General features: G+C 35.5%; 4 protein-coding genes across 5 annotated transcripts in view; 3 read left to right on the top strand and 1 right to left on the bottom strand.

Annotated features, from left to right (window-relative positions):
* Positions 1-6384, top strand: part of LOC132300389 (uncharacterized) — an 11646-nt gene extending 5262 nt beyond the window's left edge. Inside the window, exons 4-5 of one of the 2 annotated variants that reach the window (XM_059797425.1) lie at positions 4747-5541; positions 5776-6384. In XM_059797425.1, coding sequence (XP_059653408.1) covers positions 4747-5541; positions 5776-5916 — 936 coding nt within the window. In that variant the 3' untranslated portion in view covers positions 5917-6384. Of the gene's footprint in view, positions 1-4746; positions 5542-5772 lie in introns of both variants that reach the window. The other variant, XM_059797424.1, reaches the window with a different exon arrangement.
* A 10804-nt stretch (positions 6385-17188) lies between these two features.
* On the top strand, positions 17189-43075 carry LOC132300388 (uncharacterized). The gene is made up of 10 exons (XM_059797423.1): positions 17189-17449; positions 17546-17656; positions 17748-17813; positions 17908-18069; positions 18172-18285; positions 23732-23803; positions 38938-39021; positions 39150-39250; positions 39584-39668; positions 42507-43075. Exons 1-10 carry the CDS (start codon positions 17372-17374, stop codon positions 42894-42896), a joined length of 1263 nt encoding a protein of 420 aa, XP_059653406.1. The 5' UTR covers positions 17189-17371; the 3' UTR covers positions 42897-43075.
* A 5157-nt stretch (positions 43076-48232) lies between these two features.
* Positions 48233-53644, top strand: LOC132300387 (uncharacterized). The gene is made up of 2 exons (XM_059797422.1): positions 48233-49112; positions 53158-53644. Exons 1-2 carry the CDS (start codon positions 48441-48443, stop codon positions 53242-53244), a joined length of 759 nt encoding a protein of 252 aa, XP_059653405.1. The 5' UTR covers positions 48233-48440; the 3' UTR covers positions 53245-53644.
* Positions 53645-57847: 4203 nt separating this feature from the next.
* On the bottom strand, positions 57848-62224 carry LOC132298777 (large ribosomal subunit protein uL3z-like). The gene is made up of 5 exons (XM_059795139.1): positions 61995-62224; positions 61512-61622; positions 60607-60911; positions 58908-59317; positions 57848-58106 (listed from the first exon to the last, which is right to left on the bottom strand). The coding sequence occupies exons 1-5, from the start codon at positions 62077-62079 to the stop codon at positions 57848-57850; spliced, it is 1170 nt and encodes a 389-aa protein (XP_059651122.1). The 5' UTR covers positions 62080-62224.
* Positions 62225-72089: the final 9865 nt, after the last annotated feature.

Here is a 72089-nt window from a genome sequence, read left to right as displayed (position 1 = left end):
CCTCTCTTGGGACCAAGCATCCTTGCTGGCCCGACCCTCATGGGTTTGTGCATGCTCCCCCATTTTTGGGGAGGGGGGAGGGATTGGCTAGGCTACCATGTGTCAGGACCCTCCCCAAACTGTGTAGATATTGTCCACTTTGCGCACACTCTGTGTTCTTGATTTTCCAAACGTGCCTACACATAAAGGAGGCATCCACCCCCTTTTCCAAACGTGCCTACACATAAAGGAGGCATCCACCACCACACCCCCCCCCCCCCCCCCAGTCCCCTTTTTTTTTTGATAAGTAAAAATAAAGGAGTCATCCCCCTTATAAGTGCCAGCAACCCCTGTGGGCCGTCCGATATATGATTCTATATTTTAAAAGTAATTATTTTCCATCTACCTAACAATGAAAAATGTACAAATCATAATAATTAGTAAGCTATAACAATAATTAGCTTTTTGTTTAAGGAGCTACACAATCGAATATATTCCAGAACAGCAATAATATTATTGAAAATGTTCTAAGAAGTTGTCATATTTACACTTTTAACTCATCTTTCTTCTTAAAACTAACTCCCTAACAATGTGACCTGTTCGGAGACGTGTTCATGGTATGTGTTCGCAGTGTGTCCAAAAAATAAAAATAAAAAATTCGAACATGTCTATTGGTGCGTCTGAAAACGGAATCTTTGACCTTCTAGGTGTGTCTGTGCTTCCTAACATTAAGATGCATCAATGCGCATTTATATGCAAACTTGTACATCATGTTATTTAACTTCGTTCAGCATCAAGTTTGCACAAAATTTGAGGTGAAATAGATCAGAATAAGATTCTTACCTGGAAAGAATCCCCCTATAATATACTTGATTTCATGATTTGGTAATTGAAAAGCATTAAGGTATAGATTTAGGAATATTCTTAATGAGCTTTGGAAGAAAAAAAAGCTTGTCAAAGGTGCAAACAGAGGGGTTCTGCCATTGTTATTATTATTGTTTTTTAACAAGTAAAATATCATTAGAAAGCGTTCAAAAGTGGAACGCATCTTGCAAAAACTACACAAGGGCCAAATAGGGCCCCTAAACTCTCAAAATATCCACACACACACACAAAAAAAAAAAAAAAAAATTCATCCATCTCCCCGTTGGATTTACAGTTTCTCCCATATACCCAGCAAAAAAGAGAGCTAAAATAGAGAATTTAGTGCCCCAATAGTAGATTCCTCTTCATCGAACGATCTTCTTTTCCGTTCCCTCCATAGACACAACGAAACAAACAAGGGTGCCACCCACCAAAAGTCAACATACTTGGGAACTCACTGTACAACCTCTCCAAGTCTCTATCGTGCCTCTCGAAGACCGAGGCATAGCCCAATGGACTCCGAACAAACCCAAAAGCAAGACCCAACTATTCTGAGCCATTGAACAATGGATTCTGCCAATATCTTTGCTTTTGTGCAAATGAAAGATATCACATACATAGTACATGCGGTTTTTCTCTGGACTATAGCTATATTCGGTGCTGTACATCAAAAGTTGGGGTCATCATGGGCAAGTGTGTTCACCTCTTCAATCAATTATTCTTTTTCAAACTAAGGGGATTCAAATTAGTCCCCTTCACATGTACTGCGTGGGATTTCTTACCAGGCCCCTCATCTATGATATTTCTGGTTTTCTACTAATGCTATATATTTGTTGTTTAATTGTAAATTTTAAAAATTATTCAAATATAAATGACCATTTAACTTTCCTTGATATGCTTTTAGGGTGCAAACATTGGCCTTAAAAAAGCAGGATTTGCTTTGTATTTCTTCAAATATAAAACTTAAACTGTTTAATTTGCCATTCTCTTGCCTTGTGAAAGAATGCGAGGTTTGGGTTTGGGACACTAGTAAAGTGTCCAAGTCTTTTTCCCAGGACCTTTGTCCAGACTTAAAATATAGCAACCGTCGTAGTATTTACGTTAGACAGGTCATGTATTGGATAAGGTTAATGCTGTGTCCCCCTTTGTTGTTTATTGAACATATGGATTCAGTTTTTTTTTTTTTTTAACATGCTTTAAAAATAAATAAGAATGCTGGGGAACACTTGGTGCATGTTAGTGCTCTGATATCGAAGGGGAAATAAAAGCCAAAAACATAGAGAATGAAACAGAGAGAAGTCAAGTGTCAAAATGCTGGAAACAGAAGGCATGAAACACTTTGATTTGATGGAACCAGATTAGGGCATTCTCTAAGTAACAAGTAATGGAACACCTTCACAATTTACTCAATTGTTCCTATGGGGACTTAAACCCTCAACATTTTACTTCGAGAAGTTGAGGAGATACCAAAGGGTTGTGGCCCGTGCCCCATGGTACCATCAAAGTTATTAGATAAGCATATGGTGGCAGAATCTTTGGGGTGTGATATCAGTAAAGATAGGTGCTTTAATATGATTTAAAGGATAGGGATGGGAAAGGAAGGGAGTAAGGGGGGTGCTTATTAGCTTTCCATTGCTTCTACCATACTCCTGCCTCGAACTACTTCCAGAAGTGGGAGAAAAGGAAGGAATGGGCTGCTTTTGACATATTTGTCTTCAAAACTAATGGTTTACATGGATGAATTTGGTTTGAGTTGGTGCTGAACCTACATGCAGAAAGACTTGCAATTACCAAAAAATAACCTAAACCTTATTACGGGCTGAAACAATCATGGTTGATTTGGATTGGTTCTATGGTTATTGTTAAACTTTTTAAAGTAGAAAAAATAGTTTGAAAAGGGAATTTACTAACTAAAGTACAAAATTAGACATGCAATATTTTGGGTATTCAAAAACCCACTGTTCCATAGGGTAATGCTTGTTGAAAGGAATTGTCCTTTTTAAGTGAAGTACTGAAGTGTGAAGAGATGCCATGCTGTTTTAATCAATGTGGGGCAATCGGTCTATCTACTGTGTAATAGTATTTTATGATATATACTCGTATACAATTGGTTTGTGGGCAGTCTTTTAGCCCACCCTTGAACTGAAACTTGGCCAAATTTAAAATTTCTTTTATTATGGATCTGGAATTGAACCAGAACACTGGGACACCTAAACAAATAACCCAAAATGGCTGGCTTGATTTTGTTTTTTAGGTTCAATGGTCCCATCATGCATAGCTACCTATAAAAGAAATATACAAAAAAAAAAAACTTAATTTGTAAGGAATGATGATAAAATCCCATAACGCTTCTTCCATTCTTCCTTTCATTCTTTTTAAGCTAAACAAAACAAGGGAGAGGCCCTATATTTCCCAAAAAAAAAACCTCTTAAGACCCCTAGTTTTCCTTCCCTCGTACCAAGTGAAGCATTCGTTTTAACCATTATTATATTTTCTGTTTTATAAAAAAAAAAAAAAAATTGAGTATAGAATAGCTAGGTAGTTGATGCTTTAAATAACATTATCTACCACTTGAGATATATATATATGTGTGTGTTTCATTTTTGTTTTTTCTCTCTTCAAAGTCTTTCTCATGAAGTCATGATTCACCAGACAGATTGTGGTTTTCCAAATATTTCTAAACAAGTTTTTGGATGAAACATATATTTTTTTGGGGGTTGCGTGGTGGAATATGTATATATATTTATATATTTTCATTTAACAGAAATAAGTTCACTCATTTGAGTTATGCAGCCCATGCCTCATTGGGCTTTTGTTGTATTTTGGCTTTCTACGTCAGTGACATATTCAGCACTCCTATTTCAGTTTTAAGGCATTTAACAATACAGAAAAATATGAAGTTCGTGATTTATGTAGTATTCTCTTCCACTTGAATAAATTTTGTTTTAAATTTGACTTTTTTTTTTTATGATTTACTAGACAGATTGTGATTTAATGTTTCTAAACATGTTCTTTTTGGTGAAAATATATTACTTCTTTTGGTTGGGTGGTGAAATATGAGCTTAACAAGTGCAGTTGTGGTTTTGTCCATTGCTGTGTAGGACCGTGCACAAGGAGAGGTATATTGGCTTATGTTTAATGCAAGTGTGAGATTTGCTGAGTCAAAAATACATAAACTGTCCGAATAATATGAGGCAAATATAGAGTCCTGAGGCCTCCTGCAATCATCTTGTTCATACAATAGTGTACAATTAAATTAACATAATTCCAAATTCTGATTTTTATTTTATTTTATTTATTTATTTTAGGTTTTGTTTTACACCCTTTTTGAGCAGTGTTGAGAACTTTGAAACCAATGATATGTACTTCTTTTCTGCAGAAAGGTAAATTAGGGATACAAAAATCATAAAATTCATCTTGTTCTTGTTTAATTACATATTTTATATTGAAAGTTTGTAAGGCAGTGGACTTTTAGGAGTACTGGAAGAAATTATGATATACGCTTCTGTTGCAGATGGGAGAAATTCTCAGATAAGTTGGGAATAAAAAGAGCTTTTTGTTGAAATTAAATTTATTGTGAATTCTCAAAGATTTAAAAAAGGTTGTACTGGTAATGATCGATAGCAATAATTGTGCGTGGCCTACTGCTCTCACCAACCAACCTGACGTTGACCCTCAACACACGTACTTGCTTATATTTGTTATATATATTATATCCCAAATTGAACTCTTATTAAAATTGTTATTTTATATTAAATTCTTTATTTATTGTATACGGTGGGATAATTTTAATCAGTGATTGTTTAGAGTCAAAATTGATTTTGTTGGATGGAGAACAATTTCTCATTTGTGTTAGTCAGATTTATGTAAGTATGGCTGATCATTGTATAAATTTTGTTTAAGGTTCTGAATCCTTCAGAGAAAGCTAAACCTAAGATTGGGCAGCAGCAGAATCAGATCTCATCTTCTCACCTTGTTAATCACTCTCCACGTGGTGGGCCTGCAAAGTCTGATGTTTCAAAGACATCTAGTGTGGGAAAGCTTCATGTTCTTAAGCCATCACGAGAGAAGAATGGTCTTTCTCCGACTGCAAAGGATAGCTCGAGTCCAACAAGTGGTAGTAAAGTAGCACCAACAAGTGGTAGTAAAGTAGCAAACACCACAGTTGCTGTTGCACCTTCGGTCATTGGTTCCGCTCCCTTGAGGAGCCCAAACAACAACTCAAACCTTGCCAGTACTGAGTGCAAGCCAGCCCTGGCAGTTTTGGAAAAAAGACCCACGTCTCAAGCTCAGAGCCGGAGTGATTTCTTCAACCTCGTGAGGAAGAAATCTATGACAAACCCTTCTGCTGTTCCTGGTCCTGTCCCTGCTGTGTCACACCATGTCTTGGATAAGTCTGACGAGGCAGAAGCTGATGCTGCTCCTGTTACTCAGGGTAGAGATGCCCCTTCATCATATAGCTCTGTTGGCTCGTCATCTGAAAAGAGTGGCGATGTGGCAAGCAATGGTGATGCCTCTTACCGGCCTCAGGAATTTGTAAGCAATGGTAAGAATCATTCTAGCTCTGCTGCAATCCTTAGTTCAGAGGAGGAAGAGGCTGCATTTTTACGTTCACTTGGCTGGGAGGAAAATGGAGATGATGAAGGCCTTACAGAGGAGGAGATCAGTGCTTTCTACAGGGATAAGGGAGATAATGAGGTAAGTACCTTTTGAAAATATGATCACTTTAGTTGATCTATGTTAATGGGAATTTAAAATCTATGATGGCTGAGACTTGAGAGACAACTGGTTCTACCATTAGAAGATAGTTACTGTACCCTCATCTCATTGAAGTTTGTTTTCAGAAGTTCTGTAAAATCGGAACCTCTGAAAATTGTTGTTATCTCTTGATATTTTTATCTAAACTCTGTATAATGCTTTTTTCTTCAGCAGTACATTAAATCAAGGCCATCCTCAAGAATTCTCCAAGGAATGCCGTCAAAGTTTTCAGTGCCTGTCAATCTACGCATGGAAAGTGTTGGTGGTGCTTCTTCATCTGGGTTCAGCTCATCTGACTCCAAACCGGAATCTTGATTTACTAAACCTCTTACTATACGGGGCTTGATAATTTCTTAATTTGGTGGATTTTTTTTCCTTTTTTGGCTTCTTTGATTGATATTGAGAAGGAAATCCGAGTTGTCAAGTGGGCATTGGAAAGAAGAAATGGTGGGATTTGTGTATTCTGTGCCATTTGCTGGACGTAAATTGGAATAAGTTACAGATGGTGCAGTCCCCCTGATGACTTGTGATGTTCTTGGCCTGCTTCTTTGACTCGTTAGAATTTCCTGAGGTTTAAAGGTTGTGAGCAAAAAACAGGAATAGAGTTCCTTTTGGTCTGAAATGTAAGGAACTGCTAAGGGAAATTGCAGTGGTTTAGGCATGTGTCAGTTTTGGGTTTTTGTTTTTTGTTTTTTTGAGGGAGGCCTAATTAAACAAATAGCTTATGGTTTCTTTAGTCTATTTTAGAAAGGAAAAGGAAGCAAGAAATTTATTTTCATAGTATTTTTCTCTCTCGTCACTTTTATTTATTACTTGAGTACTGTGCATTTGATGATCAAAACCTTCAGTAGTTCTCAAACCAATGCCCTTCAATCAAAGGGAAGGTCCTCTTGCAACACATCTTTCTGGTAAACTTCAGAGTTCATTTTAATCGAGTTTCTCGCGTAACTCATGAACCCAATAGGTTCTGCTCACCCATTCTATCCTTTTTAGATTTAGCGCACATCTATGTCAAAATTCGAATTTTCAATTTTTGTCACACTTTTAGCGGTCTTCATATTTTTCAGATATTGGTCTTCAAATTTGGGTCCATATTATGTTTGGGACAACCAATATTGGTTTTTAATAATTCATAACATATAAAATTTTTGACCCAAACTCGTATCACCAAATTGGTGATATTGTGTGTTTTGGTATTGCAGTGAAGAAACTAAAGCAAAATTTTGAATTTCTTAAGACAAATTTCTTCGTTACCAAACATGGTTTCGATTTCTACATAAAATGCCCCTACAACGGTTGCTCTGATATTGACAAAAAACGCGTAAACATATTACATGCCAAATAGACCCTTAATGTCAAATGTTATGATATGAATATACCATACTAATTTATGTTATGATATGAATATACCATACCAATTTGTTATGTATGGATGATGACACCAATAGACTTATTGGAGGGTTCCATTCTAATCTTATGAGCTATAGGCCCCACCTCATCTTCACTGGAGCTGTTCCCGAGAGTATCCTAAAAAGAAGTAACATTTCCTCTTCTTAGCCATTTTGAGTGAAGAAGATGTGAAAATACCTTTTTTTTTTTTTTTTTTTTTTTTTGAGGAATCCGCATAAATGTCTAGTTGGTGAGAAGGATTTGACAACGTACTTGAGGGTGGGTTTTTTTTTATTTTTTTTATTTTTATAGATTCATCATATAGCTCAAGTACCCAAAAGATTAATGTGGACTTAATAATCATGATAATGATGGAACTTGAATGTCTAGAACATGGGTAGTATAGGTAGGTGTGTGCTTGGACTTGAATGTGAAATAATACATGTGCACTTGTTTTGAAAGCTCAAGTGTAGGTTACTATAATTGGAATAGGGCCAAGGGCCAAATATGAATTTATCATGACCCTTGAACTTGGATGAAATATATTATAAAGGCAAAATAGTCATTTGATTTAGTGAAAGTCACTTTGACCTTAGGAAAACTCATACCCAAAGGCATAAACTTATGTAAATGAGATCTCTTAATTGCCTTAAAAGCCTTGAATTGCAAAATCTTAGAAGAACGTGCGTCTATACACATGGACAAACGTTTATGCCTACATTTTCAGGAAAAAGTTAAGACACCTATAAATTGCATGACAAACTTCTATGAGCAAAAAACTACATCCTTGCACCTTTTCTGAAAGTGACTTACAAATATCTATGTTGTGACTTACATACGTTTATGCCTATATAGTTCCAATAGGACCATATTATTGCAATAACTTCTTTGTTCTTTAGAACAAACGTGCATGGACGGAAGGAGCTAAGGATCGTGGGGCATGTGCCCCCCCTGAAATTTTTGTTTTTTTATATTTTTATATGTATATTTCTTAAAAGTTACAAAGTGTCCCTTGAAAATTATGGAAAGCCAAAGATTAATGTGGACTTATAGATGCATCATATAGCTCAAGTACCCAAAGATTAATGTGGACTTAATGATCATGCTAATGATGGAACTTAAACGTCTAGAACATGGGTACTATAGGTGTGTGTGTGTGCTCGGACTTGAATGTGAAATAATACATATGCATGTGCTTTGAAAGCTCAAGTGTAGGACACTATAATTGGAATAAGGCTAAGGGCCAAAAATGAATTTATCATGGCCCTAGAACTTGGATGAAATATATTATAAAAGCAAAACAGTTATTTGATTTAGTGAAAGTCACTTTGACCTTGGGAAATCTCATACCATAAGGCATCAATTTATGTAAATGAGATCTCTTTATGGCCTTAAGAACCTTGAATTGCAAAATCTTATAAGGACAGACGTTTATACTTATGGACAAACGTTTATGCCTGCATTTTCAGAAAAATGTTTAGACACCTATAAATTGCATGACAAATGTCTATGAGCAAAAAACTGCATCCTCTGACAAATATTATGTTGTGACTTACATACGTTTATCCCTATATAGTTTCAATAGGACCATATTCTTACAATAACTTATTTGTTCAATAGAACAAGCATGCATGGACGAAGGGAGCTAAGGATCAAGGGGCACGTGCCCCCCTGAAAATTTTATTTTTTTATTTATTTTATATTTTTATATGTATATTTATTAAAAGTTCCCCGATTTTTTTTAAACCATTAGGAAACCACCTAAGTACATAATGGCTCCGTCCCTACTACCTAAGTATATTGTGCCATGTGAAATCCTGGCACTGTCTCTACTACCTAAGTACATTGTGCCATGTGAAATCCTAGGTTTGTCCCTACAAGCGTGGATTTCATGTAAAAATCTACATGTACTTTATAATGTATCTAAGCAAACTTATCATGCCCATAAATAACTTATAATTGAGCATAACTGATTATATCAAAATTAACATAACACTATAAAGGTTATACAATCTCCCAGGGTCCAAGGACTAATTCGAAGGTATCTCTTTATTTTTATTGATAATGAGCATAATAAAATAATGTTCAAGTTCCAATTTGATTCAAATACCTCTTTATATATATCCATATATCCACTTAGAAATTTATTATACCAATATTTAAGACACATCAACCCATATAAAGAGTTTTATAAATAGTTGAATAACAAATACATTAGGAGGAGCTCACAACAAACAAACATGAAAAAATATGGAGCTCTCTGTGCTTACTTTCCTAATCAATTCTACCTGGGCAAGTCTGTAAGCCTTCACATGACCATTACAGGCCATCCATGCACATCCGAATGAGTGATGATGGGGCTTAAAGCATTTAACAACATCCAAGACGTAAGCGATTTTGTCCACCTCAGCAGAGAGCATCATAACATACTTATTGTCCCTTTTAAAAACCACTTGATGAAGACCCCATTCTAATTCCAATACCATGGTAGCTCGTATCACCAAAGCTTTTGTAAAAATGGAGTTCACCACTTTTCGGAAGAAATCAAATGCAACTTTAATAGGAAGCCTATTACTATTGTGAACCCCTATACCACCTCCAACCTCTCGTTGTTTCCAAGAAACTACTGCATCAAAAATAACCTTGAGAAACCCAGGCTGAGGAGGAGACCATGCATGCCATCATGTGAACAACACCAACTTGCACATAAGCATCCTTACCGATGTTATATACTCTAGAAAGCATACACCTACATGAAGCCAAACAAATCCAACCAGTTTGAATATACGATGGAACAAAGGAAGCTCCATAAAATATTAAACCAGTGGCTAACCATATCGCTTTTTGACCATTGCAATAAATAAGGTCTAACGTGGGAACCATTCATATCTCAATTTACTATTAGTGAACTACCCAACAGGTAATAGTAGACAAACAAAGAAAGGAGTAACAAGATTGAACATGAAAACACAAACAAGATTTAAGAAGAAAGATTTAATACTATGTAATGACCGATTCTTTTTCCTGTTTTTACGGGTTTTCTTTTTCCGTTACTGTTTTCTTCTGAGTATGGGTTTTGTTCATTCGGGTCGAGTCGAGTGCTCGGGAATAACTCCCGAGACTCTGTGCATTCATGATTATGCATTTTACCTTTTAGTTTGATACTTGTGTATAACATTGTATGCTCGTTCATTTCATTTGTTGTCGTTTCCTTTCCCGTGCCTTAAGGTTTTAAGAAACCGAGTTAGGGTTTTGTGCCCGATTTCATTTTCCGACGTCACATGCATTTACTTAACTTTATTTCCATGAAATGTGTAACTTTACTTTTGTAAAAAAACATGCTACTTTTTACTTTTCTGTAAGGGTATGATTGTGTAGTTTCTTCAGGAATATTTTCATTTCTCGGGGTGTTTTCGTAATTATTTTTTTGGGTATTTTGTCTTAGGGACCATTTTGTAATTTATTTTGGGGAGGGACTATTTTGTAATTTTCGAAAAGTGTGACAAGTGTCACACTCTCATTGGTCCACTTGTAGGCATTTTAGTAGTGACATTTGGAAGCCTTGGATGATGACATGTGTATGGTGAATATTCACCCACTTGTTGGACTAGAATTGGTGCACTTATAGGCTTAGGATGTGGACAAGTGTAGGGCTTAGATGAGGCCTTGTGAGGAGGCCTAAGATGGTGACAAGTGTAGGCCAAAGATGTGATCTTGTGAGGGGGCCTAACTTGGTGACAAGTGAAAGGCCTAGATTAAGTCTTATGTTTGTGTGTGAGAGAGGTAGTGTAGGTGTGTGTGTGTTTGACTATCTAGGGTTTGAGTAAGTGGGAAATGTAGTGAAAATATCATTTCTTCTCCAACCTTATGCCTTGCTTCCATTGAAGCAACTTGTAAACTTTAGCCTTAAGCCTTGATTTCAAGCTTCTTCCTCACACCTTTTGGCTTAGCACTTAAAAGACAAAACATTCCCCTTTTCCTCCTCTTGCTTACCGTGTTCTTGGATTCACCATTTGCTTGCTTTTTCTTGGATTCTAGAACTCTTTATTTTAGTGAGGTAGGGGATGAACTATGTTTATATTCTATGTGTATTATGTGCTCTTTGTAGTTAATATAAGTTGTATACATGATTAGTGATATTTTAGGGTTGTATCTAGATGAAACTTGAGTTTATCTAACCTAGGGTTTCACTTTTGCATAAGACTTGTATGTGATTAAACTTATATATAGTTGTAGTTTCATTTTGTGTAAGAAAATAATCTAGAGATTTCTTGTTTTGTACTTGTGAAATTCTAGTATTTTCCTTGCCTTGATTTTGTGTTGAAACCCATACTATATTGTTGTGTATATCTAGGGTTTTAAGTTTACTATGTTATGTGGATGAAATCCCTTGTTTAGTAACCTTGTTGCAATATTTCATATCTTGTACTAATGAAATTCTAACATGCATCTTGTCTTGATTTTGTTGTAGAATATATACTATATTGTTGTGTGTATGTAAGGTTTTAGGTTTACTATGTTGTGTGGATGAAATCCTTTGTCTAGTAACCTTGTTGAAACGTAGTTATTATTGTATTATAACTTGTCATTTTACATGCCATTGTAGCTTGGAGACTTAGAGCATGGCTATGTGTGATTATCATTGTTAATTGTGCATGAAAGTTGTTTAAATTTCATTTTTACATTTGTGATTGTTGTGACAACTTGTTGATTTTGGATATACTTAGGGCAAATAAAACGTGACATGGCTAGGGTTTGGCCCTAGTACAAGAGATACGAGTTCTTCTTACAATATAGTGCGCACTTAGGTAGTTCCTTGAGGGTTAATGCCCTAAAATAACTTGTATTGTCTTGTGTTGTGAGTTCACAACCTTGTCTTTTGTTGTTGAGCTCACACCGGACGTCGCCTCTAAGTTTTTCACTTGGTATGATTTCGCATTTATTTTACAAGTTGATATAACATAGGGTTGTAACTTGTTGTATATCATGGATTATCCCGATGTATTAACTTAATGTACCTATTGTGGTTTGCTTTCAACTTGTGTCAAATATAGCTTAGGACGTTGCCTTAGTTTCCCCTTAAAATGTAGACGTTAGGAAGCATGATCAATTTGAGTACGATCTATAGGGTAGATGCATACTCTTTTCTTACGAGTAACTTTGTTTACTCACCCTAATTGTTTGGGATATTTTCAGGTAAGGAGACTTTGTTTTGGGATGCACAACACCCCTAGATTTGGCTTGATCGAATTGGAATACCTTTTATGTAATTTTAAAAGCATGCAAGTTGTTTAGTGTGCTTATTTTGATATATTTTGTAATTAAGGGCTTTTAGAGTATTTTTTTTGGCATTTGTCATGTAAAGAGGCCGTAGGCCATTGTAAGACCTTTCATTATGTATATTACGTTTGCGGACATGTTCATAAACTCACATAACTTTTAATTTAGGCCTTAGAGCCATCTTTTGGAAATCTACGCGTTTTTGGGCTAAATTGAGTGCCTATGCATGTTCACACATCCTTAATGATTTTCCATGTTATGGGACCTTGTTTGGCACCTTAGAATGTTTTGAAATCTGTTTTGGGACACTCGGGATGCATAGGTAGGATTAGGATTGGACCGAGCGAAGTTTTCATAGTCTGTAGCAGACATTTTTGCTATTTTCTGGTGCATTGGTCGATTGACAACTTCTGTCAGCAAGCTGATAGCCTTTTGTAGGCAATTCTAGAGAGTTTGCTTTTTCATAGGTCGTTTTGGCCGGCTGAACATTAGGTTTCGGTCAGCTGATCTTTGCCGTCGACCTGCTGATCCTCCCTGATGCTTTTCCTTTTTAGCTTTTCTTGGACAGCTCTGATGCGTAGACTTTGAACAACCATATCTTATTCATTTCTAACCCAAATTAAGTCATTCTTGAGTAATTTCAATAGCTTTAAGTCAGATTTCCAATGGTATCAACCACATACAGAAACTCCAATCGCAGTGAAAGTTATGATAGTTTTAGTGAGACAGGGTCGCGGTAACTCTTAACTGGAGGACGCTGCTGATCAGTCTCGTCGACTATCACAATAATAATCAACCCTTTGCAATAGCACAAATCATTGCAAAATAGGGCTATTGTTCGCGTAAGTCGAACCACTGGGATTACTAGTTTATGGCAACCAAGGTTGTTAAAATCACTTAGTTTGATGAAGGGGGTATAGAGTTTTGTTTGGTTTGTCACTTAGAACTAGGGATTAAAGAGTGCATAAAACAATAATTGCAAGGAAATTAAGAGGAAATAAATCTAGGTAGAGAGGACTAGGAAAGTGAATCCACTACCTACCCTATAAACATGCTAAAAATGATTTACATGGGAGAACAACATATATAGTGGTCATGATATGTAGCAACATATGTTTGCTACATTATCTTCAAAAGTTCATTAAATCAAAAGGCAAGAATAACCTATCAAAGTTTCACATGCTTGAACTACCTAAACTAGGGTGTAGCCTTAGATATGCTCACTAAGCTAGAGATTATCAAGCCCTTAATCAAATGATAAAAGCACATGAAATCAAGAATCAAGATTAATCTATTAAAGGGAGGCCCTAAGCTATGGACTAACAAGGTTCTCATAAAACATGCCATTAAAACCATTTTGCAATCTCATTTGCATTATCACAATAAAAATGCAAGCTATACAATTATGAGAAATTATGATCTAAGACAAGACAATAGCTTCAACATAATCATTTATAGAGATTTAAATCTATTACAACATGCAATGTGCTCTAGATTGCAAAACTATCACAAATATACGTTCTTTCCCAAATCAAACCCAAAACTATGGCATGCTTACAAAGTAGGGCTTCATCACCTCCCTAGAAAGGGAGTTAGTTACCCAAGGATGCAAGGGAGGAAGGAGAAGAGAGGAGGAAGCTTTCAATTTTCGCACTTAAAGGACCCAAGACACACAAACCCTCAAGCTCTTAATATTTCTCTCTTTAAAACCTTACAAAAAATGTGAGATTTCAATAATAATGCTTCAAGCCTCTTATCTGGCCAAAAATATCCTCCTTTTCCCTCCATTTTTGTGGCTCAATAACCCTAGGAGATTTCAGAATCACACAATGGGTCAAGGGGATAGCATTGGGTGAAACAATGCAGCGCACACACCTTTGTCTGCAGATTGGTTGGTGCCCGCGGCTTCACGAGGCTACTGTCAATTTGGGCGGGCGCCCGCGGCTTGTCATGAAGGGGCGCCGGGCAACCAGCAGGCGCCCGCGGGTGACGGACGGGTGCCCGTACTTTCACAAACTCTCGGTCCAGGGCGAGCGCCCGCAGTTTCACACTCCTGCTTCATTAAGCTCGGACGGCTTTTGGCTCGGTACATTAATGCGGTCCTCCTCCTAGGCACGATACAGCGAAACTCATGAGTTCAATGGATCACTGGCTTGGCCAAAATGACAGTCTCCGGTAATGGCGCACTTTGTTCTTCAAAACTTATCAAAGCGTCACTTTTAACTTTCTTTGGGGAACCAACCTGAAAATAGACAAAAACATGCAACTAAAGCTAATCTATACAGTATATTCAACTAATTGACTTAACTAATGCAAATAAGGGTGCTTGAATATGCAATATTCGGCGCTTATCAGTTGCTTACTCCATCTTTTCCGTCCGGACTCCGAATCAAGTGATTCTTGAGTTTAAATTTATTAATTTTTCATTCTTTATCCAATGGTATGCACAGTAGAACCCATATCTATTTTGAAAAGACCATTTTGCCCCTCGAGTCATACACAGCCGTTTTTAAACCTAACTTCCGCATATTTTTTTTTTTTTTTTTTTAGTTCCGTGACTTCATGGGAAGTCACGTTTGTGTCTTATGGATAATGTACATCTCTAGAGACCTTGTTTATAGTATTTGCTTCTGCATTTCGGATCCGATATCGGATCAACCTTCGGGTAATCATTGACGCATCAGGTTTGTAAAACTTGGGCCGTCACATACTAGGCTTTGATGAAGCGGAGAACCTCGACACAAAGAGAGGACCGCAAATCATAAATGTAAGATACATATCGTAGACTCTAAGTGATGTGCTTAACACCTTACTCATAACTAACTTTTAAGCTTAGTGCACAATACCCATAATGTGTATATATATGTATGAAGCCAATATAATAATAAAATTCATTATTAAATTTATCAATGAAACAAATTATATTGACTTTTGAAAGTATATACGACTAACAAGTTGAAATCAACTCGGTTTTGAAAGAATTTGAACAACTATTTGAGTTTATTTATTTTATCTCACCTTAATTTGAGACTATGATTGACAAATTTATCGTGGTAAACTGAGCCCAATTGATTCAAACTAATATAATTATTAAAAAAGAAATGATTTTCTTTTTGAATTTGAAGGAATCGAACAAGAAATATGACACCTCTGTATGTCATGTTCGAACATTTCGAATCGAATAGTGCATTACCACTCTCATTAAAATAATACTAAATCAAGAAGAAAGTAAGCATATGACCTAATTAAAAATGATGCATTCGAGTCTAATAGAATCAATACCTAAACTTAATCACACCAATCCCAAAATAACTTGTAAACTCGAACTGAACTCATTGAATTGAATTCAAGTTAAAAAATTAAAATTTATTTAATTATTTATATTATTAATTTTTAGGGTAAAGTACACCAACACACCCTGAGGTTTGCCAATAGGACACACATATGCAACTTACCCTATTTTGGGACAAAGACACTTCCTCAAGTTTAATACAACTACCAAAGACACCCCAATAGTAATGAATTGATATTTTTGCCCTTTGATTTTTATATTGACCAATTTAAATGTTGAAATGACCTTCCTATCCTTTATTTGCAGACTCGTACCCATTTCTATCCTTCTCTCCGTTCTCTCTTCCTCTTTGCTGCCCCAACACCAACCGAGCCGACACTAATTACACCAAACCACTTCTTTATCTTTCCATTTTTTTTTATACACACACACACACACATATAGTTTGGAGTCCTTGCTCGATACCCGCTAGTAGTATCAGTATCCAACCGACTGATTCTAGGCTCGTAGGATGTTTGTGATGTTATCGGTGTAGTTGATTCCGTTGCCTCTCAAGAAAAGTCAGCTTTCTTCTTGCCCCTTTGAACATTGCTTTGCAGGAGATGCTCAGATCAGACAGGAAAAAGAGGGCGCTATATCCACACGCACACACACACGGGCGGCGGCAATGACGACATTGCAGTAGAGGAGGCGACAGTGGTTGCAGTTCCGCCGTCCTCTAAGCTCAGCACGTCGCCGAGCTATCATCACCACTGCTTCGAACCACTGTCTATAGCTACGGTTCCGATCCTTATTCGTCGTCGGGCACTCCTTCATTGCTATTCAGTCACGTCGTCGGCATCCTTGCTCGCCCCCGCTGTTTAGTTCCTTACTGCCGTTCTTCAACACCGAACCCATGCAAAGACCATCCCATGCCATCAATCATCTTCTTCCCCCAGATCGCGTGTCCAACACACGCCGATGCACCACCACGCTCCCAACAACTTCCACAGCAAACCGTCCTCGCCGTTCAGACCTTGGTCTTCGAAATCACCGACGTTGTCTCATCTCACCGCTGGTGATCCCAACACGTCGGCGATCCCATTCCACCGAAACCATTTGTTCGTTGACTAATCAGACACAGATTCGCTGACGTCGAAATCTGTGGCCACTATTGAAATCACCAATCTCTCCCGATGATCTCTCCCGTTACCGTAAGGATTCACAAAAGCCGAGTTCGCCTGAATTGAGGCTGAGCTCCGATGAGGTCGAGAAGGTGGCGGTGGCAGAGCTCCTCTTTGGCGTATTCTTTAGTGGGTGGTGATCACGGAGGTTGGGGGTGGTGGAGACTCTGGTTGTTTGTGTATATATATATAAAGAGAAAGATGAAAAGGGTAAGTTGATCATTTAAGTATTTTGATATTTTATAATTAAAATTAATAAAATAGTGAAGGGTAAATTGAACTTTTTACATATTTTAAGACTATGTTTAGAAGATAAATTTCACAAAAAGTGTCGTTGTCTAAAAGTAGATAAACTTTCGTCTGCACAGACTGCATGTACTCACCAAATAACAGAGAATGTCCGCGTACTTAATCTTATTTTTATTTTTAAAGTAAGAGCTGAGTATTGGGCTGGTGGAGTGGTGGACTCGTACCATCAACCTACTAGAGTTGCACCCCTTGTAATGTCGTTGCTATAAGTCACACACAGTGCACATAGTACAATAATAGGCTGTAGACATCGCAAAAGAAACGAGCAGGGACTATACATTAACCAGTGTCGAGGGTTTTGACACTCAGAGATAGCCTTCGCATTAAAACCCTCAAAATGGGAAGTGCCGCAGTGGAGAAGACGGAGGAAGAGCTCCGCAAAGAGATCGAAGAGCTTCGTCGCCAACAATGGGAGGTACTTCCTCTCTCTCTCTCTATATAGAATATATAGATTAATATATAGATTTCCTTTGTTTTTTGGCGCGTTTGATTCTTTGTTTCACCAACACAGATTACAGAGCGGCTTCGTGATCCAAGGGGTCTCCGCCGAGGAGGCTTATCCGGCTCTGGTCCTCGGAATTTTAGCGCCAATGGTGCTCGTCAACGAGGCTTTGTTAGACCTGTAATCTCTCTCTCTCTCTCTCTCTCTATATATATATGTGTGTGTGTGTATCTTTGAATTTCTGGGTAATTACTTGATTGATGAATTTTAGGCTGAAAGGACTGAACTAGAAGACCAACCCGCACAGAAAAGGAGGCTTTCTTCTGCTGTTGTTAAAGTAAGCACAGCTCGTCGTTTGGCCTTATTTTTTACCCTAATTTTTTCTGGAGTTTTGTTTGGATTTTGGTCTTATGTTTAATTTGGGAGTGAAGGTTGAAGATGGAGAGATTACTGAGGATGCTGTCGAGGTTGCGAATAATGCGAAAAAGGATTCAACTGTGGAAGATGGTGGGGGAAGCTTTGCTGCAAACCTGAGTGAGAGAAAACCATCCAATTGGTTAAGGAGGGATACCAATCCGAGGCAATTCAAGACGGTAAAAGTTGAAATTTCTTGCTTTGTTGATTCCTCCTTAGTTGAGGTGTGTTGGTATTTATTGGAGAAGATTGAAGCTTTCTGTTTGTTGCTATGTTATTAGGAATTTGAAGATCCTGTATTGGAGCATGTTCCGAGGGTAGTGCCGAAGGATGAGGACCCGAGTTTGGTTAATAGGAATAAAAGAATGCTGGGGCAGCTCTTGGGGACCTTGGAGGTTTGTGTTGAATTGCTTGTCCTGTTTATCTCTTTAAAGATATGAACTTCATGTTGCAGGAAGTATTCATTTTTTTGATCATTTTATTGATTTGAAGAAATTCCAGATGATTCTGGTCTGTTGAAATAGCATTGCTAGTTCAGTCTTTTTAGAACTTTGCATATTTTTCCTTTCAAAAGCATATGCAGAGACATGTTGAGTTTTATAACCTGCGATTGGCATTGCTATAGTACTTTATTTTTTGCAAGAAACAAGGAGAATTAATAATAAATAATATAAGGCATTGCCGCATCCTGCTCATTTTTTTGTTAAATTGAATGAATTTGAGGGGAGTTAGATGTGCTTGTGATATGTGAACAGTAGTTGTGTTTCTTATTTTCTTTTTTGAGTTTGGGAGAATGAGTTGGTCCAGACGGGCAAAGGCCAAGAGCAAGGGTGAGAGAGTGTTGAGTCTGTTGACTTTGAAAATATCCCAAGATTAAGAGGTGCTAAATGGCGCCTACGTTCATATGCATTTGCAATATGTTTGCCTATATAAATTGAATGTTTATGTATATATCATAAATAATCTAAGTGATGTAATGAAAATGATTGAAAACTAATCCAAAAAATTGAAACATCATTGGTCGATGGAACATGTCACGAGCTTCCGTCAGGTCATGGGTTCAAGCGTCACCTCTTGAGTTCTTTTAGAATTTTTTAAAATAGGGTTTTGTTCTGCTATTTGTTAGACATGTCAATAAAACATCCTACATCATTGTTCGGTGGTGGTACTTAACATGAACTCAAGTCATTTGATGGAGCCACGTTTCGCAAACTCCTTTAGAATTTTTTTGACATATGGTACCTTTCCACTAACTGTTGATTGGGTCCAACTTGGTAAGTTGCTGTCCCCACAGCTTGTTAATAGGATTCCATTTCACTGGCTTGTTGATCGGTATAAGTGACAGTATTTGGATATCCGGTGGAGCTGTCTGGAATTTTGAATTATCATAGAGAATTTGCAAATAGGTGTTGAATTAGCTCTGAGTGCACTGACCTACCTGTGGATGGTATTTTTATCGCTACATGTGAATGAAGTAGGGAAATTAGTTATAGTTGTTTTTATCTTGTTGAAAGATAATTCTGTTTGTAATTTGGAAGTGAGCAGTGGAAAATTTTCAACTCCATTTAAGTGTGGCTGAAAAGTTACAATTGAGTTGATTAAAATATAGGGATACAATTCCTAGGCTTGGTTGGTGTTATACTTGTCACCAAAAAAAAAAAAAAAAAAAAAAAAAAAAGAAAAAAAAAAAATTTGAGAAGAAGAAGAATGTTGGCATAGAGGAAGCACTAATTAACATGGATTGAGATACGACCAAAGCCATTACAAGGCTTTATTGAGTTGGATTTACTGTTTACCAGTAGCAAATTTAAATGTAAATCCTTTTTACATCCTAAACATATTTGCCTTTTCTCTCTCCATATATAGCTTGAGCTAGCAGAGATTTTCTAGGGCCCAGTTCGTGTGGTTGGAGTTATGACAATTTGGTAAATATTGATTGTTCCTGAAGCTGCTCAGTATTATCGGGGCTAGAGTGATGAAGATATATTAAGTTTTTTCTTATAGCTGAAGGGCCTTCAGGCCCTTGAATTTTTTCTTTTATTTTATTTTCCTGAAATAAAAAATCCACTAAAGGCACCCATGGGAACATCATATGTACATTTAGACTACGGATAGGCTAATTATACAAAATTATATACTCAGATATCTCCCAGAGACTTTTTTTTTCCCCTTCTTTTTGGTTGGGAAAAAAAAGAACACACCCCCATACACCCACACCCACACCCACTGTTGCTCCATAGGAGGCTTGTCCCCTCAACCCCCCATGTGGAAGGAGGAGGAGATACCACTAGGTTGACTTCACATAACAATTATTCCTAGTAGAATAACCCCTTTCACTCAAAAATTTAATACTAGAAAAAAAATTGTATAGCTTCAAAATTGAACCTCCAGGAACTCAAAGGAATGCCTAACTATTCCCTCCAAACACACTGACAATAGAAAATAGGGACCGACTATTATGATGAAACACCTCTCCGGCTTGTCAAAAAAATTGTTTAGCTTCAAAATTGTACCTCCAGGAACTCAAAGGAATGCCTAACTATTCCCTCCAAACACACTGGCAATAGAAAATAGGCTCCGACTATTATGATGCACTGTAGCACCCCTCCGTCTTGCCAAAAATTCTATAGCAAGGCAAGGGAGAGAAGAAGCTTCGTAGCTCCTTCACAATCTGACAGGGGACAGACTAGCTGGCTTTGCATCATTTTCACACACAAGCATATTGGTTTACAATAAAATTTGTCTCCTCAATTTTCAGTAGTCAGTTTTTCAGAGCATTACCATCCACCTAAGAAGCCATCTGGTTAGCATATTATACGATATAAATCACCAAATGGCTTTCTGAGGAAAGCAATCTCATTGCAAAATCAGGGCCTTACAAAAATAATGGACTTTGACTTTTTCTTCTTTTGAAACCATCCATCTGAAAGAGTTTTCCGCCTCCTATCCTCTCTTTAATTGTATGTTTGGTGGGAAGGAAGGATTGAGGAAGGATGGAAGAGAGGAAGGATAGAAGAAGCTTTCTTTGTTTGGTTAGAAGGAAGGGATGAGAGGGTGGAAGCAATGAGGGATGAAGGATCCCTCCTAACCCATGTTTTTTTTGTCCGTCCAAAATTGGGTGGAAGAGGAGGGAAAGAAAGAAGAACTATCCTACAAATAAGTAATATTTTAATGTTCAATTATTTATTTATTTTTTGATAAGTTAACGTTCAATTATTTATAAAATCACTTGTTAAACCCTATTGAATTCTCTCACATATAATGTGGGTATCTCTTTAAAAAAATATATTACGTATATAAGAACTCTCCCCTTCCTTCCAACCAAACAAAAAAAAAGTGTCATCCCCTCCATCCTTTTTACTATCCCTTCCATTCAACCAAACAAAAAGTGAGGGAGACACTTCCCCTTCCCTAGGGATGCCTCATTTATCTTTCCCTCTCTCCCTTCCGTCCACTTTTCTATCCCTCAAACCAAACAGAGCATAAATAAAAAAATCCAAAGAAATCAATGAACTCCTCTAGGTCCCAGTCCATAGAATGGCTATGCAAAACTGATGATTGAAATAGTCTTCTCCTGTATCACGTTGATGTAATCAATGGCAATCCCCAGAGGTCCAGTAAAGTCCTCTTTGGCAGACCATCCCTGCACCAATAGTCACACCAAAAACTTTCTTTGTATTTTCCTCACAACAAATCTGATTACTCCAAGAAACCCTTTTGCTCATGGTCTTCAACAGCTCCACTTTATATGCTGTTCTACCCTCCCACAAATAGCAATCTCCTTTCCTCGTGCCGTATTTCTTCTTTACTATATAAACTACACTCTTTTCTAAACACTCTCATTCCCACATGTGCACACTGCTTTGTTGAAGAGATATCCGAATCCAATCCCCTGCCATAATAATAGGAGAGACACCGACTTCCATTCAACAAAGTCGAATTTAAACTTAGGAATATAAGATTTCAAATTTATTAGTTGAAGATGATTTCTTGTATAAAAGAAAGATTTGAATCAAATTTAGTTTGAGAGAGTGGTGTAATCTGTTGTCAATCAGTAAGCCTGAATCAATTAAATAGCCATCGAGTAAAAATTCTGTATTTTTCTATGTTGACAGCCATTGATATCGGAAACTTCAACTGAATTATCGTTTTATACACTTTGACTTGGATTGTATTGACATTTAGGGTAATTCAGAATAATGACTATTGCTTATTTGATATTTCTTCACAATAATTGAAGATAATCAGGCGCTCCATATTTTTATGAAGAAATATCAACATTGAGGGAGAAAAAAAAGAAAAAAGGAAAAATTAGTTCTATGCCACCTTAACCGTGCCAAGAACCTCAATAGGCCTTCCTATTTGTGCCCCTCGTATCTTTGGCGGTTTCAATCCTTTTAGATCACTGAATGCTAAGTCCAGAACTTAAAATTCGTCATATATTTTTTTGATAAGTTAAAAAAAAAAAAAAAAAAAAAAAAAAATGGTAATTTATTAAGGCTTACTATTGTGATGGTTGTCTCTCATTTTATATTATTTGAGGGGTCTTGGCACATTTTTGTATTTTTGTGTCAATGGTAATTTATCTCAAGCTTACCAAAAAATTATTAAAAAAAAAAAAAAAATCAGCTCAGCTGTCTTCAAATTTTGTGATTCTATGTTCAAAACATGTGAGGTGATTCATTTAGCTACTTAATTATGGTAAGTCAAGGACTCTCCAAGCAAGCCTTGTGAGTAAACCTAAAATAGATTATTCATTTATGAAGCAAATATTGTTTTTGTTTACTTCCTTACCCTCCCATGTGTGGGAAGCCAAGGGGTTGGATGCGCTGGCGATTCATTGGTGTGCCTTGGACTCTTGGTCAGTTGGTTGAGGAAGCTCATGAGAGCTGTACCAAGAGAATGTTCTGACCTTGCACTCTCCTCAATCCACTGGTGCACTGCATGTCCTCCCTCCCCCCTCCTCTTCCCTTTTTATTTTTATTTTTTTTAGTTTTCCTTCTTTTTGTTGTTGTGGGTTGGGTTTGGGGGATTAGGAGGTGGTGTATATCCTGTGGCTAAATTCAGTGATTTAAATACATTAGTTTCAACTTGTTTAACTTAGCTAATACAACCATATGAAGCAACCTTTAGTAGATGTGTTGTGTTAATTTTATAAGTAAAATTCAGCTATCTTAAAATCTAGTGATTCTGGCAACTAATTGCATAGTTTATCATTTGGAGTTCCCAATTCATAGGTGTGGTAATCAGACTTATTTGGCTAGCATGAACTGTATTTCATCTAAATTTCTATTTTCTCTTTATCTATCCAATGAAAAATTCTAGCATTATAATTTTTAATATTCTTTTTGGTAATTACTAGCAAGAACACATAAACAAGTACTCAATTTAAATATAAATTACTGTATCAAAATAAAATGAATGAAATATATTTAATAACAAAGTACCATGTATTATATAAATATATGATTATAATGTAATACATTGTAAGATCCAAGTCTATAACCTTTTCTAGCTACTGGTCATTTGTCTAAATTATATAATTATCGGAAAGTGATTGTTCTTTTTTTCCAAGTTTAACTATATTATATGATCTAGAAATTCGAGGGGACAGAAGAAAGGAGGAGGTGGAAGAAGAGATGATGTTGAATTTGAGAGTTAGGGAAAGCATAATACGTTATTTGAGAAGAAAAAAATAGATGAAAGTGGGCTCGTGTCCTGACTCCATGCTTTTCCGACCGACAAATTCCTGTTGATTATATTGTTAAAGTGAACTTTATCTTTCCTGCATTTGTAATAATAATTTCATTTTTCTTTCTCACTTGTGTCAAACTCTTTCAGAAATTCCGGAAAGAGGACATGCAACTTTCGGGCACAGAAGCATTCATGCGGAGGTCAAATTCTTTACAGAGAGTGAGTACATGTCAAATCTGCACTTAATTTCTTCCACTGCATTTTAACTCTTATTTTTCCCCTTAATGGAGAAAGAGCAGCAAATTTAGTGAGCAATTCAGTAACAAGCATGACTTGATATTTTAGACTCGCAAATTAGAACGTTGAAATTCAAATTCCGAATTTTAACCTTTTTCTCATGTGATTGTTTTAGAAAATCAAGAAATGTATTTAATGCTATATCAAAGTGGACTTTGGTAAGCCTGTTGGGTGTATATGTGTTCATATATCAGGATTTATCTAACATTCAAGTGTCAAGACACTGCGATGTCCTGGATGAGTTGGAGTGGATTAACACAAGTTTCTACATAAGATAGGATACCCAACACCGTTCAATCATTTTTTGGGATATTAATTTAATGTAGAAATGCATTAGGAAAGTATCCTGAAAAATCCTATAAAAGGGGTGATGTTTTCTTCTCTCTCTCTTGTAGGACACTTGGACATTTTGGCAGGGATGTTGTCCAACACATATCCTGCATGTGCATGGATAGTCACATATATCTAAAAAAATTGAAATTGAAATTTGAGGTTTATAGTATCTTTAGTAGCAATATTGAGCATATTGTGAATTTACATTTGCTATGTGTAAAAAGAATAGGCACGATGGCTGGTGTCGTCGTGAACCAACAAGTTAAAATATATTAAAGAGTGGCCAAGTTTGAATTTATGAAATGCCACTACCACTTCTAACTAAAAATATAGTTAGGGTGAGTAGGGATCGTCCCAAGGGATTGGAATCGTACTTTTGCTTAGAAATAAGGTCGGATTAGTAGGTCGAGTGAACAAAAGGTGGTTTGATTGGTTAATTAAATTACAATTTTTACTAAATGGATGCAAGGTAAAGTAATTGAAATAGAGTAAAATGTAGAGAATATAAGAGAGAGATCTTGGGACTTAGAGGTCGCCACTAAGCATCACCTTCCTATACACTCAATATGCAATAAATGAGGGGAGTTATATGTTGCAATATTAGTGTGTATCATTGATTGAATCAACAAGCATGGATAACCAATTAAGCATACATTGTCTAGACAACTAATGAATAGCACAATATATCGAATTAAGCCATTGTTCCTTCCTTTAAGCTCACAATCAAAACACATCAATAAACTAAGAAATATACTACTTGCATTCATAAGCATGGAACATCAAACAACAAGCATGGATTGTCCTCCCATCTAAGAAAGTAAGGCAACTATACTATAACTAAGCTAGGGACATGAAAATTAAACTAATTAAACTAAGGAAGATGCACAATCCACCAAGAAATGAGTATGAACCATCAAACAAACCACAAGAGTATTCCATTAAAGCACCATGCCTTGACAATCTCTAGATTCATAGCATCAACACATATAGACATGCATCAATATCACAAAACCTAGAGATAAACACATGAACATATATTCTAGCATACATAGACATATGAATAGAATGAAATGATTAATTGGAAGTATTAAACCACACAAATCATTATAGAAACATGATTCATGTATAAATCAAATGTCAAGACAAGAATTACAACACAAATCCCCTCAAAACACAAAACATCAAGATCTAGAAAGCATGCTTAGGGCTAACTCTAGCCCCAAGAGAATGGTTTAGCCACTCATTGATGTAGTCATCCAACCCTCAAGGGCATCTCCATGGTAGGAATGCTCTTCTTCTCCTTGATGCTCTTCTTGTGTATGATTCTCCAAGATTGTATATGTGTAAAATGGCTCAAAATTCTTATATAGGTAACTCAAGTGTCACACCCAATGGTCAGACCTCGTGCACTAGGACCTCCAAATGATTGCACCACGAGTACCCTTTTAATTAGCTGGAACTCTGTTTTTTTTAGCATTTGGGGGGGTTCGATTGATTGAAGTCCGATGAGATCGATCGAACCATGGTGGCGCCTTTTTGGAATAAGACAAATCTGAGATATTTTTGGGATATTTTGGGAAAAAGACAAAAGTGGTAGGTGGGGATAAGATCAAGGGTGTTCGATCGATTAGAGAAATGTTGGATCGATTGAAGAAGGTATTTTGGTGAGGAAAATGACAAAAGTCTCGATCTATCTTGAAATGGACGATCACTGTGAGATCGATCTGAGCTTGGTCTGATCGATCGAATAATGCTGCTTTCCACCTCTTCACTTCCACTTTGCTCTTTTCTTCCATCCAGCTTGAGATTGCTTCTTTTATGCTCTAATTTAGCTGAATTAGTTTATTTTGGGGATAAGTGCCTAAAAAGGGTAATAACATGAAATTAGTCTAAAACGGAAAAATAATATAGATAAAGGTTCTAGAATACTCGAGCCTAAGGGGTTTAAATGCGCACTTTTTAGCGCTCATCACACTCCCAAACTTAAATATTGCTAGTCCCTAGCAATGAACTACAAAGTAAAGGAATGAAATGAACAACAAAACAATTATAATCTAGAAAACAATAAATGGATAACGCCACTTTCGTAGGGAACACGATTGCATTTAGCTTTTGCAACAAGCCTTTTAAACCCCTAGGTTACCCCTAGTGGACGAGTGAAGTCTTGTGAGGGTTTTCAGAAATGATACCCACAAATATTAAGCTCATTCTCACAAAAGAGGCACCACCAATATTGCAAACAAGCATTGGGAGAAAACTACCTCAAGTATGCAATTTTTTAACCATTTCCAAGTAATATCCCAAAATCTCAACATTAAGCAAACAAGTATGGTCCCTCCACACATCAAGAAAATGATCATGCAAATCAAAACAACTCTAGAATCCTTTTTGAGTAAACTGGCATCAAATATGTTGCTATCTAAGTCAACTAAAGCAATGATCACATCCTTGCCCTCAACCTAGCACACAAATCTAGTACCGATCATCAAGACAAAGAGTGAACCTTTTATTAAAGCTTTATTCATCTAGGTGCGCTTTTTATTTTCACTCGATTTTTTTTTTTTTTTTTTTTTTTAATTTTGTTTTTTCTATCCTTAAGGATCAAAGATGGAAGCATAGTGCAATGTGTTGATCTATTAAGCTTTCTAGCGATCTATGAGGTCGAGCGTTAGGTCAATGACTCCCAAACCGGACGGTTTTAAGGCATTAGGTGTTCAAACACCCCTAAGGACTTACAAGTTCAAATCAATTAGGTTATAAATCAAAACAATCTCCATCTAATCATTTCCCACATCTTACCTTTTGGGAGAAGTCCGCATTTTTTTATTTGCTTTTGCAACAATTTTTTTTTTTGCATCAAATTATTAACCTAGATTTTGGGCCCTCCACCTTTCGGCGCGAGAAATTCAGTGCTTGATGAGGCTGAAATCCCGGCTACTCAATGAAAAAGGTTTTGTTATCCACTTTGTCAAAATGAAAGTTTTTAATGCACTACTAGCTCAATTGGGATATAACCAATTCAATAATTAATAAAGCATGTACCCCACAAATGAATGCTAGTGTGCGCCTGTGCTAGTGTAGAATCCTAGAGTGAATATCAAAACAATCACAAAATCAAGATGATGTGGACCACAAATGCGAGCAGGATACCAATTTTTCGAAAAATTTACTCCTAAATGGTCTCCATAAGGCATACAAGGAGTATTGGACTCTTAAGTCAAGCAATTTTTAAATTTTAAGCAATATAGTCCTCAAAAGATCAAAATCATCGCTAGTCATGGACCAATCATAGAAAATTTCTCAAATACACAAGTCATGCTCAAAATGTTGAATTGAAAACAAACACTGCAAAGAATACACATTACCCTCATACTTAAATTGCACAGTGTCCTCAATGTGCAAAGAGAACAATCATAAAGAGGAAAGAGTATACCAGTGCAGCTATGTCAAGAAAATGGCTGGAATATAAGTATCCGAAGTGGGTGGTATAACCCCCCCAAACTTAGGATTTATTGTGGTCCTGAAAAGATGGCACTAGGATAAAATCTCATCAGATAACAAAGGGGATAATAATAGTGCACAGTGGACATGCAAGTGTAAGTGGGATAGGAAATGAAGTAAAGAGAGATATATAGATCAAGCAGAGGAGGTCGGTCTGGCGGGGCGTGAATCCCGGATATCTTTGGATATGCTCTGCAGTGCAGTCAAGATGTCTGTGCGGAGAGTAGTCACGTCCGCTCGGAGAGAGACAACCGCATCCTCCAAGGTCTGGATACGCTCTCCTAGGCTGGGTGTCTGAGCTGGAGCGTTAGGGAGCGTTAGGGATATGATTGGATCAGGAAACTGAGGCTCATCCTGACTCTGCTCCTGTGAATGTAATGGTGACCCTGCCGGAGAGTGATGTGGTGACTCTGCTGGGGGCTCTTGCTCCAGGTCTATGTCCATATGTGCATCCGCAGCCGCCGGTGGGTCTGTTGGATCATCTGCTGCTGCTGCTGCTGCTGCCTCCATCTCGGCTAACTCTGCCTCTTCAACTACCAAGATGGCCTCGTTCTCTAGACTCTTTATAAGAGCATTGTAGCTCTTGTTCCAGTCTTTCTTGCCATAGTGGCAAGCCCCTGTCTCAGTATGCTTCTCTGAATGGAAAGGATAGTGCTGGTCTCTGAGGATATGAGTAATCAGATGTGCAAAGGGAAGGAACGTGGCTCGCCTGGGCTTTGCCTTGATAATGTAACTCGGGTAAAGCCTCATCATTACACTCTTTTAGAGTGCAGGAACAGAAAACCAATGGCTTGTATAGAAGGCATAGAGGGCTGCAAGAAAATCTAAACGGCGCTGAATCTTATGGCCCGCCATAAATACATTTCGGTATAACACTGAATCCAAGAACCATAAATCGTTAGGCAAATAAGTCCTGGTGGCAAATGTTTCACCAGCACTGGCAGGCCAGTCAGAACTGTGGTCATGTCTGCATCAGATGGCCTCCTGAGAATAGGATAATGAAGGCCGGGAGGGCAGACGTGTGGGCACTGAGAGGATGTGGCTAGTGTCTCGACTATAATGCGGATGAGATGGCCATCAATGGTGGTCCGCAACTCCTCCAAGTTACTCGGGGCCGACTGGAGGTTCTGGTAGAACAACCGGACGAGCCGCGAGTAAACCGGATTGGCCACCGGGGCCAGAATAGGTGAAATGCCGCAGTGGAAAATCTCATCATAGGTCGCCTTGGTCAGAATCGACCGAGAGAAGAAAGTAGTATCTAATATGGACTCATGCGCCACTGTAAGGCGTGAATATCTGTGCTCAACCCTGTCACGGGCCATGCCGGGCAGTGCCGGTGGTGGACTAGGTGAGGGAGGCGGTGTCTGCTCGGCCTCCTCAGCTGATGAAGAAGACGAGGATGTAGAAGCAGAAGAGGAGGAGCGCTCGGATTGAGCTAGAGCTGGCTCCTCAGGCTCCTCTACTCGCTGCCGTACTCTACGCTCATATATCCGGCGGGCAACGGTCTTTGACTCGAGCCATGGTCTGCAAAACAGAAAAACACTTGCAATTGTAGTCAGTATAGGAAACAATATATGAGATACATAATTGAAAGCACACAGATAGAAACATGTTTGTCAAGTCAGGATAGATAACTCAGAATAAATTACATGAATCTATGCAAGTTATAATGCAGCCAAGGATAGTTAGTGACTATTCCAATAAAGTGAAACATGCTAGATATAAAAGAGCAAAATGTAACCAATGTGGAAAACACAGGCATTGGGCATAACTGAGATGGCATGGAACACAAAAGAGGGTACGCAAAATAGTGAAGTTCGATCGGTCATGAAAAAGATGAGATCGATCTAGGTTGGATCGATCAGGATATGGTTGAGATCGATCGTGCTCTGATCGATCAGAGCACTACTGAGATCGATCGAACCTGGAGAAAAACATGAACAGTCACAGATTTGTGACGTGGACAACACGGGGGCACCCGAATATGCTTGTGGGGCCCTATACACCTCAACAAGTCAAGAATAGTTACTTAAGTCAGCACGTGACCCCCGAAATCAACATCGGAAACAAAATATATACATATATTACATATATATACACACATATATACACATGCTCAACAACTCCAAAATGGAACCACAAAACATGGGAAGCTTAAGATCTAAACATGACAACATCTAAAACATGTAGATCAACTTGAAATTAAAAAGAGAGAACCCAAAAACTTACCCAAGCGAGAGGAGAGAAATGGACCGAGAGAGATGAGATCGGGATCGAGTTTAGAAAGCTTGGGAGTTGGCCGGAGGTTCGCCAGAGGTAGGGAAGACGAATGAATAGCGGCGGGAGAGAAGGAGGGTTTTGGATCGATGTTGAAATCGACCCAAATGACCCTTGGGTCATATTTTTAAAAACTGTCTCTGACCTGTTCGATCGATCACTTGGGTGATCAGATCGATCGAACCCTGATCGATCATAAAGATATACAGATCGATCGAACCCACAAAATGACAAAGAATTTTTTGAAATTTTTGAAAATTAAAATTAAAAATAAATTAAAAATATTTTTGGATTTTTGGAAAATAAAAATAAAAATAAAATAAACCAAAACAATTTTCCAAATTAAAAGTATTTTTGGAATTTTTTTTTTTTAAATTTGAAATTTGAAATTTAAAAAGAAGTCAAAATCAAAAGGAAGTACACAGATCGATCGAAACTCGATCGATCCAACAGGTGAAAACCTGCAGGCATGTTCGAACGATACACAGAGAGGTAATTTTTCATTGTGTCAAAATTTTTTCCAAGTATGGAATGAAGATCGATCCAAGGGAAAACTGGATTGATCTTGGAATTTTTGGATCGATCAGAAATAAATTTCCCACGATACACAGAGAACTAAAATATACAGGAAATTTTCGCACGATGGGACAAAAAGATGATTGGATGCAGAGATGATGTTCGATCGATCTAACTTCCTTTTGAGATCGATCGAACAGGCATTAAGTGCTTAATTCGAAAATGACAGTGCAAGCATTCTCAATCAAAGTCCCCAACAATGTGTATGAACCCAGAATATATCTAGACGACGCAAGAAATAAAAGGTAAAATAGAAATAAGGGAGGAATAGGGTTGTAAACCCTACGAAGCACTAGTCTTTAACGTCTCTAGCAAGACGTTGAGCTTTTTTAGCCTGGATCGAAAATCTTGTTGTGCATCCCGTCCTTAGCGGGGTGAAAAACACTTTGAATTCCACCCAACGAATTGTTCCCTAGAGAACTCATTGGATTTGATTCAATAGAAATTGACAGTCCTTGATCAAAGCAACTCTTGGGCTTCCAAGCCCTTTTAACACTTGGTTTGAACACATTTCTCTTTAAACTCTTTTTGGAAATTTCATTGACAAGCAAAGACTCATGTTTTTCAAGTTCATTTTTAATGCATTTTTCAACAACACACACTTCTTCATGCTTGTCTATTGAATTTGTGGTTGGATTGAATATGTTCAACTTCACTTTCATATGGCCAAATGAAATTTTCATTATCCCCGTCCTACAATTTATATTGGCATTAGCGGTTGCCAAGAAAGGACAGCCAAGGATAACCGGAATTTGGCTCTTGGGATTTGTGACCGGTTCCGTGCCTATGACTACGAAATCGACTGGGAAGAACAATTTATCAATTTTGATCAACACATCCTCAATAATACCCTGAAACTTTTTGATAGATCGATTAACAAGTTGCCCTAAGCCCAATTTGACATAAATCGAATATGGAAGAAGGTTCACATTTGCTCCTAAATCAAAAATAGCCCGATTAATGACATGGTCACCAATAATGCAAGAAGTAGTAGGTGAACCGGGGTCCTTGAATTTTGTGAGAGTGTTGTGTTGCAATATTGAGCTCACTTGCTCGGTTAAGACAACTTTCTTTGGTGCTTGGCTCTTGTTCTTCCTCTTTTGGGTGCAAAGATCTTTCAAGAATTTGGCGTAAGCCGGAATTTGTTTAATTGCATCCAAGAGAGGAAGATTTATCTTCACTTGCCTAAACACTTCAATCATTTCATTCACTTTGGTCTTTTTCTTTTCAAGAGAATTGAATCATTTTAAGGCATCTGGAAATGGAGCTTTTGGCTCATAACCCTTTTTAAAATCCTTTTTCAAAACATTTTCAGCATAAGAATTTTCCAAATCATTTTTCACAATTTTCTCATCAAGATGATCATGCACATGCAATGAAGGAGGAATAAAATGTGAAACGGGACGGGTGTCAACTTTTGGTTGCACTGGTTCACTCTCTTCATTTTGATTACCAAACTTGGTTGTCAACAATTTTTCCACTTCTCAAGATTGTCACTGCATTGACATGCTCAATTGTGTGACCTTTCGATGAAGAATTTGTCTCCACAACAAATTATTGTTTGGGATGTGGATTCAAAGGCCATTTCCCTTTTTCTCTAGCATTTAAAGTACTAGCTATTTGTCCAACTTGGGTATCTAGCTTCGCAATGGATTGAGAGTGGGAATGAAGTAATTGGGTGTTTGCCTCCAAAGTACCTAAAGCGGTCAACACTTTTTCCTCAAAAGCGGGACTCCTAGAATTTCCTTGAGAATAAGATGATTGATTAGGAAAATGAGAGTTAGAAAATTGATTTCCATGTGATTGAAAAGATGATCTATAACTTTGGGAACCTTGGCTTTGCATTGTGGGCAGAACATACTTGTCTTGAAAACCACCTTGGGGAGGGTTTGAGCCTTCTTTTCCAAGAGAAGTTTGGATGGTTCCTCCACTCGGGATTGTAATGAGTGCCATAAGGATTGTTCTTTCGATTAACAAATGTGGCATTCACTTGTTCATGGTTCACACTTTGTACATGTCCATGGGGACAATTGGAAGTAGAATGTAAGACACTAGAACAAGTTATGTAAAATTTATTGGAATTGCAATATGAATGATTAGGGGAGGAAGACACTTGATTCACCGAATTTTGGTTGATAAAAAATTGATCAAACATTTGAGATAAGGATTTAACCTCGGCGGCTATGTCATTGGAATTGTCAGTTTGATACAAGCCGACATTCTTCCTTCCACCCATAGTTATTAAAGGCGTTAGGCGCTAGGGTTCCCTTGGAGCTTAGGCGCGAGGCGCATAGCGAGGTGCACGCCCGAGTGATGTGAGGCGCACAAGTAAAAATTTAAAACAATAATTCTCAGCAAAAAGAACACAATTAAACAATAAACATCTAGTAATAAAAATACTAAATATATCACAATTAAACCAATAAAGCAACCAGCAAAATAGCACAATTAAAACAATAAAGCTCCATTAAGAAAAACAGCAAATAGAAGATATTTAGTTTCAGTTTTGAGTCATAAAACCAAACAATCTTAAACAATCTTAAGGGAAGAAGAAAAAAATAGAACAGAAAAAGAAAAAGAAAAAAAAAAAAAAAACAGGAATGGTAAATTTATTTTATTCTTTTATTGCACAAGAAGACAAAGTTCATTGCAACAAACTACTCCCCTTTCTTTCTTTCTCTTTTTGGTCTTTCTTTATTTGTTCCACTCTCTCACGTTTCTTTGTATCCATTTTTATTTGATCATTGCATTTCTTTTCTTTTTTTTATATTCTTTTATTGCACAAGAAGACGAATTTACAAAAGCTTATTTTTATTCCAGCACATGTGTGCTGAACAGAATTCTTTTATTGCACAAGAAGACAAAGTTGACTACAACAAACTGCACCCTTTTTCTTTCTTTCTCTGCTTTTGGTCTTCCTTCACTTGTTCCACTGTCTCATGTTTTTATGTTGCTTTTCTTTATTTTATTCTTTTATTGCACAAGAGAAATTTACAGCACATGGAAAAAGCTAAACAGCACATGGAAAAATGAACAGCACATGAAAAAAGCTGAATAACACATGGATAAGTGATCAGGTGCGCCTAAATAAAAGCATAATGCGCGTCCCAGGCGCGCGCCTAATGAAGGTCACTGCGTGGGCTATTATGAGGCGCCTTTCATATGCCTGTAGGCGCCTGGCGCCTAGGTGCGCGCCCAGTCGCGCTTTTAATAACCATGCTTCCACCTAGATTTCTACCATTTTTAGATGACAAAGATCGATGCATTGAATTCTCACTCATGCTCTCATATAATTGCCAAACATCATTTTCATGCTTATCAAGGTAAGAGCCACCCATAGATGCATCAACCATACTCTTGTGATTATCCGGCAAGCTTTCAAAAAAGTATTGAACTAATTGCCACTTAGAAATGTCATGATGTAGACACTTCCTAAGCAAATCATTAAATCTTTTCCATGCCTCATGAAATATCTTCCCGTCCCCTTGAGAAAATTCTAAAATAGAAGTTCTCATTGCATTGGTCTTTGAAACCGGATAGTACTTTTTCAAAAACTCTTGTTACATTTTCGCCCAAGAAGTTATCGAAAAAGGCCTAAGATTGTTGAACCAATATTTCGCCTTGTCTTTAAGGGTAAAGGGAAAGAGTTTGAGTTTTAAAATTTCTTCCGGCATGTCTGTGTATTTCACGGTGGAATACATTTCAAGAAACTCATCCAAAAGCTTGTAAGGTTCTTCACTTGGAAGTCCATGATAGTTGGGAAGCATTTGAATAGTTTGCGGTTTAATTTCATAGTGATGTGCTCTAAAAAGGGGCAATTGAATGTATGTAGGTGCATTATATTCATTTGGCACATAATGAGCACGCAAAGCAAGAGGAAGATTCATAACTGGTGGTGCTACATAAGCACCTTGATTTACTTGAGCAATGGGAGGTGGGGGTGGAACAAAAATTGGCCGAGGCATTCCCAATGGAACTTGGCCTTGTTGTTGTAGAATGAAAGGTCTTGGCATGCCTAATGGTACGTGAATGTTATCATGATGCACATTAGGGTGGAAGATACCTTGTTGGTCGATGTGATCAAGGTCCTCCACATAGTTGTCAAAGGCGCCTCCAAGCGCCATGATGTCGCCTTGAGTACACTTAAGGCGGCTCTGTTACATAAGGCGCGCGCCTTTACCACGAAGGCGCCAGGCTACAGGCGCTATAAAGGCGCGCCTGCCTTAAACTGTGGACTTTTTTTTACTTCTTTTCGTTATTTTATTTATTTTTGTTTGTTTATTTTTTTGTTATATTATTGTTATTATTTGTATTCTATTATTTTATTACTTAATATAATACAAAGCTCAAAGGCTCAAAGCTGAAAAGCCTATTACAACATAAAAAAAAAAGAAAAAAAAAGAAAAAGAAAAGAGGCAAAGCAAAGGAGAAAGAAGAAGAGTCGAAGACAGAGGCAGCGAAGGCGGTAGTAGTACTCACTCGGATCTGCGTCGGCTAGCACTCAGCAGGTAAGTCCTTCTCTCCTTCTCTTCTTCTCTCCTCCTCTTCTCAGATCTGCCGGATCGGTCAGATTTTTTTTTCTTCTTTTCTTCTTCTTCTTCTCTCGAGTCTCGGACTTTCGGCTCTCTCCTAGTCCTAATTTATATCATTTATTTTTCTTCTTTTTAATTTTTTTAAATTATTTTTCTCCAGTTTATTCTTCTTTTCCTTTTTATTCTTTTTTTTTTTTTTCTTTTCTTTTCTTCTTCTTCTCTCGAGTCTCGGCTCTCTCCTGGCAGATTTGTTTTTATTTTTCTTCTTCTTCTTTTTATTTATTTATTTTTTTCTCCACTTTTATTCTTTTTTTTTTTTTTTTCTCTAGTCTCGGCTCTCTCTTGGCAGAATGGCAGATTTTTATTTTTATTTTTCTTCTTCTTTTTATTTTTTTATATATTTGTGTGAGGTACTTTAAATTTACGTGCTTGGAAGCCTTGGATTAGATTACTGCAATGTATTGCTCTCACTATTTTTTTATTTTATTTGTGTGATCCTAATTTATTTGTGTGAACAGCTGTATTTGTTCCATTCTAACATGTTGTTGGTTTGAGGAAATGCATTTTTATCTAATTTTGTTAAAATGAAATAATTAGTTAAGTGTACTATAAATTATAGAAGTCAATCTCAAATTGTAAATAGCTCATGTACTGTTAAAATGAAATAATTTTGTTAAAATGAAATAATTACTCATGTACTGTTATATTATTTTCATATAATTAGGTTCTATTATTGAAAGAATGTTTAGTTGTTAAATCACTCACCCAAAAATGAAAAATAGAATCAATGATGGTGCTTATAGAAAATTAAATTGATTTGATTTGAAAATATATCACATCCTTGTGGTTTTTGCAAGATAAATTCATAATTTCTATTTAATGCATCCAAACATGGTGAAAGAACATGGTGCTTATAGAGGATGTTAGAGAAAGAACACCCACATTGATTATTCACTGTTTAACTCAAGTACTTGATTTATTTGGTTTTGGCATCTTTATGTTGAATATTTAACTTAAGTAATTCATTTAGTTGACTTTTGCATCTTTATATATACTATTGCATCTTTAATACTTTATTGGGTGGGTTTTGTTTGTTTCTTTTTTCAACGTGCGCCTTGCTTCAGTCAGGCGCGCGCCTCGCCTTGCACCTCAAGCTCCAGGAGGCATTTGCACTTTTGTGCGCCTTGAGCCTTTAACAACTATGGTCCTCCACATGGTCGTCATTTTGCTCCTCTATTGGTAAAATGGAGTGATGAGAGCTACCCCTTCCCCTAGGATTACGAACAATGGATTCAAGAGTCAAATTAAGTGGGACAAGAGTAGGATTTAACTACCTACGACCATGCATGCACAAACAAAACAAAAATTAGAAACAAGCAAGTAGCAATCACTTTGCCTCCGCAACAAATCAATAATCAACAATCCTCCGCATACATTGATCCCATGCTTCCATGCTTTGAACAATATGCAAGAAAAATTAAATTGCCTCCACGCAGGCTCATGATTTATCTAAGAAAGTGAAGACTTGCCTCTACGCGGGCTCACGATTTAACTAGAGATAGACTTTAGAGAAGGCTCACAAAGGTTACTTTAGAAACTTCGAATTAATTTCAATTTTGCTTTGCTTTGCAATTTTTTTAAATTTTTGCTTTTTATGCTTAGCTTAGCTTAGCTTGTCTTTTTGCTTTTGTAATTCCGCTTTGCTTCATTCTTCTTGGCTCAATTCACCTAGCCAATCAAGAACAAACACAATAAGTAACCAAAATAAAAATAAAGTAAAGACACAATTAAAAGAGTACTAATTCCTAATTGTTTCCGAAATACGGCGTTGCCTCAAATCCCCGGCAACGGCGCCAAAACTTGGTGTTGTCGTGAACCAACAAATTAAAATATGTTAAAGAGTGGCCAAGTTTGAATTTATGAAATGCCACTACCACTTCTAACTAAAAATATAGTTAGGGTGAGTAGGGATCGTCCCAAGGGATTGGAAGCGTACTTTTGCTTGGAAACAAGGTTGGATTAGTAGGTTGAGTGATCAAAAGGTGGTTTGATTGGTTAATTAAACTACAATTTTAACTAAATGGATGCAAGGTAAAGTAATTGAAATAGAGTAAAATGTAGAGAATATAAGAGAGGGATCTTGGGACTTAGAAGTCACTACAAAGCATCACCTTCCTAGACACTCAATATGCAATAAATGAGGGGGGTTATATGTTGCAATATTAGTGTGTGTCATTGATTGAATCAACAAGCATGGATGACCAATAAAGCATACACTGTCTAGACAACTAATGAATAGCACAATATATCAAATTAAGCCATTGTTCCTTCCTTTAAGCTCACAATCGAAACACATCAACAAACTAAGAAATATACTACTTGCATTCATAAGCATGGAACATCAAACAACAAGCATAGATTGTCCACCCATCTAAGAAAGGAAGGCAACTACACACTACAACTAAGCTAGGGACATGAAAATTAAACTAAGGAAGAGGCACAATCCATCAAGAAATGAGTATGAACCATCAAACAAACCACAAGAGTATTCCATTAAAGCACCATGCCTTGACAATCTCTAGATTCATAGCATCAACACATATAGACATGCATCAATATCACAAAACCTAGAAATAAACACATGAACATATATTCTGGCATACATAGGCATATGAATAGAATGAAATGATCAATTGGAAATAGTAAATCACACAAATCATTATAGAAACAAGATTCATGTATAATTCAAATGTCAAGACAAGAATTACAACACAAATCTCCTCAAAATACAAAGCATCAATGTCTAGAAAACATGCTTAGGGCTAACTTTAGCTCCAAGAGAATGATTTAGCCACTTATTGATGTAGTCATCCAACCCTCAAGGGCATCTCCATGGTAGGAATGCTCTTTTTCTCCTTGATGGAAATCCTAGATAAGTGGAAGAACTCCCAAATGGTGTGTGTCTCTCTAATCTCTAGACTCCTCCAACCTCTCTCTTGTGTATGATTCTCTTAGAATGTATATGTGTAAAATGGCTCAAAATCTTTATATAGGTAGATCAAGTGTCACACCCAATGGTTAGACCTCGTGTATTAGGACCTCCAAATGATTGCTCTATGAGCACCCTTTTAATTAGCTGGAACTCTATTTTTTTTCGCATTTGAGGGGGTTCGATCGATCGAAGTCCGGTGAGATCGATCAAACCATGGCGGCGCCTTTTTGGAATAAGACAAATTTGAGATATTTTTGGGATATTTTGGGAAAAAGACAAAAGTGGTAGGTGGGGATAAGATCAAGGGTGTTCGATCGATCAGAGAAATGTTGGATCGATCGAAGAAGGTATTTTGGTGAGGAAAATGACAAAAGTCTCAATTTATCTTGAAATGGCTGGAACGATCACTGTGAGATCGATCTGAGCTTGGTCTGATTGATTGAATAATGCTGCTTTCCACCTCTTCACTTCCACTTTGCTCATTTCTTCCATTCAGCTTGAGATTGCTTCTTTTATGCTCTAATTTAGCTGAATTAACTTATTTTGGGGATAAGTACTTGAAAAGAGTAATAACATGAAATTGGTCTAAAACGGAAAAATAAGATAGATAAAGGTTCTAAAATACTCGAGCTTAAGGGGTTTAAATGCGCACTTTTCAGTGCTCATCAATGGCCTTCTAGCTGTAGGTCTGACACTAGGTGGATTAGACTGCAGCACTGGTTGCACTTGATATTGTCTTTTAAATTACTGTTTTTTTCTTTTGCTGGTTGGTTTTTTCTTTTCTTGTGTGTGCGTGTGTGTGGCTTCTATCACTAGAAAGTTATATATCTTGAAATTCTGTGTAGGCTGAGCAAAGGGCACGTGAAGAAAGTGAAAAGTTGAGGCAACAGGAGCGTGAACAAATTGCAGAAAAGCGGAGGAGAGATTTGGTTTGTTGTTCAATTTATTTTTACAGTGCATCTCTGCAAGTGCAGCTTATAATGGATGTCCTTTTTATGTGAGGAAGCAAATTAAAATTTTCTTACTTATTTGTTTTAACTGTATATTTTTCCGTCAGACTCTTAGAGCACGTGTTGCTGCTAAGGCAGAGGAAAAGAAGTTGGAATTGCTATTTCTTCAGTGGATTGAGCACCATAAAAAACTTGGCAATTTTCTAAGGTACATCTTTTTGGACTTCATTTATTTGCCGTGATTGCATTTCCCCCTTGAAATATTTCTCACATGGTTGCCTGTCACAGTTGAGCTTTCTGTTTCTAATGCTCTTACTATGTACTTTCTGCCTCAGGTTATTTCTAATTTTTGGTCCGAAAGTGTCCATATTCACAATTTTATTGAGACGAAGATAAGTTTCTGTTCATGCGCATGGCAATGAAGCAGCTGGATGACTGAAATATTCCTGCTTGCAGGATTCTATGTTGAATGAGGGAGTTTTTTTTTTGTATATATGTATATGACTCATTTTTTTCCCTTTATGGATTGAATTTCTTTCAGGACTAAAGCAGAGCCTCCAATATATTACTCGTTCGCCAAACCTATGGATAAAGATGCAACCTTGGTTGAGGAGCAGAAGGAAAAGGTGATTTTCTGGCCACACTTCAAACTTGTGTACTACCCTACAAGTGTATTGAGAAAAATTTCCCACAGTTTTTATATTTGCTATATATTAGCAGAAAAAGCCAGGATCTCCAAGGAAGATGGAAAATTTGTTTCTTTCTTTGTTGTTTTTTTCTTTTTGAAGCTATGAAGTACAATTATGACTATAAGGGTGCTATATCCATATCATGGTTCACAGTCGTGGTCATGACCACGATAATAGTCGTGGACACGGTGTAATGGGCTCGGGCCTATATCGCTGTAATGTAATGGGATATGTTGTCGCAATCATAATTTTTTTGGGGCCTCGCACCTAAACCCATAAATGCACTAATACAGTATTTTTTATAACATAATTCAATAAAAATGGGTTTTTAGTAGATTTTTTGTGATTTTTATTAAATTTTTTTAGACTATCTACTTATCTAGCCTAAGTAGTGACCTATTTATGAAGTCTAACTTTTGGTCGTTACTAAAAATGCTTAGTAATTACAATTTTTTACTAAATTAACGAATAAAAATAAATTAAGTATGAAATAAATTAAAATTCTTATTACAGTATGTGTAAGAATTACAAAACAAAATTTTAAAAAAATGAAAAGATACAATACAAATTAAAATTACCAAGAAAATTATCATATTAATTGATTATATATAATTTTTTATTTGATTATATATAAAGTTTTAAGCATTTAAGAGGGGGCTATATATGTACAAAGGATGCAATGCTCAGTCACTTGTGTACATGGTCTTGGTTTCAAACTTCTGTCCATGAATACTTTTATTGTTTTAATGCAAAGGCATGTTACGTAGCTGTTTGGTTTCAGTATGTTAGATAGTAATTTCATTTCACTGATTTTTAAGAAATAACAAAATAAAATTGAATCATTGGAAATGCTTTTTAGGTGCATGTTCCAACCAAAAGTTTGGACGCATATCCTATACCCATGTTCAAGTATTGTGTGTTTGACATGGACGCTTCACCTGTTTTTGAAGAGTCCATGTAACATAGCCGACCACTTGTCCAATTACTTCTTAGGGACACGTCTGACAGGTCTAAAACATCAAATTATAACTTTTCTAACCACAATGTCATAGTATAATTATTAAGGAAAGCACAACTAAGGTTCCAAATACTTTGGACTTTCTTCAGAAAGAAGAATTGTGATATAATGAGAATATATTGTCTAATTTAGTTTGAAGTTTATGTCCGTGCGGCCTGTTAGCAGCTCACCAGGTCCATTAATGGCCTTGTTTTACCCGGCTCACTCACGCCTGCAATTCTAAGGTAAAAAAAAGAGGCTAGCTGTTGGAAATTTTAAAAAAATTAAGCCGTTGAAGCTTTATACTTTATTCTTCTCCTCTCTTAATTACCAAGTTTTCGTCGCTCTCATCTCTCAAGTGCTAAATCTTGATATTATATCTTTTGCTTGGCCCATAGTATATGCTAAAATTTGTATGCAAAATATATCCTTCTTAATTTAGCAATATTCAGGATAAATTACTATATCATCAACATAAAGACATGGGGTAATTTTGTAAATATTCGCATAGTAAATATAATCAATATATATATATATAAAAGAATTGATATACATAAAAGTTTTTTGATAAGTAATATATATAAGTTTATCGTAATAGCATGATATATACTAATATTTAATAGTGTGCATACTTTTAAAAGTATAAAAATGTAATACATAAGTACATATATACCAGTATATTAATATTATAGATGTAAGCCTTAAGTATAGTATTATTGTATATATAAGTGTATTAGTTAGTTATAACTAATATTAGTTATTAGTTATTTTGTTTTTTATTAGTAATAACTAATTATGATCTATTATAAATAATTATATAACAATAAGTTGCTGTATAAGTGACTAATAATTAATTATTAAGTTAAATTTAATAAAAACTAATAATCAAGTAAGTTATTAAGTTCTAAGTAATAAATTAAAAGCATCAAGTTGTATTGATAAGTTATAACTAATTACATAAGTAATAAGAAATTGAACAATCACACATATATATATGTGTTTGTATATATATTTAGTGAAATAGACTTGAACTTGATTGTAGCCTGAATAGTCCAAATTTAATGAAACTTGAGTCAATTTAAGCTCACTCAATACCTGAAACTGGCATACTTTAAACTGCCATCTGTCTACAGGATCAGCATGCGGGCTTTGCCAAAAGTGCTGAGTAAAAAAATACAATAATTAATTTTTTAGTTGTCAAGATATGTTATAGTTAAATGATAGGAAATAGGAAACCCATTTTCCTCGATGAAATTTGGTCATGTTTTATTTATTTATTTATTTATTTCCTAGTTGATACTCACACACTCCCCCTTCCAAAAAATTGTTTGCACCCAAGAGGAGTCGAACCTTAGACCTAATGCTTCATAAGGCACCAGGGCCAAGCTTACCCACTTGAGCCAACCCCTTGGGGTCAATATGGTCTTTGCTTTGTCCTGTGTGGGGCTCAGAATGTGTTTTTGGAGCAGTTTATGTTTCTTGGGGCGGGGCAGGAAAGCGGTCTGGACTTGAAACAGGGTTGCTACTCAATTCCCAATCATTAGATAAATTCCAGATCATGGATGGGCTTTGTTCTTGTCTTGAGTCGGTTTGATATTTTCCTATTGCTACAAATGTATGGAGCATCTTTGTATAGAGAAATAGTGAATGTAGAAGTTATTAATCAGGTGGAAGAAAGGATGAAATGGGGATTTGCATCTGGAACTTGATTTAATACTTGTAGGATGCATGAAAATTCTGTTTGTTAATTTATTCTCCATTCCAATTTTATGTATCAGGCTTTTCAAGAATGGAAGGCTGCTAGGAGAGAGGAGTTGTCTGAATATCAGAAGCAGATCGGGGAGCAGTCTATTGCCAATGTTGAAAAGGAGCTCGAGAGGAGGCAAAATGCAAGGAAAGTTAGGAAGCCAAACAATGATATATTGAACTTACAAGAGACGATGGACAAAGAACTAGAGACCCATAGGCTTGAGCATGGCCCCAAGACACGGAAGCTTCCCAGTGGAAGCAACAATGAAGACGAAGAGGATGTGGAAGACATCAATGTTGGCGATGATGACATGATGGATGATGTGCTGGATGTTGATGAGAACAGCAGGAGAGGTGACGAATCAGTGAAGCCAGAAGCAGGTAATGGTAGTCCGCATCCAGACAATATGGATCAATAGTGTTGAAGCCATCCCATCGCACTTCCTCTTTTGTCACTCCGGTAAATCTGATTTGTATTCTGTAACTGTTGTTTACCTCTAGAACGGACTGTTTTGGTTATTTAATTACTTTTTCTTGCTTTTGTTTATTGAATGTTATATCGTTATAAGTTTTTTCTTTAGAGGATGTACTTATTTTATTAGCCCTCCATTTTGGGTTTGAGCTCCCTTTAATTAAAATCTGTGCTCTGTTAAATTTTTGTTGGCTTTTGCACATTTTTATTGAAAAGAGTAAAGCTAAGCAATTTTTTCTGCGGATTTTGGATATATTTGTGGGTTGTTGAGCTGTTATTATGGTATGATCTTAGACATTCTTTGTTGTGGGAACTTTGTGCTTCTTTGAAGACTATTGTGAGGACCATTTCTCTTAAGATTAGGTTTACTAAGAAGACCGAAGGCATTTGCTGCACCTTGTTTACTGCTCGAATTAGGTTTTTCTGGTCAGGTTTACGGCTGTTGTCATGGTCTGTTTGGGGGTATGAGGATATTTTGTAGCCCTATGTTCTATTATCATAATAAGCTTACTGCGGAGTACGCAGACATGTCATGGTTTTACTTCTCCTCTTGTTTGTCACCGGTAAGCTTCTCCGCAGTAAGCTTCTCCTTTCCCACGGCCTTGACACTGCCGACAAGCCCTCTCTCTCTCTCTCCTCTGTCCCCGACGGCTCCCTGGCAAGTATGCTTACTTGCTTTCTCCCATCTCCAAATGTTTGTTTCTTATATGTTCCCAACCTTGGTAGTGGGTTTGTGCTGGAAACGGGTGATGTCAATGGAGAAGAGCATGGACGGCGATGTGCTCGATGACGGAGTGTACCGTCAAACACACAGAACGACTGCGATTCAAGGGACTGTTCTTACCGGTGGCGAAGGAAGATGTCTTTACCGACGAGCATGGACTAATTAAACCGTGGTGAAGCTAGAAGGAACTGTCCCGGGGAACAAGTGACTGATTTGCAGATGTTGGGACTATGGCACTATGCTTTACCCATGATGACCCAAGCGGGTTTGTACTGCCGACGGCAAGAGAACTTACCAGCTATCAAGGATTTTACGGCAATAGAACTTACCGGCTTGATAGCGGAGAGCTTAGAACAACTAAATGGTCAGCAAGGATGATAAGACCGCGGATGATGGTGACCGTCAGTGTGCTTGGATGACTGCCGATGTTGTTTACCGACGACGGCAAGCATGACAGTTGTGGCGACGGATAGGGGCAGGGATAAACGGCTGAAGGAGAGCTCGGAACGAAGCTTACCGTCGAGGCGCGGGGAACGGCGGCGAGCAAGGTATTCTCGGTAGTGAAACGGAACGACGAGGACTACGGCGAGGATGGCGGGTACAGTGGGCACTCTTAAACTGGGTTTGCATTATTTTATATTGAGTTTTCCTTTTTTGCTCTCTCTATTTTTCTCTTTCTACAAGCAATACTCACTTTCTCTGTATTTCTTTCCTTATTTTTTGCCTCATTATTGAGTGATTAGAAGTGGGTTTCACCGGTGATAGCCCAGCCAGCAGCTTCTACAAGAACCCATCTCCGTTGACGGCGAGTTGTAGCAACCCAGTTCGGTCCGGTGACAACTCAGACCATTAAGTGTCAATGAACCTACCAGCAAAGCTCCCAACTGAAATGTACATGAACTTCGACTCGCCGACCGCAGACCCATCTTTCCTTCTCTCATTTCTCACCAGTAAAACAGCCCCTATTAGTCTTACCGGTCAATTTCGTGGCTGCAGTTTAGATCTATTGGGTGTTCTGGGTTTGTTGATACGAGGGCACCATTGTCCTTTTGAGTTTATAAGTCAAGGATAGTATTGTAAATTTGCAGTGATTATTGAGGTTAAAAATGTCCTTTTAGGTATTAGAAGGGTAAAATTGTCTTTGCACTGATTTTTTGTGACGGACATAAGCATAAACGGTTAGTTGTTTAACCGCAAGGGAGGTCCGTGTTATCAGGATATAAACTTTGAAGGAGGTCAGTTATTTGACAAACAAGAGGGGAGGTCGGTGTATGATAACGAAACTTCAGGAAGGTCAGTGTAATTATCCCAAATTAAAATTATTAAGTATTGAAAATTTTAAGTGTTATTGTATAAACTTCTGTTGAGAACTTTTCTTAAACTACTTTAGATTTTAAAGTGTTTAATTATCTAATGCTTAATTACGCTTATTAGTGGTATTCAAGTTGTACTATCAAATACACTGATTAAAATAAAACATCATTTATCTTTCTCTCATCTTTCGGAAAAATGATGGAGGGTCTTTTTTTTTTTTGAAAAACATAATTGGTTGTTAACATCGTATATTTTTTTCTCCTATGTCCAATGATCAATTTTCTTAGAGCTGCATAGATTATGGAATTGAAACTTTGAAATTAGAATTAGAATATTAGCTTCATAAAAGATGGATCATCAGGAACTATGTATTTTAAATCAATTTAGGACTCATTGAACTTACCCAAAAAATATAGGTATGCTATATATATATATATATATGCAAGGACAAGAAGAAAGGGATACATTAAAATAAGAGAATTTTTGAGATTGCAAGTTTTCTTATTTTTACTTGAGACACGAGCACTCAATTCAGCAAACACCAAGAACACTACATTTGTGCTATGAGTTTAAAATAGGGACAGAATTTGGGATAAAAGAAATAGTTACAACATGCACCTCTCAAGAGAAAAGTATCCGGGATATATATTAATTTATTAATTTATTTATTTTTGTTCGCACCTGAACCTTGAAACATTGACTAAAGATTTGAGAGTTAAACTAAAAGTTGGTATTTTGAGAAATTTTTCCGTGGTCTCGATCAATGATAGCTTGACATACAGACAAAAAGCTGACACATTTACTTGCGTGTTTGATTATGATCAGTCACCATCGTTTAATAATTTCTCCCGTTGTCTTAAAATCATTAAGTATATACATATGTTTTCATAATTCTAACAATGTTCATAAAACAACTTCAACCCCCAACCTCCCTCCAATTTTTCTCTCCCACGTCAAGAATCACCTATTGACCGGTCTTTTTCTTTTAAGCTCTCAATCTTCCTCTCTTTTCCTTTTTGTTGATAGATATGCTACTCTCATAACAAAACTCAAATATGCAACAATTATTATCCTTTTTTTAACCATAATTATATATACGACAATTATTGCATCTAAAGAAAGTTCCATTTGGAAACAAAAGAAGATTACTATTTTTGAGTCAAAAACTTAGTGAATAACTCTCTCTCACTTCTAAACAAAAAAACCCAAAGAGAAAAAAATTTAAAAACAGGGTATCATGTAATGTTTTTAAAAAGTGAAAGTTTGTTTGGGATGAGTTTTATACTTATTAGGGCAAAGTGCAAAAACTTCTCTGAATTGTATTAGAATTTGCAAATAATTCTTTTAAAGTATATTTTGTGGATAAAATCTAATAAACTATCATATTTAGCTGCAAAATGCCCTAATACCTTGACTATATTTTATTAAATAACCATAATACTCTTTCTTATTGAATTACACTTAATACGTAGAGTTATATCATTTACAAATGATAACGTGATTCTCTATATCTACAAATATGAGAGCCATACCGAGAGCACATACCTGTCGTCCTTACAGCTGCAATTCAAACTAATCATGCTCTTATTTGACTTGCAATAAGTGGCGAGCTAGATTATGATTAGAGAGAGTCGTTTTTAAACAATAATAAGGAAAAAAAAAAAAAAAAAAAACTATAATGAATAAGAGAACTTTTAACGTTAATTGATTGTTTCATTAAAATTTTGCTCAAACTTCTATTCTGATAAATACTTTCACTTCAATTATTAAACTAACATTAAAGCAATTGAAATTAAGACTCCATTTTGTTGGACATAAATTAATAGTGAAAAGTAAAAATAAAAGAAAGCAAACAAAAGAAAAAAAATTGTGTATTTAATTAGAGTAAATTTTTTTTTTTTAATATGAGAAATTATGGGAATTATTGTGAATTTATCATGCTAAAAAAATTTATAAAAATATTAAATATTTATAAAAAGTAATTTTTCCTTAAAGTTTTGTTCTCATGGTAAGTGTTCAAATTTCTTTCATATATATATATATATATGGGACAAGTGTAGAAAATATCTCTAAAGTATATTTCGCGTAGCACTTTTACCCCCTATATAAAAAAGTATGCAAAAAATATCCCTAATCTTTTTACATTATGTAAAAATACCCCACATAAATTAGTGATGTAATACTCATTTTACCTTTTCTCTTCAAAAAATGTTCAAGGAGGTATATATGCTACTAATCTCATAGAATAGGGGTGTTATGCTCACATTGCCTTATATATATATATTATATATTTTTTTTTTTTGAAATTTTTTTTTTCTATATATATATATCTCTAAATATTTTTTTTGTAAACTTTGAAAATTTGTAAAACAAGGATTTGAATTTTTTGAGATTTAGTTTACTTTTTTCTACTATTTTTTTTTCTTTATTATTTTTTTTAACCAAAAAAAAATTCTTAATATTAGTGTGCACTGATTTTTGAAGTTTGAAACAGATTTGTTTTCTTTAGTTTGCACTTTATTTTCGTTTTTTATTTTTACTTTTATTTTATACTTTTATCATTGCTTATCTATTGCCGGGATCCTCCAATAGTGCCATTTTTGGTTATTTTATAAAATTATATATTTTTATATATTTTATAAAATGTGGTAATTTGGTCAACTTAGAGTTTAAATTTGTTAATCATTTTATAAAATTATTTATTTTTATATATTTTATAAAATGGTTCAGTAAGGATAATTTAATCAATTTAAGATTTAAATTTGTCAAAGCGACAAATTAAAATTTTAAGGGAATATTTTTACACATGAAGAGTATGATATGCATTATAAACATACTTCAAAAATATTTTCTGTATTTGACTTCCACATATATATGTATGTGTATATATATATAAGGGCCAAGGCACCACTAACAGAAAATTTTGATTTTAAGTCACATCATTTTAGTTGTGATTTGTGATTTATATATATATATATAAATTTGTGTTGCAATTTTCATCTAACCAAACATATTCAAAATTAACTTTTTCATAACTTTTTAGTAAATCACAACTAAAATGATGTGACTTAAAATCAAAATTTTCTGTTAGTAGTGCCTTGGCCCTTAAACAACAATCTTGAATAACGAAAAGTCAAAAATTTAACAGTGACTTTGATACCACACCATACCATTACCACAATTTTCCACATCCATTCATACATGAAACCCCACTTTCTGTTTGTCTGTTTGTTTTTTTTTTTTTTTCAAGCAAAGGTAACAAAGTATCCACATTCCTTCTCTCTCTCTCTCTCTCTCTCACACACACACACACACACTAACCCCTCTCTTTCTCTCTCTTCAAAAGCCAAACAAATCAGACACAGAGAGAGAAATAACAAAGAAAAAGAGAGCGGTGGGGGCCTTAGCTTTGCAGCAATTAATCTCTCATCTTTAGCCGGAGCTATCAAGAAAATGACCTCCAGACCCAACCCCACCGCCACCGCCAACGGTGACCACCACCACCACCACACAAGTCGCCCACCGCCGCCACCAGGTCCACCACCGCCGTCACACCGCCCAAACTCCGACCACTACTACTACCCATCTAGTTCTTCCTCCTCCAAAGCCTCATTCAAAGGCTGCTGCTGCTGTCTCTTCCTCCTCTTCTCCTTCATCGCCCTCCTCATCCTCGCCGTCGTCCTCATCATCGTCCTCGCCGTCAAGCCCAAGAAGCCCCAATTCGATCTCCAGCAAGTGGGTGTCCAGTACATGGGCATCACGCCCAATCCCCCCACCACATCCGGCGCCGGCGCCACCACCTCCGCCTCCGTGTCGCTGAACATACGCATGCTCTTCACGGCGGCGAACGACAACAAGGTGGGGATCAAGTACGGCGAGTCGAGGTTCAGCGTGATGTACCAGGGGATACCGCTGGGGAGGGGCACGGTGCCGGGGTTCTACCAGGCGGCGCACAGCGTGAAGCAGGTGGAGACGACGGTGGCCGTCGATCGGGTCAACCTTTTGCAGGCGGACGCGACGGATTTGATCAGGGACGCTTCTTTGAATGACCGGGTTGAGCTCAGGGTCTTGGGTGATGTTGGGGCTAAGATCCGGATACTTGGGTTCACTTCGCCCGGTGTGCAGGTTAGCATCCTATACTCCTTACTTTACTGCTACCTGCTTTTCCATAGTAGTAGTATTACTTTCCTCACTCTCTCTCTCTCTCTCTCTCAAATTCTCTCTCTAGAAATGCGTAAATTTTAGAGTGTCTGTAGAACTACTTTACTCTCTCTAAATTATCTCTTTAGAAATGGGTAAATTTTAGTGTCTGAACACATATCAGCTAAAAATCTCCTAGTTTTCTCTCTCTAGAATTTTGGCTTGAAATTCTCTCTCTCTCTACATTGGGGATGGGGATGGTGTTTGCCGGTTGGGTCTGTTCTAGAATCTGCTCGACAGCCGCTACATTCTGTCTCCTCCTATGGTTGACTAACTTGCGCCGTTAGCCCGATGCGTGCTAATTTGCGCCGAATGTGTTACCGACTATGTTTTTCTTTTTTTAGGTGGGGAAATGCAGTTGTACGTTTTTTTTTTGGGTCCCTTCGTAATTGTTGGATATGAATTTTTTTTTTTTTTTTTTTTTGGGTGTTAATTTAAAAAGAATTTAATAAAAAAATAATTTATAAAAATATTTAAAAAATAATATTACCTCCATTCCCCAAAAAATAAAAAAATAAAAGTGTCAACTTTTAAAAGTTATAATTTTTCACAAGTTAGAATTTCCCAGAAGTGATTAATGATTTGAAGTGGTGGAATCATGATTATGATCTCATTAATATTCTTATCCAAAAGTATTAATTCCATTTACATAACAACAAATATCACAGGAGGCTGTCCTAATCATGATGTCATAAAGTAATTATATAAAATTTGTTGAAATTTATTATCATTACTTCATAATATAGTTAAGAATAGATTTTAAAATAGGTGATGACAATTTTATAAAAACGATGTACTTTCATTGATTCCAGCTTAACAATAACTTTGTATGCTTCTTCTTCTTCCTTTTCTCTCTAGTACGTGGGTTTGGGTTTGGGTTTGGGTTTGGGTTTGGGTTTGGGTTTGGGTTCGGGTCAAGGAGTATTACACCGAGCCAGTTAGCCTATTCCTTTGGTTTGCAGTGGTACTACCGAAGGAATATAAGTCGTTGTATCATGGGAGATAGACGCCACTGAATCCGTTGGCACCATAGCGGAGCGAATCTGTTTTAAAGATATAGAATCAAATTATAGCCTCGACTTTAAATTATGTTGATTTATTTTATAGTTTTTATTTTGTTATATTAAACTATATATTATAAAAAATTATATATATAGATTATTATTTTATAAAAATAATTATATATATATACATTATATTTTCAGATAATATTTGAATAAATAATATTATAGTTTATGGTATAGTTATACCACATATTTTTTGGACAATAATCTAAAGAAATCTTTTCGGTGCAAGAACTATTATTATTTCTTTTTCGTAAAAATTGATATAAAAAATTAAGGTTGATATAAAAGATTTAAGCGTCAATCGACTTAAGTAACTAGAGTGACATGACATACAAGCTTAAATGACTTGTACATCATTATTTAATACAAAATTGTTTTATTCTATTAAATGTAAAGTAGTTATGAGGTGACGGAATATTAGAAAATAGAGAGAAGGATTTATATGTGGGGTGTTCTAGAACGTTCGATAACTTATACATTATTTTCGGTTTGATTTAATTTGCTAATTCTCGAAATAAGATAGCGACAACAACACATTAATAACTTATTTCGAGAATCATTTTATTAAATTGAGTTTCAAAGTAATGTGTTGAATTTCGAAATAACTTATCCGAGGAAACATACAACAAAGACTCTTGAAATATAAATTATTATTTTTAATTTAATTTAATGTGTAACTCTTAAAATAAATCGGTTATAGGAACACATTAACTAACTTATTTTGAGAGTTAATTCATTAAATTTAGTTTTAAAATAATGTGTTGAATTTTGAAATAATGCGTACCAAAAAAAAAAAAAACGTACAATGAAGTATGGACTCTATTTATTATTTTCAGATTTAATGTATTGATTCTCGAAATAAATAGTCGATGTCAATATATTAATAATTTATTTCAAAAATTAACATATTAAATTAAACTTTAAAATAATAAATGTAGAATAGAGAATAGAATATTTTTCTGCCACTTGGTTTTTTAAAAAATTAGGAATTTATAGAATAATTTTTGGCACAAAAAGCTTTTGGAAGTGGGAAAATTGATCCCTAATTTAAGGGTAGTGATGGGAATGTTTCTTTGCTTTCACTCTGCGTGACAAAGTGGACCCCACAAACTTCACGAGCAGTAAATTCCTCATTATTGGGGCGTGTAATCAGTCGCCGCTGAGACGCGTGAATTTTCTTTTTCCTGTCGTTTAGATTCCGGACAACATGCCACTGCACCACCACTGCATTTTCAATCCTAGTGAGATATATGTCTGTAAATTATACTACTATATAATATATGTGAGAGGTGATAAATAAAGGGTGATGATTTTTTTTTATTATTATTTTTCATCGAAATAAAGGGTGATGATTTTTTTTGTCGTTGTCTTTCATCATACACAAAAGACATTAGGTTTGCTAGTAGTCATAAACGTCTTATTGATTAAGAAAATCATCCTTCAATCAAAGGGGGGGAAAAAAAATAAAAATAAAAAAAATCATCTGATGGTAAGCAGTTACATCTAAGTCTAAGACGATGAAATGAAAGATAACAATATTGGGGGTAGCATTTGGAAATAAAAATTATATGTAATATTTTTTTAAATCAATCCTATCACAGTGTTGGTTTTATTTTTTATTTTTCCTTCTGAGCGGTTGATGAAAGATTGTCTGGCTAGCCACCATCGCCCTAGCGAATATGCATACCCTTAATGCTTGGTTTTCTATTTATAAGTTAGGCATAGGCAGTGTTGTAAAATGTGCGTCTAGGCTCGAAACTCAGGTTTAGCGCTTGTTGTTATCTCAAGCTCACTGATGTTTACTAGGCGCGCGCTTCGATTGCGTCTCGTCCTGTTTGTGAGGTGCGCCTAGACTCGCTTCACTGATATTTGTTTAAAAAATTACGATTGTTCTATTTCTCAAGCCAAAAAAAGTACTTTTGACAACTTAATAAACAAAAAAGAAAGCTCAATCATACGATATAAGGAACTTTTGTTCAAAAGAATAAAAAAATAAAAAAACCAAAGAGTAAAGTGTTAACTGAACAACGATAGAATGAGAATGTGAGATGAAGACAAAGCCCTAATTACAGAGATGAATGACGAAGCCACGTCAGTTCTTTTTTTTTTTTTTTTTTTTTGGTCAACATATTTATTTCTTTTTGTGTTTTGTTTTGCCATTCAAAAAACATGTTTTGCTTTGTCTTTCAAGAAAACAAATTTGTGCTCTGTTTTATGGTTGTTGGATGTTTGTATAGTTGATGGATTTATTTTGTTATATTTGATATTAATTTTTAGAATATTGATATGACTTATGAGATATGAATGGTATTCTGGTAGTTTAAATTTTCAATTATACGCCTCATTTCATTTAGGCGCGTGCCTCGCCGTGCGGCTCGCCCCTAGGCTCCAAAGGACCTCTAGCACCTTGGTGCGCCTTGGGCCTTTAATAACTATGGGTATAGGGCTGCAAATGAATCAAGTCGAGGCAGCTTGATTTTGCTCAGGCTCGGCCTAGGATTGTGAGGAGCTAGAAAAGCTGAGCTCAAGCTCAGGTTAGACTCATCTATATTTTGAAAAGTTCGGACTCAGCTTGTTTAATAAAAGAAGTCGTTTAAGTTCGATTTGAACTCGTGACTAGTTAATTAACTTATGCAATTCTACACAAGTCTGTTCATGAATCTATATAAGTTTATGTTTATGAACGTGTTTATGAGCTCTATACAAATCTATATTCACGAACATACACGAGCCTATATATGTGAGTCTACCTAAGATGGGTCCAATATTGTTAAGAATCTGCTCGTTTACTAAATGGGCCTTGAACTCGACCAATTTGTTTAACGTAACAGTTCGGAGTTTTTTTTTTACTCTATTTATTTACTCTCTCTCTCTCTCTCTATATATATATATATTTGGGGCAGGTATCGGTGGATTGCGCAATAGTGATCAGTCCAAAGAAGCAGTCTCTGACATACAAGCAGTGTGGATTTGATGGGTTAAGCGTCTGACCTATAAAGAAAGGGCAGCACTCCTTTCACCCCTGTTTCCTACATTTTCTCTCTCTAAAATATAGAGAGAGAAAGAGGGTGTTTAAAAAGCATGGACCACCCACAAGGACGGAGTGGTTAAAAATGCAAAAAAGGCCAAAAGCAAAGCGAAATGAGTTTCTAATTTGGGGGAAATTTAGATTGCTGAGATGATTAGTGCACATTGTTTTGGTGGTTGTTTTTTTGGGTGTAAAGTTTGGACTGATGTATTATTAAGCATGTAGGTTCATTTTCCCACTTTGCTAAGCTCTTTCTCTCTCTAAAAAAATGGAGAGAGAGAATTTTATGTGGAATATAGATTTGTTTAATTGGCTTCTTGATCAATGTACACGTGGCTCGGATAATGAGATTTTTTGTGGAACATGGTTTGGGGGAAATTGGCAATTTTCAACAAAGACGGCTAATTGCATGGGCGGATGCGATTGTCACGCCTAAAAAGATAGGTATAATTAATATATTGTTTTTATTTTTACGGAACATTAAAATATATTTTTGTAAGACAAAATTACCCTTTCTTGAATTTTATTCAATCTTCTATCTTTTATAAGACACAATTTTATTTCAAAGAAAAATTAATTCTATAATTTACTTCAATTAAAATTTATAGTCTTAAAAATTCACATCAAGTATAAATAAATAATATTTAATATATACAGTAAAAAAAACAACGGAAAAAAGAAAGAAAAAAAGAAAAAAGGAAAGAATGAATCTATTTAAAGACAATTAAGAAAAAGAAAAAAAAAGGAGAAAATAATGAAGTAATTTCGTATTACAAAATTAGATTTTAATGTCGCTAAAAAATAGGAGCAATGTATTAATTATAACTATTTTTTTACCAATCACTACTGCTCGCATTCACGATTGTAATTGACTGTTTTCATTTTCAATTGCTTTTATGAAGTTCTCGTTGATTAATTCAGAGATAGTGTTGTGTATAAATTGATTAAAAGTGTGTGTGTGTATATATATACTTTTAATCACTTTGAAATACTCTAATATTTACAAAACCCATTCTGTCATTGGATTAATTGCATGATATCACCATAAATTATAAAGAAAATTTACAGTATATTCCCATTCAAGGAGGCAACATACAAATTTCTTATTTTTCAAGGGAGTTTTGTGCAACTAAATTTAGTAATTTAAAATGCACATTTACAGCAAATTACGGTTAGAATTGGTTTTATTTACAAACTTGTAATAGTTTGGGAGATAATTTTATTTTAGAAATAACGTGCAATTTTTATTTTTTTTGTAAGCGGTAAAGATATCAACCTAAACTAATGTGGAATAAAGTGACAAGTAGTTTATTTTGCTTTGATAGCTTATGCCATTATACCAACAAAAGCTGATTAATTTGGCTTGATGGTTTTTCCTATAATTTGAAATATTCTATACCCATTTGTCAATAAAGAAAAAATAAATATAATAAAATATGAAAATGTAATAAAAATTAGGATAAGCTGAAAAAAAAAAAAAAAAAAAAAAAAAACTCAACTTTCACGATTTCTTAAAAAATTCTCCTAAACTATAATTTTTGCAAAAAAAATCCCTTATACTTTCTTAAAAATATGCAGACACCCCCCTACTGTATGCCGATAATAACAATAGTGACCAAAAATTGCTAAACTTTTGACCTAAAATCTTCATGATACCCTTCTTTATTGATCAAATGACATTGGATCATTTTTTGATCTATAAAAGCGCCAACCCTATAGTTCTGAGCTACTACTATATATTATTAAAAAAAAAATTCCTTTGTTTTCTTTTGATGCATATAAATTTTCAAAGCCAATTTAAAATTAAAAGCGAAGAATTTATAAAAACTTTTGATTGCTTTCTGCACATGTTTATTTTGGACCGAAATTGCAACCTTATGTGTAAAGCATGAATGGTGGCTGAAAATGTGCCATCATATGCTATTTTAAAAAAAATAAAAATAGATTCTTATCTTTCCCACTAAGTAAGGGCCTCTCAGATCCACTTTGTTCTCTTATAAACATGGAACATGGAAACAAACTTATTCAACCATCATAAAAGAGGGTTAATTGTTATTTGAAATAATAATAATAATTTGAAATCTGAAAGTCAGACAATTTCAATTGATTTATGTGAGTATAGTTGATGTCATTAATATTGCTGATATCATGATTACATCTCATTTTTCTTTTTCTTTTTTTCTTTTCTTCATATTCACATAAAATTAATCTAATAATACCCGACTCCAGTAATTTTTACTCAAAAAACGAAGAAGTCTTCAACTCTTCCAGGTAGGTGTATATGCAAAAACAGTGTAGTTCTAGAGGGGGTTTTGCAATTAACACTATAAATTATAAAATAGAATTTTCCTTGCATATACATAACTAGGGTTGGAAGTTACATTATTCTTTTAAATGGGTGTCACTCTCACGCACTGCATACGGTATTGCTAGGAATGATAATTCGTATTCGCATGTCATAATCGTGTCGTGTCAACCTAAGGGTATTCTAGTGAAGAGATCAAACACTAACCGGGCCTGTTTATGAAACAGATTAGACGCGTTAACCTCTTTAATGACCTATTTACCAAAATTGAACATTATATTATTTAGATTATTTATAATACTCAATCAAATAATAAATACTATAAAAAAAATATACATTAATTAAAGAGCTAATGTATATTTTTAATTGTTAGGGCTTACGTTGAAATGACCTAGTTATTCATAATAGTAATTAGGTCTAAACAGGTAATCAGTTACACGAGTGATGTTAATACGATTACGAAACTCTTAGTTAAATGGGTCTAAACAGGTTACAAGTGTTGAACCTCTCAATCCTAACACGATACTATTAATTAAACAGGCTAATCGTGTCAACCCATTTATGATCTAAATCTGTTTACCTCGTGTCGTGTTTGAGTCGTGTTGGCAAGTTGTGTCAAATTTTGCCACCCCTAGCTCTTGCTCTGGATTCCACTATATGTGACTTAAATTTTGTTACTTTCAAGCTCCAGTTCTTGTTTTCGCCGGTTATTGTGACTTACATACGAACTAAGTAGCCATTCGCACACCAAAACCATGGTATTAATCTTTCAGCCTGCGCCAAGGCACCTCAATCGTCCCATATCATACGGGTTTCACCAAATTTTCTGCTTACTCAGGTTGTTCAAATTTTTTCACAATGTGCTAATCAATAAAATGTTGCAAAAATGCTAAAATCTATGTATTAAACTCTTAGACTATAAACATTTAATCTGAAATAAAACCACTTATATTGCTGGACAACAGATTTAATAAATCAACCAAACCATAATATAATCTTAGGACAATAATTTGAAAACATGTAAAATGTTCTGAAACGTTCACACAAAAAAAATTGTAAATCCCTAATTCGAAGCACTATTAAAATAAGGTTAAATTACTCCAACCTTCCTTTTGATTAGGCTTAATTACCCTCGGATTAAACATTTTGAAATTTCATGATCAACCTCCCTTATCTCCCGGTACCACTGCCGTCTATGATTAGTTAGTCAGTTAAACTCGATTTAGAAACAAATTCAAAATGCCAAAACTGGTTGGTCAGGCATACAAGGCCAAATGTGTCGTGTGTCAAAATTGTCTTTTTGAAATTTCAGTGTCGACATTAACGGCAAAAGCGTAACAGTGACATAGAATCCATTACACAAGTAGAAAACACACAGTAAATGAGAGTTTTTTTTAACCATACAAAAACAAGAAAAAGGGTTCATAATTATGGCTAACACATCAAGGATGGTCACTGTAATTTGTCCTTTTTCTTCTTGTAGAAATAAATAAACACCACGTAATCTAGAAAACACTGATACGAATACAACCCGCACCCCTAGGTGAAGTGTCCATTCTTTCTAGCATGTGTGCGCGCGCACGCGCACCCCCACCCCCCATCAATGGTTCTGTATGGATAACTTGAACTGTGCAAACCAATTTCCCTTCAAGAAAACATAACTACAGGAAAACAAGAAAAACTGTTCATACTTATGGCTAACACATCAAGGATGATCCGTGTAACTTGTCATTTTTCTTGTCGTAGAAATAACTAAACAACACGTAACCTAAGGAACACGGATACGAACACAACACACACCCCCTAGGTGAAGTGTCCGTTCTTTCTAGCATCTGTGTGCGCATGCGCCCCCCATCAATGGTTCTCTATGGATAACTTGAACCGTGCAAACCAATTTCCCCTCATGAAACAAAATACAATGCAACAGAAGAAGGTGATAAAAAATAAAATAAATAAGAAAAAGAAGAGTCAAATACACACAAAACTTCCACAGAGCAACTGTTTGCATTATTAATTATCCAAAAAAATACAACTATTTCATTATTAAATCATTCATAACAAGAAGAGACTTGCAGAACAGCAATTCAGAACCAGCTCTAAATCCCTAAACAGAAAAAGAAGACTTGTAGTTGTTTTATTTATTTATTTATATCCTAAACTTGCAGTTCCTCCTAGAGCACCATGGATAATCTTCAACTGCAGAAGTCGGGAAACGAATTTATTACCTAGTCCAAGGTGATGATGTCTAGAAGAATCATAATCAAGCCTTCACACGGCCATAAAACTTCTGCTTCTCCTGTGTGGTCTGGAAGCGACCGTGTCCAAACTTGGAGGAGGTGTCGATGAACTTGAGTTTAATCTCTTCAAGCGCTACACGAGATGTCTGGGTGAGCAGAGACTGACGAAGTGTGACAACTCTCTTCTTAGGCCCGACACAGCCTCCCTTGATTAACAGAAAATCTTCCTTCACCACTCCATAGTGCGGGAAACCACCCATAGGATTAATGTCCTTCTCCGTCCTGATACATTAAAACCATAAGCAATCAAAAGAAAATATATAATGTGTTCTCTTTGCAGAAAATTATGTAGCGCGTGTTTTGATCTAGTTCGTCCATTGAAAGGCTAGTCATACATATGTTTTGCACTACGATAAAATGAATCTACATGTGCAAAGACAAATACAAAAAAATATGTTCTCTACTGTTGATGCGTGAATCTACTTTAGTCCAAACAACCGACCCTCTGCCGAGTTTGGAAGGAAAAGCAATACTGATTTTTATTTTTATTTTCTAAACAATCTACTATCAACAAAATTAAGGAATGCTTCCCATACTTTTCCAAGACAAAGGGTCAACTATACATGCCACTTCACCTCAATGCATAATACGAGATGAATTTGACGTGAATAAAATCACTCCATCTTTTAAAATAGGGTATCCAACGAATTATACATGAAAAAGGACACATTCTTCGAATTTGGAGGATGACAAATGGGTAATGTGTGAGTGGGGGCATGCGCCCTGCCACATGACATCGCCCTGACGTTATGTGGTGGGGCCCTGCCCTAACTCAGATACTCCATAGTCGGCATTTTCTGAATTCAGAGGATGTATCATTGCTCATAATACAATTTCCCTTCCTTCTGGTTGCAAGATATATACTCCGAAACAACACAGCAAAGAAGTGTTCATCAACACAACATGACCAAAAACAGCCAAAGGAATTCTATATGCAATCAAGAGCTACAAAATGGACTAACATGTTGAGCAATACCTTAAAATATATATATATATATAGGTGAGGGGAAAAGGGTTAGAAACCTGTCAAACTCAGTAATGGCAGTATGAGACTCTTGACCTGCCTTGCCGAGCCTGTAGACCTTCTTGTTCAACTCGGTACGGTGGTGGTATCCATTTTGACCAGCTCGGGCAACTGTGAAGGAAACTCTAGCAGGGTGCCATGAACCAATACAAGCCACCTTTCGAAGCCCCCTGTGGGTCTTTCGGGGCAGACGGGTGACTCCCCAACGGGTAACAACTCCTTCGTTGCCTTTACCCTTGGTGACGCCTATAATGTCTACCATCTCATCCTTCTGGAAAACAGCATCCACAGGGATCTGCTTTTCGAAGAAATTATATGCATAGTCCACCTTCTGAGCAATTGTCCCGCCATTCACTTGGATCTCCATCAGGTGCGCCTTCTTTTGTTTCAGGCCCTTCATCTTCCTTATCTGCATCACATACATAAAACACGAGGTAGTGCATCCAGTTGAAACCACATCATGGTTTTAAGAATAAGTAATCTGCAAGTTCATATATACCATAAAAACGTTCATAGTAGATCCAAGTTAAGACATCATATTTCTGAAACCTTGACCAAACACTTGGATGCAATTAAAAAAAAAAAGAAAAAAAAAGCATGATATAAAACCATAGAAAGTGCTTAGTTCACACTAACTTGCCTAAACATACAATATAGTTTTGCAAATTGGCCGAGTCCCTGCATGTTACAACTTAGCCAAGTCCAATCAGATACCGATATATCGCTGGGAATTGGAATTTACATGAGACGCGACAGAGTCAGCACATTTGATGGTGTGCAAGGTGGATAAAATTTCAGGACATCAATATTCGATTCCCTCATGCATGTAATTCATGTGCCTGACCCCATTCATATGGATTAAAGCAAAAATGATGGTAATATGAATTATATATATTCTGCGTCCTCAACGTGTCCGTGTCCTGCTACTTAAATTTGTTGAGCCAACATGTTCATGCCGTGTTGTGTCCATGTCCATGCTTCTTAACTAGCTAAATCTAAATGAATTTAGAATCAATGGAGTTGAGGCCCCTCGGTCAAGAGTGAAAAGAACTCGATAAAAACTAGATTTATGTCACAGAGCACAGAGTGGAATCAACCCAAAGTTGGAGTGAGAGCATGAGAGAATAAAAATGTATAGTTTTCTGTGGAAGCAGCTATAGAGTGTGTACATTTTTATACCACATACTATATGATCATATTGATTTATTCTGTATACTTTTTATTCTGCAACTATTGCAGATCGCCTATGAAATATATTTAAAAATCTTTTTAAAATGTTTCTTAAACATATAAGAAGATAATATTATTGTTTAGCAAAAAAAAATTAACAAACATGAACTCCACACAAACAAACACCTGCAAAATGTTAACTATCTTCTTCTTATTACGTCATATGCAACAAGAAAGAAGCTTGAAAGTCTCCTAAACTGCGGAATGCTGAACGCTTCCTAAATGTATGCTATGAGGAAGTAGAAAGCCTCTTCAATGATCAATAAGAAAAAAAAGCCTCTGCAAGTTGAGAGTAAGCCCATCCACCCAAATACATGAATTAGGTTTAAAATAACCATGTGATATCAAAATCTGAATGGCAATGAAACACATAGTTTCTATTAAAAATGTGAGAACTTAAGGAAAACAAAACCATTATGAAGCAATTCTAAGGTTGGTATTAACATACAATAAAAGGCCATTTAGTACCTGAGTGTGAGCCAAAACACGGATGATGGTTCCATATTTTTTCATTTTCTCAAGCTGTGCCTGGATATCTTTCTTCCCATCCTCGGTGTCACATTTCTTTGAATATTTGGTAAAAGCCTTCTTCTTGGACATGCACCAGTTCTTGTAGAATCTTCTCTTCAACTCCTCACTCAAATGCTGAGCCCAAACTGTGTTAAGGGAACGAAGGCCACGCGGAGTCTTCACATATGCCACCACTCCAACCACCACCATCGGAGGAGTTTCAATAATAGTAACAGCCTCACATGCCTCCTTCTTGTGAATCTCTACAATATACCAGTTAGATTGAGATTTTTTTTTCAACTCTCACCCCATCACAATATAAAATAACAACATATAACAACATATAGAGTAAATGTTAAACTAAGAGGCAAAATAATGGTATAAATTTTTATAAATTACAGCATAGCAACACAGAGCTTGGACAATCAAATTGGCATATGAAGAATGGAGGAAAAAGGAATTTTGGGAATAATATATATATATATATATATATATATATATATAATGAGGAATAAAACACATCTGTAACAACAAAAACATCTAAAATATAATTCTATCAACAATTAGAAAGAAAATTAAGCAGACTCAAGTAATATACTAGTACATAGCCAAATTAATATTCAAAGTACAAGTAACAAATACATAGAAATTTCATGTGCATCAAAGAATCACATTCTAGAACAAATCATTCTCAAAAGAAAAACAATTACAAAATCTTCCTTATAATAAAAATTATAATTATAATTATAATAATTTAAAAAAAAAAAAACATGAACAGAATTGGAAATAAGTTTCATAAGATAATTAAGCCTAATATAAAACATCAATTTAAGGGAGTCACAAGAATTTATCAGTTGTCTTACTTGACCCAGGCTTTTCGACGTCTCTGACAATGTGGGTCATTCCAGCCTTATAACCTAAGAATGCAGTTAGCTTGCAAGGCTTGGTAGGATCATCCTTCGGAAAAGCCTTCACTGCATAAATTTAGAAAGAGCAGCATTGTTAACAAGCTACAGAATGCCGGGAGAAATTAACGACGATACATACATTAATATACTTCCACAAATATAGGCAGCATAGGCATTCAAAAGCATTCTAGGTACAGGACATGTTGAAATATATGATGCTGGGAATTGGAAACCAAAATTTTCCATCTGCAACAACAACTGCAGAACTTCCCTATCCAAAAAATAAATGGATAAAATACGGCAAAGGCTAGGAAGCATGGATACTGACACAAGACACGAATATTACATTATATAGACACGGTAATAAGGCAAATCTAAAGGAAAAAAGGACACTGGTACGACATGGATACGTCAAAAAAATAATGATATAATATATACCCTTTCCCCTATGTCGAGCTGCCCTCTTTCTTGGGAGAAAGCCGAGAGAGCCATGCCTTGGGTGCTCAAACTTCCTGTGAGACATCTTTCTCCTCCTTCACTCTAAAAGAAAATAATACATAAATTGTTAAAGAAATGTTATTGATCAGATATTATATTTTAGCAATTCACCCAACTAAAACACAAAAGCCAAATACAAAGGGACTACATTGAAGAAAACCATTGCGAAAAAAAAATGATTGCTATTTTTTTTTCCCCACAAAATGGGAAGTCCTTTCAGAAAAGCCAACCAATGGTACTTAAAAAATGGTCCTTTTATAGAGGGTCATTAGTCTAATGGTATAACCTCTTCTCTCTTAAAAGGACAGCCAGAGCAATCAAAGATATGAGTATCGTAATGGTCAATTTGTGAAATGAAATGCCCTTTCCACATCAACCACAAATTGTGTGTGTGAGTGAAGCATGTACATAATAATATACAGAAAAAGCCAGAAGCAAAGTTCTGTATACAGCAACATGTATATACAAACATGATGGGTTGGATGTATACATGATCTAAGTGAAACATAATATTATACGTCATTAGTAGTTTTGTTCAACAATGTACAAATGTCAATTGCAATGAAAAAAAAAAAAACAGTAAAAAGTATGCAGATCATGTAGAATGTATATGCTATAAAGGCAGAGACACAACACAATGATGTTAGTGTGTGTGTGAGAGAGAGACCTTTGGGTCTTCCTCCGTATGAAGCCACTGTGCGAAATGAAAACCCTACTAAAAGGAGAGTGCGAAGATAACAAACCTGGGCGAAACGAAAGGAAAACTTTCAGCGGCCCATGGGCCCAAATCAAGTGGGCCTCTGATCCAGCCCGAACTGTTAAGCTTGGACTGGGCCTAATATTTTATTTTAATTATTTCATTTAATAACTGTATTTTTGTATAATTTTAGGTTTTTAGTTTTTATTGTAGAAAAGTTGGTTATATTCATCATTAAGCTAAAAATGAACATTCGAAGCATTGTGGGAGAAGTGGTCTTGTGCAATGCTCCAATCAAAGTTCAAATGGGAGAGAGAACAAAGGAGTTATAAATTCAAATTTTCAAATTAAGTTAAAATTCAAAAACCAAGTCTTTAAAGTTCAAATGGAATATCAAAGATAGAAAAGGAGTTGAAAATAAAATTGGAAAGGATTTGAAGTGAGAAAAGGAGTTACAAAATTCAAATTCAAATTAGAACTTCGAATTTCAAGTCTCCCTCTATCTTCTCATCCAACTATATAAATAACAAGATTCTGAAAATAAATGAGAGGAAAAAAAAAAAAGAAAAGGAGGAGGAAAGAAGACAAGAGGAAGCTCTAAAGCCGGAGATCGGGTTTTATTGTATCTATTTTCTTTGAATTTCTCTTCAGTTTGCGTAACTAATTTCTCAACTAAAGGTGAAGAAACCCCATTATAAAATAAATTTATGAATTTTTATGTATCAATTCCCATTTCGTACTTTGAATATTTATGATTTTATCTTCACATGATTATTTATTTAATTTTTTTTCACCATTATTATCGTATAATTTTGGTAGTTAAGAATGAAAATTAATTAATATAAGCTGATTTTATAAATTCTACAAAGTAAAACTTTGATCCTATTGTTGTTTTTTTTATTTTATTTGGAAATGTAAAATGCTTAGAATATCTCCAGCCGTATGTTAAAACACTCTTTTATATAAAATATACACTGCCCTTTTCTCCTCCCTCTTTCTCATTCTATTAACTAATCCACCATATATTAAGTAAGTTTATAAAAATTATGTGTGCTCCAGGCATAACACTGGTTGTTATTGGAGGATATATTTTTACACAAAAGGAATATAAATTATAGCGAGCTAAAAAAAATAATCTAAAATTTTTGTGTAAATATATTATAACACATCATATTTACATAAAAAAAAATATACACAACGGATTGAAGATGCTCTTATATTTAAAGACTCTGAAGCAAAGAAAACTCAACAATTTAATAATTTTTATATTTGCACAATGATAGATCTTGAGAAAGTATTCAATTGATTTCTAAATTGGGAATTGAAAAATAGATAATTAGAGATTTGCATGTTTAATGTGGAATCCGATAAACTTGGTATTTCTCTCCTACATTTTCGTTTTAAATAATTTCCTTTAATTTCATGCTTAGTATAAATTCAACAAGATCAATTTCGGGTAATTAGGTTTGAGTTGAATTAATTTGGATTCAAATTAGTTTTTTACTTTTTTCTTTTTTCTTTTTTCTTTTTTTTTTTTTTTAAATTTTCAACTTAATGTGTTTTAAAATTAACTTGCAAGCGTACGAATCTAGTGATGTATATAATGTAAGAGCGAGTTTGCTCCCACAAGGACAGATTAGGACAAATTAAATATTAAATTATTATTTAACTAATTCAACAAAGATTTGATGATTTAAATAATAAAAATAAAACAATAAAGTTGATCACAAGATAATAGAGAAAAGTATCAAGGTATTGATTCCACCACTCTAATCATAATATCACATATTTTCCATTGTAATTTATCGAATACCCTATTTAATTTTCCCACATCCAATATATGATGATAATTTTTTAAACTCATAGATGTTCTATCCTTGGTTAGGTATAGATTCATAAACTACAACTATTTATCCATGGTCAGGTATAAAATAATTATAATTTATTATCTTTTCTCTCAACTAGACCTATATAGATTACTAGTTCATGGTCTTGGTTAAACACATACAATTAATAGTATTAAAACATGCATTAAAAACAGAGAAAAATAATTTTTTAAATAAGAACATCCAATAAATTTAACAATTGAAAATAATAGAATACAATAATTAAACCTTCCTCTCAACCTAAATTGAGAAATTAGAACCCGATGAAAAATAAAATACAAACGACCAAACCCGAAATCATAAGTAGGTCTCATATAAATTTTCAGAAAGTTGCACGAGCCTCCTTCTATTCCTTAGCCACCAACATTCTATAATCTTCAAAGTTGCTTTCAAAAGAGGAGTGACAATAGTTAGATACTCCTATAATGTAGAGGCATTTTGAGGATGCATCTGGGAGGGAATTGGATCCCCCATTGATTCGATGTGCTTTTTGTCAAAATTGAAAGAACAATATTTATATAGTTATTTCGAAATATCGTATATTTTCTTCTGAAAAACAGACCTGTGTATCTTCCAAGTTCTAATGTAGGGATTAATGTTGTTGAAACCATCGGAGAAATAATGACTATCTATTAACATGGCTTTCCATCTTGCAAAGATCAGTTTGGCTAACAAATACTTTGCATCCTTGTTCGGAACTCCATTAAGGATGAATGGCCGGTCCTCAAAGTCGAGTGAGTAGAATGCGACAATGCTTGCCTATACCAACAGGTGAGTAGGAGCTCCTTCTCACTATTAATTAATAGAAGCTGATTCAATAAATTCTACAAGTAAAACTTTGATCTTATATATATATATATATATATATATATATATATATATATATTTTATTTGGATACATAAGTTGCTTAGATTTTACAACTCTGAAGCAAAGGAAAATCAACAATTTAATAATTTTTATGTATGCACGATGATAGATCTTAAGAAAGCATTGGATTGATTTCTAAATTGCTATTCTTAATTGGGAATTGAAAAATAGATAATTAGAGATTTGCATGTTTAATGGCTGTGCAATCCGATAAACTTGGTATTTCTCTCCTTTATTTTTGTTTTAAATAATTTCCTTTAATTGCATGCTTAGCATAAATTCAACAAGATCAATTTCAGGTAATTAATTAGGTCTGAGTTGAATTAATTTGGATTCAAAATTTTTTTTTTAATTCAACGCAATAACGTGTTTTGAAATTAACTCACAAGCGCACGAATCTATTGATGTATAGAATGCAAGAGCAAGATCGATCCAAGGATTGATTAGGATAAATTAAATATTAAATTATTATTTAACTAATTCAACAAGATTTGATGATGTAAACAATAAAAATAAAACAATTAAATTGATCACAAGATAATAGAGAAAAGTATCAAGGTATTGATTCCACCACTAATCATAATATCACATATTTTCAATTGTAAATTTATCAAATATCCTATTTAATTTTCACACATCTGATAATATTCTTTTAAACTCATAGATCCGTGCTGATTACTAGTTCATGGTCAGACATAAATAATTATAATTTATTATCTCTTCTCTCAACTAAACCTTTGCTGATTACTAGTTCATGGTTAGACACAATCAATCATTATGTCAAAGTTTAGAAAGAATCAATCATAGTCTTGGTTAAATACATACAATTAATTGTATTAAAACATGCATTAAAAATAGAAAAAAAATAATTTATTAAACAAGAACATCCAATAAATTTAATAATTGAAAATAATAGAGGATAATGATGAGGGCTTCCTCTTAGCCTAAGTTGAAAGATTAGAACCTCATGAAAAATAAAATACAAACGACCAAACTTGAAATCATAAGTAAGTCTCCTATGAATTTTATGAGAGTTGCACGATCCCTTTTCTGTTCCTTAGCCGCCTACACTCTATAATCTTCAAAATTGCTTTCAAGAGAGGAGTGTGCCATTTGTTAGACACAATGTAGATGCATTTTGAGGATGCTCTTCTCACTATCATTGTGACACAATAACACAATAATAAAATGGTACGTGTCCATTTCAAATTTAAAATATAAGAAATAAAAAATCAACACTATTTTATATGAATATATATTTATAATTTTTTAAAATGGAGACTGTACAGTTTTTTCATTTTCTCACATCAGTTGTGAGGATGAAATACTTGTTTTCCGGTGAACATACAAATATTATTCTTTAGAATATGCGTAGCAACGACCTAATTTGATGAGGAAATACCCACTGCACTTTTTTTTTTATCCTATTTGCACTATATTGTCTTCTTTATTGTGTGTATATATATATATATATATATATTTTTTTTTTTTTTACATTGAAAAATCTTACTTTGTACCAAAACTAATATTGAATTTTTTTTTATCATTAGATTTGCATTATTGTCATGCGAAGACAAGAGGTGTACAAATTTTCAACAGAGAATAGACAAAAATCAAAATTTACAAAAATTGGGGGAAACTATATGATTTTACCACGTGTCAATCTATGTGTATGTGCGAGGACAAGTCAGACCACATATGGTGTAGTGCAAGGGTGTACAGGGATCAACAGATAGGACGCTGACGTGGCCCAATAAGATTTCGCCACCTTTCAATGAACACTCAACATGAAACGGCCACAATTCCTCCGGCGATTTCGCCGTCGTCATGGGGGAGATATCCTCCATCACCGGCGGCATCGTGACCGGTAACTCGCCGGAAAACGCATTTTTCACCTTCGATTCCTGCTTACCACCACCAAATCCTACCAGCGAAACCTCATCTCTCTCAAACGATGTGATGCCCTGCTGCGTCGGAGCCAAATCTGCATTTCTGTGGCCGATCGACGGCGGAATCGAGGGACTATTAGCGTCGGAAATCGCCGTCCCTTGCGGCTGAGTTTTCGGAGGAAAAGTCGGACTAGTTGAAATTTCCGGCGTCAATCCATATGCCGGAGGGATTCCGAGGTGGAAACCAACCGTTTCAGGCGAAGTCGCTGGTGAAATTTCATCAACCCTAGCAGGTTCAGGCACCTGAGGCTCCATCGTATGATTATCCTTTTCTTCATTGCTCAGCAGTTCAGATCTATCGTGATCTGACGACTTCGCCGGCGGAGGAGAATTACGGTGACTGATTGATAAATTCGCCGGCGGAGGAGTCGCCCGACCTTCGCCAATCGCCGGCGATAGGAAACTGTGATTGCCGGAGAAATATGCATCAGGTGGCGAAGATCCTCTACGCCGTCCGATGTGAGATCTGAAGCTAAGAATTCCGTCCAAGGCATGAACGGCGATATTCCGGCCAAAGAATAGACCGGGAACAGCAATCTCAACACCGTCGACGGCAAAGGCCTCGGACGCCACATGGCGATGCCTTCTGAGTCGAATCTGGTGGTGCGGCAAGAGCGTCGGAAGAGGCGAACCGGAGGGAATGGTCCTGAGATCGGAGAGAGAAATCCGGCGAGGGACGACGTGGTAGCGGAGCGTCATGATGTAGTCCGACGCCGACGCGGTCATGTCGAGAGCGAAGAGAGAAGAGTCGGTGGGGACGAAGAAGGTGAAGGAGGTGCCGGTGAGGACTTGGTAGAGTATGTCGGAGGTGGTGATGGCGTTGGCGAAGAGGTTGTGGCCTCTGCTCCTGAGAACTGTGAGCATTGATTCCAGTTCGTGGCGGTGGACGGCGGCGGAGACAGTGACGGGTTGGGGAAGAGAGAGGATGATGATGATGAGACAGAGTGGGAAGATCTTGACAGAGAGCGAAAACGCCATTGATGAAAGAGTTTTGTCTCTGCAGTTGCAGAGTCTGGTCGTAGTTGTAGTGAGGCTCTCTCTCTCTGCGGGTACAGAGTTTCTTGATTTTTGGGACTGTAATTTGGCGGGAAAGTGATTTACAGGAGTAACTGACTGAAATTTGGTTGCGAGGAGTTTGTTATGGTTGTTCTCTGTTATTACGAAATTGCCAAGTTGAATCTTGAAGAGAGACAAATGAAGCAAATTGTCAAGGCAAGGTAGAGTTTGAATTTGCCAAGGTGAATCTTCAGTGTCTCGATGAACACTGTGTACCGTATGAGTCTGAATTGGGGACTTAAATATCACCCGCGTAAAGGGATCATGTTCAACAACTCACATGCAAGCAATTTTATCTTATTCATTTATTATGTGTTCCAATAATAAAATAACACATCAGTTTTAATAACAAAATTAACAAAATAATAATAATAAAAAAAAAAGAAGAAAGTCGACCGTTTTCATTGGGTAAATACCCTTTCTCTTTTCTCTCTATCTCTTTCATCGATTTCCAAACCCTTGCCCTTCCCTCTCTCCACTCTTCTTCTTCTTCAGGTTGAAAATTACATCTAGAACCTACTTTTATAGTTTTCTCTCTCCTATATAAGTTTTGCTTACAACTGTGATTAGAAAAAATAAGAAAATTTTCAAAATCAATTTATTTATTTATTTTTTGTTTTTGAGATATGGAAAATATATGACGATTAAAATGAAGTTTTAATTCTATTTATATCTTTTTGCAAGATAATTCTATTTTCATATGGGAATTTATCAAACCAAATATTGAAATCTCCCACAAAACGTAGGATCATTACTTTGCAACCAACAAGATAATGGAGAATTCCTCTTAGAGTTACCATGTTATTCTTTAATACAGTGTCAGATCCTTCAATGACGGAATCAATGGTATTAAACAATCTGATGCAGAGGTGGTGGTTAAGGTAGTTAATTGGTAACAACACCTTTAAGATTTGGACTATGTCGTTTTTTAGGTAATAGAAAGGGTGAATAAGAAGGAAAAGAGTGGAGAGAGGAGGGCGTGGGTTTGGGAATTGATGAAAGAGATAGAAAGAAAATAAAAAATGTAATTACCCAATTAAAACGGGTCGATCCAACCTTCTTCTTATTTTTATTTTATTTTATTATTTTACTAATTTTGTTATTAAAATTGATGTGTTATTTTGTTATTAGAATATATAAGGGGTGAGTAGAGTGAAGCTACTCACCGGTGAGTAGCTAAGCATTATCCTAGAAAAAATAAAAATGGTCACTTCTTGTGTTGATGAAATCATGAAAGTAGCGTGAGAGGAAAATAAATGATTTCATGATTTTGGATAACAAAAAATAAATTATTATAATAATTTTAAATTAAGTACTCCATTCATTTTAATTCAACTCACCATTTTATTTCATTTTCTTTTACTTTTATTTTTTACCGTTGATTTCCATAAACTCCCTCTCTTTTGAATTAAATATCCTTTTTTGGGAATCTAATTTTATAAGAGAATGAATTTTAATATAAATTTTTTTATTGTACCTCCAAATATGTTCATAATGGGTTTACAAGCTGTGATGGTTTTTACTCCATTTCAAAATACAATGAGTAATAAGTATATGAAAGTCAAAGTTTGGGTTTTCACAGATAAGTGTGCGTATGTTGGCTTTATTTTTTTATTTTTTTATTTTTACAATTCTAAGTATTTGTAGAGTAAACAATTATCTTCCTATGAATCTACTAAGTAATTTTCTTCCCTTGGAAAGAAGTGACATTAGGTTGATTTTTAAGGATATATGAATGCATGTCTCCATTGCAAAATTCAAAACTAACCCTTCACAAGTTTTAACTTTAGTTTATGACATTATTATTATTTTTTTCCTTTCGAATTTGGAAGATTCGGAATGAAAGTAATGTGAGTAGAGGTGACAAAATTGTGAATGAGGGTAATTTGAGTAAGGATGACCAAAGATGTATCATTTACTAGTAGTTCAGAGGAACTTACTCTCAAATATTCCGAACTAGAAAGAATGACACTTTTAATTATTAATTATTATTATTATTAATGATGGCATAATGGTTAGTGTTTCGTGATCCAATTCAAAAACTCAAGTTATTAGGTGAAACTAACAACTAACTCATATATACTTGTTCAATTCTCCATTCAAATCTAATGTGTGACAAGTCTCACTTGTAACACTATCCTACATGCATCAGACGGTTAATAAAAGAAATTCAAACTCCCAATCAACACCCCCATAATCCTCCACTGGCTAATCCCCTCATGTAACATGCATCAACTGGTCACTATTTTATTTACCCATTTATTTATTTTGCTAAGGGTGAGCTAAAGGAGTTTTGAATTTCGAACCTCCGAATCTTGCCATTAGGTTACCTCTTCAAGAATTTCTTTTTAGTTTGGTCTAGGATAGTTTATGTGCTTATTCAATGTTTTAGGTTGTTAACATTTTAATAATTTTGGCCATGAAAGCAGTTTTTTTTGGTTTCTCTTATCAAGCTCTTCAACTGTTTGGTTTTTTAATTTTTATTTTTTTTAATTATTTTAAATCTTACAATCAAATTCTCTGCATATACCAGCCATTGATTAATATCATAAAAAACAGAATACTGGTGACTCGCATTTCCATCATGATATTATTCATTTAGAATTGTTCTTATTAAATAATCAATTTTCAATTACTCAAATTGTTTTTGAAAGGGAAACATTAAAATGCAGGCATAGCAGACTAAGGAAAGTTAAGCAAGTTTGTTCCTAACTATTTGTAGTTCAATTTGTAATGCTTCATTCTCCATACTTTGATTTTTTTATGATAAATATAAATATGAAAAAAAAAAAAAAAATTTCTTTCTTTCTTTCCATCTCATGTTAATTATCTGTTAGCATTGATGTAAATTTATTTTCTAATTGTAAGCTTGTTTCACCTTTCTTAGATGAATTCATCATCCAAATTACAAAATTTATTTTCTCTGCCCCTCTTCTTTTTTTCTTTTTTTTTCTTTTTTTTTTGATTAAATGCGTTAGTCACAGCTTTTGTTCACTTAATCTAAGATTCTCATTGGTGGCTGATTCTTTTCATTTTATTAGTATGTTACATGTTTACTCTTAAAGCTTGCTTATATGGAGCTTTCTTAGTTAAATGGTTGGTGATTCACTCCACACAGGGTCTAGGACTGTTTATATGCTTATTCAATTTTCAAGATTTCTAGCACTGTATGATTTTGGGCATGGAAGCAGTAACTCAGTATTTTTTTTCTTCAAATTTTATTTTATTTCATTTTAAATAATAATAAAACCCTCTTACAATCGAATTCTCTGCATATTGATGATCATTGACCAATATCATAAAAAAATCATACTGCTGACTTGCAGTTCCATTAGGATTTCATTCATTTAGAACTGTATTTATTTATAATCAATTGTCAATTAGTCAATTGTTTCCGAAAGGGGAAACATTGGAATGCAGGCAGAGCAGACTGTGGAGAGGCTTAAGTAGGTGTGGTAGTCAAATTTTTTACCACCTAATGTTGCTTATCCATGTCTATAGATGTCTGTTAGAGTTGGAGGAATTTTATTTTTGAATTGTTGGCTTGTATCCCCTTCCTTATGTATCCATTTTTTAGGT

This window comes from Cornus florida, unplaced genomic scaffold (genome assembly GCF_030987335.1).
Source record: "Cornus florida cultivar Cherokee Brave unplaced genomic scaffold, ASM3098733v1 CherokeeBrave_3.0.0_Hap2_Chr03, whole genome shotgun sequence".
Taxonomy (NCBI): domain Eukaryota; kingdom Viridiplantae; phylum Streptophyta; class Magnoliopsida; order Cornales; family Cornaceae; genus Cornus; species Cornus florida.
The sequence above is the reverse complement of the archived record's forward strand: the minus strand, read 5'-3'. Positions and strand labels throughout refer to the sequence as shown.

Coding starts and splice junctions, on each gene's coding strand:
- LOC132298777 (XM_059795139.1), bottom strand. CDS start 62,079: ATGTCTCACAGGAAGTTTGAGCACCCAAGGCATGGCTCTCTCGGCTTT. Junction 61,623..61,994: donor AGCTCGACATAGGGGAAAGG/GTATATATTATA, acceptor AAATTTATGCAG/TGAAGGCTTTTCCGAAGGAT. Junction 59,318..60,606: donor GTGTTTTGGCTCACACTCAG/GTACTAAATGGC, acceptor TATGTGATGCAG/ATAAGGAAGATGAAGGGCCT.
- LOC132300387 (XM_059797422.1), top strand. CDS start 48,441: ATGACCTCCAGACCCAACCCCACCGCCACCGCCAACGGTGACCACCAC. Junction 49,113..53,157: donor TCACTTCGCCCGGTGTGCAG/GTTAGCATCCTA, acceptor TATTTGGGGCAG/GTATCGGTGGATTGCGCAAT.
- LOC132300388 (XM_059797423.1), top strand. CDS start 17,372: ATGGGAAGTGCCGCAGTGGAGAAGACGGAGGAAGAGCTCCGCAAAGAG. Junction 23,804..38,937: donor GGTCAAATTCTTTACAGAGA/GTGAGTACATGT, acceptor AATTCTGTGTAG/GCTGAGCAAAGGGCACGTGA. Junction 39,251..39,583: donor AAACTTGGCAATTTTCTAAG/GTACATCTTTTT, acceptor AATTTCTTTCAG/GACTAAAGCAGAGCCTCCAA.